The sequence below is a fragment of the Salvelinus sp. IW2-2015 genome, linkage group LG12, assembly GCF_002910315.2.
Source record: "Salvelinus sp. IW2-2015 linkage group LG12, ASM291031v2, whole genome shotgun sequence".
In the NCBI taxonomy this organism is placed as follows: Eukaryota; Metazoa; Chordata; class Actinopteri; order Salmoniformes; family Salmonidae; genus Salvelinus; species Salvelinus sp. IW2-2015.
The window spans coordinates 4,688,629-4,754,567 of NC_036852.1; the positions used below are offsets into that span (position 1 = coordinate 4,688,629).

The window sequence follows — 65,939 nt, forward strand, 5'->3', positions numbered from 1 at the left end:
ACTCCTACACTATTAGACTATTTCTGAATATGGGCCAAAGGCTGTATGTCTCAAGTGTCTAAAAGTAGGAGTGCTGATCTAGGATCAGGACTCTCCCTGTCCATATAACGTTAATCAATATGATCCAAAAGACAAAACAGATCCTAGATTAGCACTCCTACTCTTTAGATAGAAGCCTGGAGCCGTATTCATTGAGTGTTATTAGTTTCAATTTTGACAGGGAGGGGATCCTAGATCAGCCCTCATACTAGTAAGATACAGTATATTCCAAATAAGGACCCCGGTCTGCTTTTGATTGGGGCCCCCACAGAATCTGCTTCTTAACACTTGAAGCATTCCTCACCACAGACCCAGAGTAAAGTAGACAAGGGGCACACTGACAGAAACCATCAGACCGGTCACGTCACCCACTGTTTGTCATCACAGTTGGCGAGCACAAACGCACCGATTCAGCCTCTCGAAATGCCTCTGTTGCATACCTTGTGGCCACAAATGCAATACTTTTTTGAAAGATTCCACATTGTTTTCGCATTCCTCCTCTCGTAGCTCATTGCATTGCTGTGCTGTTCGGCAAGAGATGTCGAGGAGACCCGTGACATTGCCTGTCAAAGCGAGGCTGGGTTGTGGTCGACTCGGTTGAAGAAACATACGTTGGTGTTGACTCTTGGACTTAGAAATGAATGATTTCTAACCATTGATTCTTGAAGAGTATAACGTATAAATTCCTCTGTCTGTGACTTTGAGAGTCTCCAGTCCTATCCCTCAGCTGTTTACCCCAGAAATTGTCGTGGTGACAGCTTTGTTGTTGTTTGAATCCCAGATTACCGCTCACAATGGGTCTTATATCATAAGGCAGTGGTTCCCGAACTTTTTATAGTCCCGTACCCCTTCAAACATTCAACCACCGGCTGCGTACCGCCTCTAGCACCAGGGTCAGTGCACTCTCAAATGTTGTACATTTACTAAACATTAGAATGAGTGTGAGTTTTTGTCACTTCCCCGGCTCGTGGGAAGTGACAAAGAGCTCTTATAGGACCAGGGAACAAATAATAATAGTACATTTTTTGCTCTTTATTTAGCCATCATACATATAAAACCTTATTTGTTCATCAAAAATTGTGAATAACTCTCCACCGGTTAATGAGAAGGGTATGCTTTAAAGGATGTACATAACTCTGCAATGTTGGGTTGTATTGGAGAGAGTCTCAGTCTTAAATCATRTTCCACACACAGTCTGTGCCTGCATTTAGTTTTCATGCTAGTGAGGGCTGAGAATCCACTCTCACATAGATACATGGTTGCAAAGTGCATCKGTGTCTTAACAGCGCGATTTGCCAAGYCAGGATACTCTGACTGCAGCCCAWTCCAGAAATCTAGCAGTGGTTTCTGATTAAAATCAATTTTCACAGAACCGCTTGTTGCAATTTCGATGAGGCTCTCTTGTTCAGATATCGGTAAGTGGACTGGAGGCAGGGCATGAAATGGATAACGAATCCAGTTATTTGTGTCATCCTTTTCGGTAAAGTACCTGCGTAATTGCGTACCCAAATCACTCAGATGCTTCGCTATATCACATTTGACATTGTCCGTAAGCTTGAGTTCATTTGCGCACAAAAAATCATCCAATGATGGAAAGACCTGTYTGTTGTCCTTGTTAATGTAGACAGAGAAGAGCTCCAACTTCTTAATCATAGCCTCAATTTTGTCCKGCACATTGAATATAGTTGTGGAGAGTCCCTGTAATCCTAGATTCAGATCATTCAGGCGAGAAAAAACTTCACCCAGATAGGCCAGTCATGTGAGAAACTCATCATCATGCAAGTGGTCAGACAAGTGAAAATTATGGTCAGCAAAGAAAACTTTAAGCTCGTCAGGGGCATTGCTTTAACAAAGTTAACCATTTTCACTGTAGTGTCCAAAACGTCTTTCAAGCTGTCAGGCATTCCTTTGGCAGCAAGAGCCTCTCGGTGGATGCTGCAGTGTACCCAAGTGGCGTCGYGAGCAACTGCTTGCACGCGGGTTACCACTCCACTATGTCTCCCTGTCATGACTTTTGCGCCATAAGTACAGATACCAACATGAGCAGCAGCTACATTTGGCTACATACGGACCGTTAGTGGAATTCCCGCGAGAGATTAACGGTTAATGTGATTGGATGTTAATTATTTGAGTAGGCTACCTGTATTTGACATTGTGTTGTTGTTTCGCTGAACACTAGATGGTTCAATTTTATTTTTGGCAGTGAAACGAGGCTACTCAGGCGAGAAAACAACCTCACCCAAACGTATAGCCCCATTGCAAAAATATAAATGGACTGTTTGAAAATGTGAAGAATTAGTTTTTAAAATATACAAACTGTGAATCACATTTTTATTTGGCGTACCCCCGACGGCATTGCACGCACCCCAGTTTGGGAATACTGCAATAAGGCAACTACACTGCCGGTCAGATAAGAGTGTYGCCTACTCCTTGTGATTTTAAATTGGAAAGCCTCAAATGCTACATAGTGTCAAAAACATTCGTAGGCTATGATAAGCCTTCGTACATAAATCTAATCAGAATAACCCAAGTATTAATCAATTGGCTCAAATGCTAGTACACAAACCCCTTGTGAAGAGGCACTTCAAGTTATGTATGYGGACAGAGCACTCCATTYTCTTCGAACTGACATTTGAACATGCAAATTCAATCTATTCTYTTCAATCTAATCTAATTCATTGAATACGTGTGGTAGTCTGTCTCATAAAAAATAAAGCATTTTTTGTGCAATCGAACGCATTGACATTTCTCAGTTTCAACGTGGAAAGAGTATCTCTCTCCTCGTGACGTCTAACACTTCACTGTGGCTGGCTACACGGCCTGAGAGGCTACTGACAAGGTAATTATGCACAAAATATATGGCTTGCCCCGTGGCTAGAACCCGTCCATTGGAGGGAAGACCTTAAACTGTTGGGGGTTAAGGGTCAGACCCTTTGAGGGGGACGGTGGAAACGATTGGAGTAGAGGGGTGTAAAAATTCCTCCCTCTACTGAAGAGGAAGAAAGCTTTAAAGATCATTCCTCTTCTAACCTCTTCTCCTTGATATGCACTGATCTGAAAGAACTGAACAGGGGTGGGATCATTAGTCCAAACAGTTGCAAAACTAAACATTTTGCCCCAGGTGAAAACCAACCTAATGACGAGATTCCACCCTATAGTTTTTACCTGGACCATGTTCAGCAAGCAAACCTTGTGGAACATTGCACATAGAAATACCATGAACAGAACTCTCATGATTCCTTGTTCTACYTGCCAGAGGCATGCTTGTTCTACATAATAGGTTTTTATTGTGTCCTGCTGAACGTGGCCCTGTAGTTTTTTTCCAATCAGTGAGGATGAAGGGAAAGAGCTGAGGACAGGATACATTTTATGACAAATAGCCTGTGTTTTCTTTAAATTATATCAAAGTCAGGCCTCCTGAGTGGCGCAGTGGTCTAAGGCACTGCATCYTAGTGCRAGCTGTGCCAGTAGAGATTCTGGGTTCGAGTCCAGGCTCTGTCGCAGCCYGCTGGTGACTGAGAGACCCACGTGCGGCGCACAATTGGCCCAGTGTCGTCCGGGTTAGGGGAGGGTTTGGCCAGCAGGGATGTTCTTGTCCCATTGTGCACTAGCAACTCCTGTGGCTGGCCAGGCACAGTGTATGGTGACACGGACGCAAGGTGTACAGTGTTTCRTCCGACACATTGGTGCTTCTGGGTTAAGTGAGCATTGTGTCAAGAAGCTGTGCGGCTTGGTTGGGTTGCATTTCGGAGGACGCACGGCTCTTGACCTTCGCCTCTCCTGAGTCTGTACGGGAGTTGCAGCGATGAGACAAGACTGTAACTACCAATTGTATACCAAAATGGTTTTTATTATAATTATTTCAAAGTCACTCTATTTTTGTTATGCCTGTACTACTTGACAATAGGTTGCCACTGCCAGACTTACCATTACTGCTSTTTGGCTGTACTAACGTAGTTTGGGGGTTCTTTAGAAGGTGGWTTGATGACTCTCTATGTTGACAACACTGGATGGAGACAGATTYCTCTTTTACTCTTTTGATTTCTCTTTTACTCATGAACAGACTACATTCACAGAAATATGTCACTTCAAGTACTTCCTGTTGTCAACATCTAAGCAATCAGAACAGAGAAAAGTAGTTGCTAGGTAGATCATCWATTAGCAWTAAAATAAAAATCCACTGATTCCTCATATTTTGGAACTACACAACATTGACAAATAATAATAATAACATCGCTCACAACATCAGTATACACTAGTGTTATGTGTTCAACAATGTTCCAAACAGAAGTGTTTCTCATAAGGTCTTTCATATCTAGTCTGCTTTGAGTCATATTGGCTAAGATAGGTAGAGGCCTGTGAGCCATAAAAAGCCTATTACAAAGACTATAGAGACTATTGTTGCYAGTAATGTCAGCAGTTTCAAATCCAGAACATTCTAAACCTATTAAACGTGGAATGCAGGTTCTAGTAGAGAGAGACTCTCAAAAGAAGATGAGCCAAGTACTCAACGTTAAGTGTGCCATAGTAGTTTTACTTATTTACGGATTTATCGTTATTAACAACTGAATGTTGAGCTATCGCCCATTGTTTTAGAGGTGTACTTAGCAGTACTTTGGCTGTAATTGCTCTCTAAGGAGGTTTTAAATAGGATAGAACATGTATATCTGGCCAATAGCTCCAGTGATTTTCACCCTGCACTTTCCAATAAGAGAGCAATACCTCAAGCAGTGCCGATGCATCAAATCTGGAACRAACAGGACCCTGAATCGCTTCTACCTCCATGACTACTAAATATTTAACCAAATAGCTCCCCGGACTATCTGCATTGACCCTTTTTGCACTGACTCTTTTGACTCTACTGTCAGTTATCAATCCTGTTGCCTAGTCACTTTGTCCCTACCTATATGTACATATTTACTTCAATAACCTCGTACCCCTGCGCATGGACTCGGTACTGGTACCCTGTGTATATAGCCAATTATCTTTACTCATTGTGTATTTATTCCTTGTGTTATTATTTTCCTATATMTTTCTCTCTGCATTGTTCAGAAGGGCTTACTGTTAGTCTACACCTGTTGTTACGAAGCGTGTGACAAATACCATTTTATTTTATTACCAGTTTGGGACACTGGGGAGGAGKAATGTTGGACTTATATGGTCAGAAACCCGTACAATTAGCCTACCCTCATCGTTACATGTCATCATTGTCATAATGATGAAATATGCACTTTTCATTGTTTTCAGTGCGGACCAGCTTTCACCAGACATTCCTTCCTGTTTTCTTTGCACTTATGATTAGCGAGAAGTTGGAGCTAGTCCATGGGGTGAGCTATAGGCTACTATATTTTACTCTGCAGCAAATGCATACCAGAGTGTACCATACTGGAACAACCAAAGCTCTTCTCAAACACTCAGACAGATTCATGTTTGAAAGATATTTCCATTCTCCTTTCTGCCATAACGTATTACGTGATGGAATGSAATGGCAAATCCATATCTTGATACAATCATATACAATCCAATGTCTGGAATTCATGAAGATGAAGAGTTGACCAAGTCTCGGCCAAAGTCATCGTTAGAGAATTCTCCTAGTTAAGATGCATTTTCCATCTATACCATTTAACCAGAACACTACCCTTTGGAATTCCCAGCTGCATATGGGAGTTAAATCTGCTTGSTCATAAAGCAGTCAGTCCTACAGCTTCCATACCAACATTGAGATAAATATGACTTTTAATTATCAGGCATCCGGTTAATGGTAAAAGCGTATGTGTTTTGTTCCTTATTAGAACAAATATTAAAACAATCAAACGCAATGCTATAGTGTGTCCTATACATGTGTCCTATACATGATAACATCATAAATGGAGAACGTAATAATGAAGGGAAATCTACTATCCAATACGAATCCAACCAAAAATGCTAGCTGGAGCTAAAGCATGGCTCTATCTGAGACAGTGTAGCTCCCAGTGTAYTGAGATGACTGGGGGGTGTAGAGGCAGTCTGTGTCTACTGAAACGTGCTCAGTGTCAAGGCAGTCTCTGAGTGTGTCCCAAATGGCACCCTATTCCCTTTATAYTGCACTGCTTTTGACCAGGGATTTTATTTTAATCCCCARTAGCTGTTGCAAAAGCAGCAGCTACTCTTCCTGGGGTTCACACAAAGCATAAAACATGACATAATACAGAAAAATAATAGACAAGAACAGAACTACAAATAAATAAATATAGAAATATACAAGCCTCTGGTTAAAAGTACTGCAATACAGGGYYAAGGGTTRCATTTGGGACATAGATTCTGTGTCTARTGAAATGTTTTTGCTCAGAGGAACACTAAGTYGATTCATGCATCGCCCCATGCTACAATGACATGTTGGAATGTCCAAGCCATGTTATTAGCAGTCCCACTGGGAATAAAGCAATGTCCCATTTCACATCAGCAGCTCGAAGAGAGGCCCATCAACATTCGTGAGCTACAAAGGGAATTTATAGATAAATAAATTGTCCACATCCTGAAATGTTAAGCTCACTGATTCTAGCAACTCTRGCTTCCCAGGAGATGAACAGAGATGCCGGTGAACCAAGGCACAAAATGTGGAATAAAAACATTACCAAGCTARACAACTCTGCCCTCGCTGCTTTTTTAGAGACAATCCACTGTCATTTTGAGTGATAAGTCATGCATTTCTTTTTGAAACTATATCAAAGTCAACAAATCAACAGTAAAAGTCAACTTACTTTTTATTTTATTTTTATATTGCCTCTTTTGTCCAGTCTTCAGGTAAACTTCCTTTCTTCCTCCAGTCCACAACTGGCCTTGTCTATCCTCAGTGTGTGGATGGGTATGCAGTCCAGGCTAGTGTGGTTAGGAATTGTCAACTGTTCCTCCCAAGGCTGCCTGAGGTGAGGGGGGAGGAGGCCTAAACAAATGTGCCTGTGTTCACCCTCGATGTTTATATGCAGCCAACACCACCACACCACAGCCGGGCTCCTAGCCAAGGCCCTACCTCCCCTTCCACAAACGGCAAATGGTAGACAAAAAAACACACAAGTTCCCGCTACAAATACACACCCACTCCTTGTACTTGATCATTTCCTCAGAGTGCTAGACCAACACAAAGGAGGGCGGTTGTGGGGCGTGGCGTGATGAGAGGCCCCCAGAAAGACTACGTTATGCCCCTGTGAATGGAGTAGGATAGGGTGGGTGCAGCTGAAGGGTAGGGCAGGGTGGAGAGAGGGGTGTGTGTGTGTGCCCTGTGACTGAGCCTCAGTGCCCTGCGCCATTGTGCCATGTTTGCCCTGTGAGACTGGCAGCTGGGGCGAGGACAAGGCATTTTTGTCTGTTTTATTTTCCTACGAGGGCCCTGGGACAGGGAGGGAGCACTGATGATGAGGGCCCATTCGGCTGGCAAATTGACATGTAAAGAGACTATGTCAGTGACAGCTGAGGAGAGCAGGCCCTGTAATTAGCTGTGTGTGTACAGAGGGATGTAGGATGGGCCGTTGCTTCCCCTCTCCCCCACCCTTTGACATTCAGCATCACTGATCATATTCTGAAAAAACGAAAAACTGGGTATAGCAACCTGGATTCAACTAGTGTTTGTTTTCTTTCAAATACTTTGAGCGTTAATTGAGCCTATCTGAAATGCCAGGTACAGTAATACCTAATCAAGCAGTAAGGCATGAGGGTGTGGTACAGTTGAAGTCGGAAGTTTACATACACTTAGGTTGGAGTCATTAAAACTCGTTTTTCAACCACTCCACAAATGTCTTGTTAACAAACTATAGTTTTGGCAAGTCGGTTAGGACATCTATCTTGTGCATGACACAATCATTTTTCCAACAATTGTTTACAGACAGATTATTTCACTTATAAGTCACTGTATCACAATTCCAGTGGGTCAAAGTTTACATACACTAAGTTGACTGTGCCATTTAAAGCTTGGAAAATTCCATAAAATTATGTCATGGCGTTAGAAGCTTCTGTTAGGCTAATTGACATCATTTGAGTCAATTGGAGGTGTACCTGTGGATGTATTCAAGGCATACCTTCAACTCAGTGCCTCTTAGCTTGACATCATGGGAAAATCAAAAGAAATCAGCCAAGACCTCAGAAAAATTGTAGACCTCCATAAGTCAGGTTCATCCTTGGCAGGAATTCCAAACGTCTGAAGGAACACGTTCATCTGTACAAACAATGTAAACAAGTATAAACACCATGGGACCACGCAGCCGTCATACCGCTCAGGAAGGAGATGTGTTTCTGTCTCCTAGAGATGAACGTACTTGGTGCGAAAAGTGAAAATTAATCCCAGAACAGCAGCAAAGGACCTTGTGAAGATGATGGAGGAAACAGGTACAAAGTGTCTATATCCACAGTAAAACGAGTCCGATATCGACATAACCTGAAAGGCCGCTCAGCAAGGACAAAGCACTGCTCCAAAACCAACATAAAAAAGCCAGACTACGGTTTGCAACTGCACATGGGGACAAAGATCGTACTTTTTGGAGAAATGTCCTCTGGTCTGATGAAACAAAATAGAACTGTTTGGCCATAATGACCATCGTTATGTTTGGAGGAAAAGGGGGAGGCTTGCAAGCCGAAGAACACCATCCCAACCGTGAAGCACGGGGTGGCAGCCACTGTTGTGGGGGTGCTTTGCTGCAGGAGGGACTGGTGCACTTCACAAAATAGATTGCATCATGAGGAGGAAAATTATGTGGATATATTAAAGCAACATTTCAAGACATCAGTCAGAAAGTTAAAGCTTGGTCGCAAATGGTTCTTAATATGGACAATGACCCCAAGCATACTTCCAAAGTTGTTGCAAATGTTAAGGACAACAAAGTCAAGGTATTTGAGTGGCCATCACAAAGCCCTGACCTCAATCATATAGAAAATGTGAGGCAGGACTGAAAAAGCGTTTTCGAGCAAGGAAGACTACAAACCTGACTCAGTTACACAGCTCTGGTGTTTTTACTCGGATTAAATGTCAGGAATTGTGAAACCTGAGTTTAAATGTATTTGGCTAAGGTATATGTACACTTCCGACTTCAACTGTATATGGCCATATACAACGGCTAAGGGCTGTTCTTAGGCACGACACATCGCACAGCCTTTAGCCGTGGTATATACCACAAACCCCGAGGTGCCTGATTGCTATTATAAACTGGTTATCAATATAACTAGAGCAGTAAAAATAAATGTTTGTCATACCCGTGGTATACAGTCTGATATACCACAGCTGTCAGCCAATCAGCATTCAGGGCTCTAACCACCCAGTTTATAATATAACAATATATGCCATTTAGCAMACGCTTTTATCCAAAGCAACTTACAGTSATGCYTGCATACATTTTAWATATAGGGTGCAGGTTTGCCCTACTCCTTTGCTTCCTTCGCACTGTGTTCGATGAAGTACAAGTGAAATAATKAAGTATTTGAAAGAAAATACATCCTTTTTGACACAGGTCATATAGCTTACCCAGCCAGATATTCTAGTCTGCATGGGATTTCACACAGAACTAGACTGAGAGAAGGGAGGACTTAAAACCATCAACCTCTGCAAAAGTCTGTGTGGGATTTCACACAGAGCTAGAATTATACGACTGTTATAAATCTAAGGTTGTGAGAGCCAGGTGGTTGGGGCCCATATAGAGCTTGCAAGGCCTGGGGGAAACATTTGGAGGAGGAACACTGACAGAACCATCCATGTGAGACACAGGTGTGATCAAGCAACTGTGAATAACTCACCCCACCTCATTACACGCAGTAAATCACAGCGAACACTATTTGTTGTAACTCAATATTGCAAAGTGTTGAATTAATCCTCATGCAATGACAGCGTTGATTTGTTGATGCTGTAACAGAGGTGGTTRAGAACCGCACTGGATAAATGAGTAACCTTGCCTGAGACTTGACAACTTGTGTTKGTTCCTCAAGCTAATGCCTAGGCTTTAGCTCAGCAGGCTAACARAGTCTTGTGTCAGCCAGCAGAGCCAAGTTTGAACCCCAGTCAGTCACACTGTCAACTTGTTCTGTTATAATTGGATAAGTAGATGTATTTGTCAGCAGCATGCAGACTCAGTGATATCTCAACCATGAACTATCCGGACCTCACATTCTGTTTTGCTCACTTTCTCCTCCTGAGTCCAAGACTCACTCTCTCTCTCTCACAACGGGACAGTGTTGTGTAGGGACTGGTTGGCCTCAGTGCAGTTACCATGGTGATTAAYCTGCTCTTTCAGGCCCAGGACTGAATGTGCACCTCTTCTCTTTGTGACAGAGGATCAGGGCCTCAACCTGCACAWGGCTCTCACATCAAAACACTGATGACAGTTCAGTTGGAGGTGAAGGGAGATGAGGGGAGCCTAACCTGCTGGAAGACCCCACACAAGTCCTCTCCTGGGGCCCCATGTCCCACGGGAAACTGGGGAGGACAGGGTGCCTCAACCTGGGCTTCTGCCATCTCCATGGCTCCCTGCCGTTGGGCTCTTTGATGTCCAGGGATGTGTGGGATCTGGGGCAGCCCGGTCTGTGGAGCTGTCAACCAGAAAAGAGGCCTCCTCCTCATCAGGTTACCCAGGAAAGAGTGAACCTCTGCAAGACACGTCGTGGCTACTGACAAGGTGGAAGCGTGGAGGGATGGATGGAAGCATCAAGGTCCCTCTGATCTGATGGGACATTCAAAGGCCTAGCTGATTACTCGCTATCCCACTAAGCCTCTGTTCTTCTCGCTGTGATACGGCCAGAAGAGACGGAGAGACAAGGGCCACGATTGTCCTTTAATCCTGGGTCTGATATGGTTGTGTCACAGAAGACTCCAGGGAATAGGGTTTGTGGGATATCTGTGCTACATTTACATCTGTGTTCTCTAGGATAAGTCGGACATCTTTGAAGTGAAGGCAAGAACTAGATAAATGTAATTGTTATTAAAAGCTGATCAATCAGTTAAACATAAGCAATCCTTATTTCATCAGGGAAACATCTAATTAAAATAAATATAATCTTTCAAAACATGCGCACGGACAACATTAGGCAATCAAATAAACTTATCTTTGTTCTTTGTTATTCCTCCCTCATCTTAACTATTTCAAATATGTAATTGTTCACTGTTATCCTCTGAAAGGCTTTCAAAGTTAAAGAGCAAGTGACATCCATTTCTTTGCAGCTAGAGTAAGCGTGCCCCCATGTGACAAGATGAAGTGAAACAAAACAATCACAATACATTTGTTTTTCTTATTTTGAGATACAATACGATACATACATTTACAATACATTTGTTTTTATTATTTTGAGAATATTTGTTCCACAAATTGTAAAAATGTCAAATGAATTGAAWTTTTTTTGTAACCAAGAATGATTACTTAACATTTGTCAAGTGCTTTAGTTGATAAGCTGATACACAATCAAAACACAAAACATATGAATATGCGACAAAGCACGTTAAGTAGTGCTTCTTCAGACTTAGTATCAAATGATAAGGAATATTTAGTGGTTACAGTTACATTTTTATATAGTTACAGTATTATAATGAGCATTTATGCAGCACTGCTGCCCTCTGATGGTATGATGGTGCTATTGGAAGTGGCTCCGGGGTGAAGTTTCCCTATAGATACAGATCTAGGATCAGCTTCCCCTCTCCAATCCCAACCTAACCATAGGGGAATGCAAAACTGACAAGATCAGCATCTAGGGGAAACTTCACTCTACACCATTGGAGGAGCTGCAGGTTCCGTGGCTGCAGGTTCCAGAGTGATCACATATGTTCAGGGTGGCTCTGCAGACATGTGATAAACTCCTGCACAGCTTTGCCCTCAAAGCAGATCTGGTACACAGAGGCAAACAACGGAAACCTACAAGACAAAACATTGCACTAAATCTCAATGCAGCAAGAGGTGGTTCCATTAGCAGCACTCACACATTTGTTGAGAAGAGCTTCAGTTCAAACTTGCAGGTAATTTGATGAAAATGTATGTAGTGAATGAGTAGAGGAATATTGGAGGAACATTTTCAGGTCACTAAATGTATTAAAAGTAGGCTCAGCGATGCGCGAAGTAAACAAAAACATCGGGCCAATTTCCGCAAGAGCGTTAAAGCACGAGGCTAAACGTCTTCACTATTTTGGTCCCATAGTCATCATGTTGTAGCAGCGTGAAGCGGACACGTGCACAGGCGCAGATACTCTGTGTGACTGTGTGAGAGCAAGCAAAGTCATAGCGCTGAGTCTCACTTTAAGGTGAAAGAGTTTGTACTCACTTGTTGATCATGTCTCTCTTCTTGAGAATTTTGAACACCTCAGCAGAGGTTTGTGGGCCTTGCAGCTTCTGGCCATTGAGCATCTCAGCCTCTAGCTCTTCAATAGACTGGAGAAGTATGCAACATAGCTAGTTACTTTACTTAAAGCATGTATACACACACAAACATTCCATGGGTTTCTTGAAGTGATGGATATTAATATCTTAACTGTTATCAACCAGACAAAACGGGTGGAAGTTGTACTGGTCACAGCAGAGTCACATCCTTGAGTCGTGTTTGTCTAGATATGTCACCTTGGACGTCTTGGCGAAGGCCTCGGCCACCTTGCGGTTGCGCCCCCCGTAGCAGGTGGTGATCAGGTCGGCGACCCCACAGCTCTCCAGGAAGGTCACGGAGGACACCTGGCCCTTACAGAACAGCTTGGTGAAGGCGATCATCTCCATCAGCCCCAGCCGGATCACCGCAGCCTTGGTGTTGTCCCCAAAGCCCAGACCGTCACAGAACCCAGCGCCCACCGCTACAATATTCTGGGAAGGAGAGAGTGGGAAAGGAACCATAAGTGGTATGTGCAGTTCTCTACTCTTCTTCTAGCAATATTATGATTCATGGTTTGTAACAAATGATTTGACAATGTGAGCAAATAAAACAGAGGTACAGTGGAGCGAAACATAGGCCTTCTGTGTAAGTTACGTTAACGATGTAGCTATATGTAGCAAAAGTTGTTCTCTTTGAGTTTAAATGTAAATTGTACCTTGAGAGCCCCACAGAGTTCTACTGTGTCACTCTCCTGCACCACGGTGATCCTGAAGTTGGGAGTCTGCAGCAGCTCTTTAAAGARATGTCCGTTTGCTTCGTTCTTAGCTCCTGTTTCGGTAGTGATAGAAAGTCAAGGTACATGTAACTGCATCCGCGGGAGTTGCAACGCAAGCCGAGGAGGACACGAAACATTACAGCACTATTCTAGATAATATTATGGAAAAATATTTTACCAATTGTGGTCTCACAGAACTTCTCATCAGCCACTTCGTTGGCAATGTTGGCCCCCATCAGGACGCTAACCTCAATTTCCAGTTTCTCACGGATGATGTCAGAGATGAGCTTCAAGCCCTCMGGGCCTTCATCGATGCCCTGAATAAGGACCAGGGCAGAAAAGAGATCTTAGGCTGCCTTCAAAATCACTCATTTTGTAACATATACCCTAGTTACCAGCATTTGGGTGGCTGCATTTTTTTTGACTAGGCTGCTATTACATAATGAGTGTAAAATCATAGCCATGATGATAAATTCATACAGCTGAGACTTTCCCTGAGTGATAAGAAGCCCGATATGAAGCCAGAGTAAAGTCAGACTTATACATTTTATAGATTTTAGCAATGTTTTTTCTACGTGAGAGCTGGTGTGAAAAAGAGCTAAATGACATTACTTTGATGAGGGATATCCCAATGGTTCCCTGTGTAAGATGAGGTTTCATCTGATCACATAGCCTCCCAATGAACTGATGTGGAATGACAAAGATCAGTATGCTGGCCCCTTTCACCGCTTCTGTGATTTCAGGAACAGCAACCTGGTAAATTGGAGCGGGAAAAGATAGCATGATACATTGTACTGTTCATGATGGATGTTACTGTGTAGTAGCATTTATCATGAATCTACATTACGCAGTGGAGGCTGTTGAGGGGAGGACAGCTCACAATAATGGCTGGAACGGAGCGAATGCAATGGCATCAAACATGTAGAGACCATGTGTTTGATGCCCTTCCATTTTTCCCYCTCCAGCCATTACCACGATCCTGTCCTCCCCAATCAAGGTGCCACCAACCTCCTGTGATTACAAGATGTTATGTGATGTTATTTTGTTACATGGAGTTGACATAAGGGGCGGATGGCTACAATAATACATACATTAAGTTTTGACACAGTGGAAAGCAAGGTATGTCAGACTGGTAGGCCATTCAAAGAATGACAAATACCTTTAGCATCTATTCATGAAGATATATTCTGGCTGGGGGAGTTTTGTTAAGAGCCCTGATGCTCGTTCTGAACGTTAACATGCATCACTATTGGTTTGGGAAATATAAGGGACATATCTTTTATAGCAGCGAGAAATAATTACCCAAAAACCTAAAGTCTAAATTCCTACACACCTTTATAGTATGTCTGGGAATTTCCACGGACCTCACAATACCATATTATCACAATAMTTAGGTGCCAATACGATATGTATTGCGATTCTCACATTTCTATGTATTGCGATTCGACACTGTGATTGTATTGCGATTCAATGTTCCAAACTGTTCACCATAGCTGCAGAGGGACAAGCAAGAACATGAGAAAACAAGTCTTGATCAGTCATGGGAATAAAAGTGCTGAAAACAAATTGGCGCCCCTATTTTTTTTTTTTTAAAGACGGAGAACAAGCTATGAAGGAAAAGTTCTGGGGTTTTGGTTTAGCTACAGACAACTAYCAAAAAAAATCATATTGCGATATTTTCAAAACTACATGATACATTGTKAAAAATAGTATCCTGATATGCAACTGTATAGATTTCTTACTCCAGCACTATTTTATACGGTTAGGGTTTYTGTTCCCACATGGCCATGTTACAAGCACTTTATTAAGGAAGACTAATGGAAGGCAGAGAAGACCACCTGTGCTAATTAGCTATCTAGCGTGCTRYAACACCTGTGTGTCAGCGTAACTGGAAAGGAAGTGTAGTTTGTGGTCTGGAGGAACACATTTGGCATGATATTGATCCCATACTACGCATACACACAGTCCTATGGTTCTGTGCAAACCTGATACAGTAAGTGTTATCTTTTATAMTTGAAAGATTATTTCTCGCTGATATGAAAGATAATCCTATGTTTCAAAAACCGCATTGCAAGCAATGATTATTGGCGTTTTCTAAACTTTAAAACAAAGAGATGGGATTGTAGTGTACATGGGCCCACCGGTAAACGGTGCGTATAGCTGAGAACCCTAGGGATAAGGCAGAATGCCTTGTTAATGCCTTGGGTTCTTGAGAACAACCCAGACGAATATGTTGTTAGCGCTGTATAGGTCAAACTTCACTCATCTTATCTGTGTGTGTCCTTTTACACAATCACAAAGCATGTCCGGAGATAATGTTAAATCCAGATGTATTGCCCAACTCAATGATTTGTAATCTTGAYGCAAAAAATCTCTACTAAAACACAATACTAACCACATTTTTGGGAAGCTTGTGACCCGGTAGGTATTTGACGTTCTCATGCTCTGTGTTGATGATTTCTGTTAACTTTTTGCCATCGATCATCTCTTCAAACACCCACATGTTGACAATGGGGTCAAACCTGTTGGATCCCTTTGCATTGTGACCGACGATTTTGGCTATCGCTGAGCCCCTAGGAGATGATGAAAACATATTTTCAAAATCCCAGTCGCAAAATGAACATGCTAAATATATCCTGGGGGTACGATTACCAGATTATTACAGTACACAGAATGTCTTGAATGTAAATCAAACTTCTATGTTTGATATTCTATGAAACTACACGCAAGTTGTACATTTAACCTAATATCAGCACTTAGTTGGCTACATTATGACRCAATCAGTGGAATTAATAATGATATAATGTTGTCGAATGCAGGCACATGCAAATAGAGAAAGCGCGTAAATATACCAGTTTCCAGATCCAACGATGCACACTTTCTTAGCAGGCATTTTTAAGGTAGAGTAGCAGGCACGATTTCTTTAACAGTGTTAACAGCTCAGTAAAATGCCGTGTTTATAACCATAACTTCCTTATACGCCATTGTCGTGTGGGCAGCACATTCTTTTTTAGCACACCGCCCTTTTTTTTTAACCTGTTTATAAAAGAAGGGAAAGGTTTGTACATGTTAGATAACAGTAGGGTTATTCTGGGTGTGCCACCACGGCGAACCTGTCATGACAAGTATGGAGAGACATTAATGCATGGAGAAAGTTCTATAGTTTTCTCGATGTGCAGAGCTCGGAGGAGAAACAAAATTCTCACTGTCTGTCATGCAACATGACTGGAATATATGCTGGCGGTAGCTCGATGGGGTATGTGCAGGATATATTTGAAGATGGGTTGCATTTGTAGAATTTCGACAAACTTTGTATGGTAAAATATTCCCCTTTTTTTTTGCCAGTGCGGAAGTCCTTTCATGGAATTGAATCACATGACTTCAGTACCGTGTCGCGTCATCGTGAAGCCTGTTAGCAGCGATTTGGATCATGTAAACACCAAGCTAACAACCTAGCACGCCACTGTTTTTATAAGAATATGTTGTGATGGATTACTTAATCAGTTGTTTAGATAGCTATCGTTCATGGAAAAACTATGTGTTTTGTTAAGCCATAAACAGAAGAAATCCATCTGTGAGCAAGGCCTTCAAGTTAGCAAATCAGACTAGCGTTTGATGTGTGGCTAGCTCTCGAGCTAGCTAGCCAGCTAGCTAGCGTTTCTGGCAAGGTTTGTAGCTTGTTAGCTAGCTATAACGTTGGCTATGACAATGCAAGGGGAAACCGCCACGGCAATACGAATATCGGACAGTGAAGGGAAACTGGATGTCTTTCCCCAGAAAGGGACGCCTGGTAGTTCTGGGAGAGGGAGTTCTAAAGSCTGGCAGTACAGGTATGATGACTGTCTAGCTAGCTAGGCTAATTCTCTGGTTTAGCCATATCTGGCTAACCAATCGTGCTAACCTAGTTAGCTGCAGTGATGTGTTTGGCTAATAGGCAGTGCAACACACGTCTTCAGTTGGTAACTAATTAATTTGTCAAATGTTAGCTGGCTGGCCAGCTATGGTTTCTAGCTTTTCTAGCTGAGCTTACTGACTTAGCTATTAGTTAACAGGCTAGCCAGAGTTGAATCAGAGGTTCACTGGGAGTTGAACTTTGCCAACCCACTGCTGTTATTGTAGCATAACTAGCTTTTTTGCTAACTGTCAATCATTTTCTCAATCTCTGCTCTGTTCAGTGACCACATGGAAAATATTGARGGTTACCTGATGAAATACACCAACCTGGTAACAGGATGGCAATATAGGTGAGTGGGCAGCCCAGGTTGAAGAACATTGATTAAACAGTGCTATGTGCATTTAGTAAAGGTATTTACAATATGATCAAATCAACTACACATACTATTGAATAGATTCAATGTTTTGCCAACAAGCATCTTCAGCTCAAGGACATTGGGCCAGTAACCAAAAGGTCACTAGTTCGAATCCCTGAGCTGACTAGATGAAAAATCTGTATATGCCCTTGAGCAAGGCACTCAACCCTAATTTCTCATGTAAGTCGCTCTGTATAAGAGCGTCTGCTAAATTACTCAAATGTAAATCTTTTGCTTGAACGTTCTGCTCTTCATGCAGGTTCTTTGTCCTCAACAATGAGGCAGGGTTGTTGGAGTACTTTGTCAATGAGCAGTCCAGGCCCCAGAAACCTCGCGGGACACTCCCCTTGGCAGGGGCGGTCATATCCCCCAGCGACGAGGACTCCCACACCTTCACGGTCAATGCCATAAGTGGGGAACAATACAAGCTCCGAGGTAAAACACACACACACTATTGTCTCTCACACTCACCAATCACAACAGCTGTAACAACTCCTACAAGAGTGTCATGCTGTATGAGTTGTCTACTACAGGACATCTATGGTTTGCATTTCAGCACAATGTTATTATATCCTCAATGCATCAGTCAGTTGTTGGACAGGCAAGATACACATATAGTCACTGTCAGACTATTGGACCAAGACTTTAGGAAGGGGAGACAGCATGTAAAACGTTGTCCTCGGTCGGAGAGGGATAACGTTGTCGTTATTGATCCATGCAGAGATTCACTCGGCTGCACTGTAATGAGCTCTTGTTCAGGCAACAAACTAAAGAAAACCCGACTGAAACAGGGATGCACTAACTGAACATATCCAATAGGAAACTCATTTTCAGTTGCAAAACATTTTGCAACGGTGTGCACTAATGAATGTGACCCTGTGGTGGTGTTGTGTCTCCCAGCCACGGATGCCAAAGAGAGACAGCATTGGGTGAGCCGGCTGCAGATCTGCACGCAACACCACACTGAGGCCATGGGGAAGGTAAAGGCAAGGGCTTTTCATCTGACACACACCCACCTTCGCAGATGCATATACTTGCATATATACACACAGTTGTATGCGTACACAGACAGGCACACGCACTCCTCATCACAAGCTCTTTCTCACTCACAACAATGTTTTCCCTTGATCCAAACACTCTACTGGCTCGTTTTGTTATGCAATCCCATTGATCGTGTCCATGGTTGCCTGTAACATGAGCTTCACAACAGAAGTGCAGAGGGGATGTCTTGTTTATAGATTAGGTGTAGTAGTGTTTTTGCTTGATAATGGTAACACATTGATGGGGAACTCGAGCTTCTATTCATTTAGCTTAGATATGAGCCGAGACCATCCTAGATGCCAGCCTTTGAGTGTTGTGTTGTAACGCGCCAAAGACGTGCCTGGATGCATCATAGCAGACAAACGGAGGGGGGGGTGACACTTCCTTAAAAAAAAAAAAAAAAAAATGTTGATCTTACTTTCCTGGCTGAAATCAGTGAGTCAGCATTACTCAGTGGGATTTCCTTCCTAACAGATGTACACTTTCCATTGAAATACTGTTAAGACAGAATGTGACAAACCACAAGAATGATGCTAACTCTATTCTTGGATAAATTGTGGCGTAACAATAACATCTTGATTCAGTACTTCACATTATTGGCCTTAATTCGTCTCGCATCTTGAGCACTTGAGTTGAAGACAATCAACATTTACATTGCACATTGACATGACACCATAAGGCCACACAAATAGTCACAAACAAGATGGCTCCGTAGGTTAAAATTCACCTAGGTACAGATCTAGGATCCTCTTCCCCTCCCACGATCCTAACTGTAACTAATAGAGAGAGGACTCATCATTGATATAACTTGTTTTAACATGGACATGTCCATTGTGGGCTTCCACCATTTTGAAAGTAGTCAGCTGGTGGGGATTCCTATAAGTTGGGCGCAATCAGCTGAAGAAGACAATGGACTAAGCCTCAATGTCAATGCCCATGCTGTCACACACACTATAATGGCACAGATACAAAGATGAGTCCTCTATCTCTATGCTGTAACCATTAGTGGGGGAAATGCTAAACTGACCCAATATCAGCGTCTAGGGGTAACTTTACTTACATTCCACAAGCTCCAATGATCAAAATATAATTTTCCCAACATCCTATCACAGATGAGATGCACTGTATGACACATTTGTTCTGTCTTTGTCCAGAGTAACCCTCCGCCCAAGTCTCGCAGCTACTCCATGGCGTCTCAAGGGAGCGCCAGCTCGCCCCTGTCCCAGCGCAGGCCGAGCCAGCTCCAGAACCAGAACGCTGCCTCCTTCTTCAGCATGACTCAGCTCCACAAGGGCTCCTCGCTGTACTCCTCCAAGAGGTCCCTGCTGCCTGACCATCTGCTTGACGCCAGAGAGGTAGGCTGGGGATAGGGCCGGTAGCTATTACCTCATGAACCAAAATAGAATGGGGGTTTAGCATAGCGTGAAGTTTTTTCTCAGTGTTTTGTATTTATTTTCCATCAATGTTTTTTTAATAACTTTGCGTCTCAACAGGAATCGCCGGTGGTAGAGAGAAGAATATCTCTTCTGCCTTATTAGAAGTTTATTTTGTCTTAGAGGGTATTATCTTAGTCTTTTTACCCAGCTTTTTTGTCATTTTATGAAGACTTTTCATCTAGGACTAGGTTACAGGGWCTTCTTGTTTTAATCTAATGACGGATACGGTTAGCTCATTTTTACATCTGTATCAACTCACTCCGGTTCCTTCCGCTCTTCTTACTCCCAGATGATGACCCAGGCCCAGGGCCAGCACCGAGACCTMATCCAGACCATCGAGGGGCTGCCCCCGGCCGCGGGCCCCCTCTCCCCGCTGGACCAGGACCTGCTGATGCTCAAGGCCACCTCCATGGCCACCATGAACTGCCTCAACGATTGCCTGCACATCCTGCAGCTGCAGCAGCTGGCCCGCCAGAGGAGCTCCCTGGGAGGTGAGGGTGACCGCTGGGGGCCTGGAAGGGAGGGGGAGTAGGTCACTACTGGTGACAGTAATGAGTGTTAATTTATGGATGAACTCCAATGAAAAGAAGGGGATCTGTGTGCATGCCCTGTTAGCCTGACAATAAAGATCTAAAACTTTCTCAGATTTGCCTTCTAGATGCCGGTTAAGAGAGCAAGGTAGAAACTGTAAGTTACCTTTTCTTTGCCCCCTTGCTCAGAGTTAGCCATGGAAGTCTACATGGATTAAAGGTGTTTTGTTTCCAAGAATGGTTTTAGTCGTCCTTAGTTTGTATGCAACATGTACTAGACACCCATCATGTGCTTGCACAATTCTACCTCACAAATCATGGAATTGCACATSTAGACCCTCCCAGTCCAGATGTACTCCGAAAGCCGACAGTGGAATTATTTTCAATAATTTATGAAGGAGCGGTACTTATTCTTACCGGCTGTTTAGGGTTGTAACCAGATCTCTCATTGGGTAACTGAGTAATACCAGCTCTCCCAATTAACCACCCTTCTTCCATTTTGCTCACACAGCACCATACTGACAGCCAAGAGACTTACCAAAAGTAGTATGGCTGCTACGATTTCTTTTGCCATTTCTTTTGACAGAGCCAACCAGACATTGTGGACCAGGGGAAACGGGGAAAATCCGTCACAAGTTCCCAGTTTGACGTAGGAGATCGTAAGATCTTGTTACCTGGCATCCATATTTCATTAGGCCCACGAACAGGACGGAACCTGGGGACGAGCCAATCAGGAAAAGTTGTCAAGGATTGTGTGGGCCATGCTAATTTGAATGGGCCTCGCCTCCCACCCAAACACCCATAGAAATACCCTATGTGGCGCTAATGCTAACCCACCAATCAGGCGAGGATGTTTCCTGTTGGCGGGGCATGAAACGTATCTCGATACTCACCGGGGATCGGGTTAACGTCTCCATCCTGTGGTCCTGGGGAACTGTCAGAGGAATAAGCCAGCCAGCCACCCCATCTAGCCAGCCTGGGTGTTTTTTGAATGGTTGCTGCATACGACCTAGTTGTTTTGGTCCGGTAGTTAAGGGACCTCGTAGTGTAGCCTTGTAGCCTAGCATGAGTACCTCTGAGCTGAAGGCCGCTGCGGCCGCCGCTGTGTCAATTGTTACAGGGCCCACAATCGAGTGGCTGGAGCCCAAGCTGCCGGACATCCTGAAGAACGGCGGGCCCTTGGACAGCTTCAGCACCGAGGGAGGGCTGCTGGAGGGCGGCCTCCTGGAGCTGAGTGCCACGGAGCCCTGCAGTTTCTCTGGGGTAAGGACACGGAACATTACGAGACCCAAAAGGGCTCATCACACTATCGAGCCAAACTGTACTGACCTGAGGCTGTATAGGGCGATGTGAAAAGTGATGTAGGTGTATCTCTTTGGACAGGACAGTTTGACTTCAGTACTTTTCATTAAATAAATGTCAATGTTTCCAATGATCATTTTGTCTATGTAACAATGTGTCCATGGTCAGATGAGGAGGATGGTAAAGTAAATCACTTTACCATGGCTTTTTACTGTTGGTGCTTCAGCTTGACTGTTTTTCAAGATGCAAGCCACAACTTTTGTTGTTCTTAAAGTAAATATTGTATCCCCTGCCAGGAGGAGATTGACGGGGAGGACGAGGTGGAGGACGCATTCACGGAAAAGGAGGAGGAACTGGTGGCGGTGGAGGAGGAGCGCAGTGTCGTCCTACACCTGCTCTCGCAGCTCAAGCTGGGGATGGACCTCACGCGGGTAGGTCGAGTTCCACAAAGCTCCCCCCCGGACACAGCCTGAAACATACATCGGGCTGGACCAAGGCCCAGCTAGACAGACCATAGTAGTGTCTTGTTTCCCGTCCTCTGATTGGCTAATGTAAAGGACTGCATTACTGGTGTTAAGAAATGCCTCGGTTTGTCGTTTCATTCTTCTTGTTGACTTCATAGTGGAGCTGGGTGATGAATTGATGCGTTAACAATAAATAGAATGATACGTTTTAAAGTTAATGTYCACRGGTTTTTATTGGTATTATCTTTTAAACTAATACTACTAGTTCGTTAGTTTTAGCCATCAGTTTTCCCATTAACAATCCTCCATATAAGCAAACTTATTTTGTTTCAAACTTCACATTTCTCTATTATAGCTTACAAAATTCCTGCMCTAAGTGATRGGTGTTGATCATTTTCGGTTATRGRCCCAGCTCTACTTCAGTGYAATTCAGTTTCCCATGGTTAGCAGCAGCTAGTGTAGGCTRAAAGCCTGTTGGGTGTCGGATGGTGGTTAGTCAAGTCATAAAAAGAGAATGTGTTCTCACTGACCTCAAATTGAAGCTTTCTTTAAAATCATCTTTACCTCATTAGCTACATGTCATTATAGATCACACACTAGGTTATTGAACAGTTCCCAATAACTCACCTGCTTTAATAAAGGTCATAAATAGTTCTGTCTCCTCAGGTGGTGCTGCCCACCTTCATCCTGGAGAAGCGCTCCTTGCTAGAGATGTACGCTGACTTCATGTCCCACCCGGACCTGTTCGTAGCCATCACAGACGGCCAAGGGCCCGAGGAGCGCATGGTGCGCTTRGTCGAGTACTACCTCACCTCCTTCCACGAAGGCCGCAAGGACGCCATCGCCAAGAAGCCCTACAACCCCATCATCGGCGAGAGCTTCCACTGCTCCTGGAAGGTGCCCAGGTCCGGGGAACCCGCCAAGGATGCCCCCTCGCTCTCCTCTCCTCCCCAGGGAAGCCCCACCACCGAGGGGGAGGACYGCAGTTACCAGTTGCGCTTCGTGGCTGAGCAGGTGTCCCACCACCCGCCCGTGTCGGGCTTCTATGCCGAGTGCCTCGAGAGGCGGATGTGCGTCAACACCCACGTGTGGACCAAGAGCAAGTTCATGGGCATGTCRATCGGGGTGTCCATGATCGGGGAAGGTAAGGCCGGCCAGAGACGYGGTATCGATTATTGCARCGTCTGTGCATGCTAGCACCAGAGTGGTTGGTGCTAAACCCCTGGCTAAACGTGGTCTGTAATATCCATCTGTCTAATGCTAACAGGATATAAACCATATTGTAATCTGTATGTGTAGGCTGCCTGTACCTGCTGGAGCATGACGAGGAGTACATGTTCACGCTGCCCTGTGCCTACGCCCGRTCCATCCTTACCGTGCCCTGGGTGGAACTGGGGGGAAAGGTTAACGTGAACTGCACCAAGTCGGGATACTCCGCAGTCATCACCTTCCAGACCAAGCCCTTCTACGGAGGCAAACTGCACAAGTGAGTGCCCCTCACAGAGCGTGCACACACACCTGCAGAGGAATTRCMAATGCTGTCATTAAATTGTTGCATTGGCTTTTGGTTAGGTTTGTGTCCCTGTGCCATTACAGCTTCATATAGTTATTTCCATGTTATGTTACTGTGTGTTTTTAGATTTAAACAATAAAAATGTTATGGATCCTAGGACTCCCTGGAACACTGACTAAGGAGTGGATTATCCTGGCTAAAGAAAGATTAATTGATATTGAGTTAGTGTGCTTGAATAATTTACAAAAGCCACAACTCTTTGGATTGAAGTGACCTCAAATTGTTTTGCATAGTTTGCGTGGAGAGGCTGTGATTGGTTGATATCGTTGGCCATGTGTCCTTCTGCTCTCGTGGCYCCTCACGCAGGGTGACGGCGGAGGTAAAGCACAACGCCACCAACGCCGTGGTGTGCCGCGTGCAGGGCGAGTGGAACGGCGTGCTCGAGTTCAGCTACCAGAARGGCGACACGCGCATGGTGGACGTCACCAAGCTGCCCGTCACCAAGAAGCGSGTGCGCCCCAACGACAAGCAAGGACCAACTGAATCAAGGTTAGACAAAAAAAGTGAATTCATATTTGCATTAATATGCTCAGATTTGTTTTCAATGCTTTCAGGTGAGGTTGTGGCATAGATAAGGACTATATAATAAAATGTTTAGTTAATTTTGGCGCTGATTTTATTGTGCCTTGTCCCATTTAATAGTCATGATACAAATAGATCACTCTGTTTTTTTTAGGCGCCTGTGGCAGCACGTGACTGAGTCGCTGCGTCAGAAGGACATTGAGAAGGCCACGGAGTACAAGAGGATCCTGGAGGAGAGACAGKGGACCGAGGAGAGACACCGCACTGAGACCGAGACCCCATGGAGGACCAGATATTTTGAAAGCGAGGTACGTAGGACATCATCTTGACAAACCTTTTCATATTTAGCGTGCTTGCTTCAGCAAGACCTGGGGGAGCTTTGGACAGACATGCTTTTGTACAGCTGAAGCAAGCACACATTTTCTTCAGGAAACGTTTTATTATTYTTGTGTTTCGTTACGCGGTCAGACATTTTGGCACCCACATTRCTGAGAAGAATGCAAGGATAATGAACACATGATATCTAATGAGGCATTTACAGTTTATATTCAGGAATAAATGGATTTTATTATGGATATTTATAATGGATTCTCTTCTGTCAGACATTTATAGGTTGAAATGACAATTGAGTAGCAGGAAATCTGACAGATTGTACTTTATTAATTTATTTTGTCATGTTTTCTATTGTCTTCTCTCTGTGCTAGGGCGAAGGCTGGATGTATCACAAACCACTGTGGAAAACACCCACTCTGAAAACTTAGTTCTACCGGTCAGCGAGATCCCATCATCGATAACGGGTGTAGCCACGAGACTGACGCTCTCTTTTGGTTTGTGTGTGTGTGGGGTTATTTCCTAAACGGTCGAGGTAAAGCGCGACCTCCACTTACATGCATACGGATGCAAAGGTATTGGGGAAGCCCTGTAACGCCCTGTAACGTGACGACAGGCTATATAGTTTCATCTCACGCTCGCTGTACAGGCTTTTGTACTGATCACTTTTTGTATAATCCACTCTGAATGAGGACATTTCTCCTTGTACAGATAAAAGGTACTCCATTTACGSCGCCTTAACAATCGTATGGCGCCGCGCTCGTTTGGATTGTTTAAAGTGTTCAAGAATCACGATTCAGCAGAGGGAGGTTTGTTTTGTTTTACAGTGATGTCGCACACGAGACCGAGAATCGAAGTGCATCTTTCAAAGTACACAATTGACGTTCGACGGTGTGAACTGGATAGCCATACTGTGGGACATAATTGGCAAGGCCCGGGTCATGTTCATTAGGGCATGTGACAGAATGTTTTAAAACGGATTACAATGGAAAATGAGTTCTTATTGGATAAGTGCATAGTCCCTCCCTGTTTCAGTGAGTTTAATTCCGTTTGGTGCCTAATGACACAGCTTGAATAAGACGCACGCAACCTGTCACTGCAACCTGTCACTACAATGAACAAGTTTAAAATGGGGACAATGTTCCTGAATTCATACTGTAGGTAATGAATGACATTACTCCTTTGGTTTTGCTCAGACGTCTCCATTTGGATGATTCCATCGTTCAGAATGATTGACAAGGCTTGGCATGATACAGATAGTATTTMAATGATTTAGGCCCCCAAAGTGAATGCATTTGTTTGATAAAGTAACAATAATTTCTTTCACAGTCCCAAAGGGATATAGTCCTCCTTCCTTGCTTGAGGAATTTTGGAAAATGGAATGCATGATGAGCAATGTCTTTTTTTGTGTGTGTGTGTGTACTGCAAGTATTATACTCTGGTTACTATGCCTGAATTCKACAATTTAATGTTTTGTTATTAAAGCTTTTAACCAAATTAATTTGTTTTCATATGCAAAACAAATGTTTTATTTTTCTGTTTAAGAATYAATGTTAATCTCCTGGATATCTCAGTCAGTCTGTTCTGATTTTGAGAACAGAATATAACTAATATCGTCACCTTATTTGTTGGTTTTGAATGAGATTGTGCCCTCGTGGTGTTTCTTTTCAAAAGCTACGGTTCTCACATTTTCATTCCCCTCCCCAAATGTATGTGAAATACACAGAAGTGGAGTCTCATGAACACTAATGCAGTCAATATCAGCCTGGAAAGGTTCTCCCAACCCTTTTTTGATAGGCAGAATGCAAAGAGAAGACCTGCTTGAAGCATGGGATGTGATTTTAACTCTGCATTGACAACCTACTCTCTCCACGTCATGGTGCCTTAAGCAATCTCTTCCTATGTGCTTCTTCCAGTCCAAGATTATAGCATCCCCCCCCCCCCCAGGGCTGGATTACTGCATTTGGAAGTCAGCTAATTTATAGCGGTTTCATACTGCTATTCTACACATTTTGGCATGAGCCTGAGAACATTTTGCTGTTTTAAAGCTCATTGATATCTGGGGGTCCCTGACCTCCAAGGGTAAGCAACCCCGGGGCATATGCSCTGCGTGCCAGTTCTGTAATCCAGCCCTGTTTGTTTCCCCGTCACCGCTATGAATGATGCAATCGTATGTAAATATGAGTTTTTGGGGGTATTTGTTGCGTTCTTTCCTGTTTTGAAAGACATGTTAGAAGCACAGACCCCTGAATGGTGTTATACACGTTGACTTGGTTGTTTGGAATATTACTCGTTTGTCTTGCTGACCTGTGAAATGCACTGACATTGAAGGAAACATGACTCCTTGTAGACTAAGATATGTGTGGTAATGACTGATTAAATAAATTGCCTATCAATTGAGTATTGTTTTTTTCCTCATAACTGCCCATACAACAGTAATATTTGGTAACCCGATACATTTTCCTTATTGACCGTGTATTACTTACATCATGGAACTGCTCAGTATTTTAAAGTGGATTCCTTGCTGACAACGGGTGCATCTCAATACTCTTCAAATGGGTGTGTAGTGAGCCACAATCAATACAGAGAAGCTAACTTTCTTTACATGTTGTGTGTTTGTCTTACATGGCTAACAGTTAAGGTTGGGCAGAAGTTCAAATCCCTCAATATTCCTCATGAAAAGAAGCACACGTTCAAATATTTTTGTTCTAAATCAGAATGAACCACTGCTAAAGTGTGGTAGGGGGGAAAAAGTGATGTGAATGAGTTTATTGATACAGGACAGATTAAGYTATTGAGGTTATCCCTCCACCACRAAGCTTTGATAGGAGCCCACTTGTGCAGCGATTGTCTGGCGGTGTTCACATTGAAAGTTAAACTATAAACAATATTGGTAGTCTTAAAAACAGCCAGTCATATCCTCATCGCCCAAGAACTGTCATCACCACTCACAGGTGGAAGTTACAAAATGTGCCTCTCAAACTTGTTTGATGCCCTTCCCCCATACAGGGCACAGTCATGTTTCTGTGCATTCTTTCCACGTGTCCMCTTAGGCATTGCTTTGTAGCATGTTTTTTTCTCAGTGGGTATTCTCTTACTATTCAATGTACTTCTGGCACTAAAGCATGACAGACACGTAAMATTTATCCTGTGAACTTCCATATGCAATGTCAAATAATAGACAATTGTGAAAGCTTTGCAACAGTCATGGTAGAATGTGGTTTCTCCCCTCGGTCTCACATGCCAGTTCAGATTGGAACAATTCGTGAAACGTTTACAACAATACTGACCGCATAATGGTGTATCGCTTATCCTCACATGCACTCAAAGATCTGCTACTACTAAAGCAGCAATATGATTTCCCTCATATGCGTAYTCAGATTATGGCCATGCAGAAATGACATGCCACAATAATGACAGCGATAAGGCTTCCCCCCTTTTTTGAATCCTAATGTGAGAACTCCCAATCATCACTGAGCAAAACATTTTCTAGACCTGGCAGCGATATGATTTCTCCCCTATGTGAATCCTCATGTGGATTTTAAGACCAGTGCCAAAATGAAAACAATTGCCACAATCATTACAGCTAAATATTTTATCCCATGTGTGGATCCTCGTGATAATTCAGATACCCAACTTCAGAACTTTTTTTGTTTGTTTCTGTCTGCATCTGCGATTTACGCAGGGGCTGAGAGTCACTGGTTTTCTCTGTGGAATCCTCTTCCTTAGATTCTGTTTTGATCTGTTCAGTAGAGGCCATTCTGTCTTCGTATTCTTCACTTTGGGTTTGTGAGGACTGAGTTCACCCAGGCAGGAGTGAATACAGAGTCTTCCTCCTCCTGGATGATACAGAAGTCCTCCTGTTCCTCTTTAATCTGTATGATGTTTCAGTCATCTTGCCCCAGACTGGTGCTCAACTCCTGCTTACAGTGCTGCAGCTCAAGGGAAAATCCCTCTTCAGAGACAATGATCTGCTGGAAACCTGAAGGGAAGGAAAAAGGATGAATTACAACTGAAAAGCTGATAAGATAGGGGTTTCTGAATTGTCTTGTCAGGCGGTGCTCATCCTTCAACCAACAGTGTAGATGATTTTTGTGCTATCTGACGTAAGACAATGGGGTCTCTGTTACAGGATAGGTTCAGCCTTTTACAGCGTAATGCAAGTTGGTTCCTCACCTTGAAAGTAGTCTGCAAACTTATACCACAACTAGCTAACAATCTATGCAAGGGATAGAGGCAACTGTGCAATGCCAAATCACCTTTCAGTAATGCCAAATCAAATAATTGTTGACTTCAGAGGATATGGCCTTGAACTTTTGATCTGCGCTGTTGTCGTGTAAAATAGTGTTTTATTAAGACAGTAGGCATATTCTGCCCGTTTTTGTTTTTTGCCTCTATACATTTAAGTTAGTAAGGAGGAGACAGGTGTCTTTTGCAACCTGACTGGAGGATGTTAAATGTATTCTCTAGTAGCAGGGAAATGAGTGTGCTAGCCAATGTACAATGTCCTTCTAAATMATATTGGAACTCTCAAAGACCGGTAAACAGTGACCACTAGTGGCTGTCCAGGCTACAAATTATGCAGAGGTGGGCTGCTAGTGGCCCAGTGGAGCTTGCTAGTTGGGTAGGCATTGGGGCTGGGAATTCAGGTTTCTCACGATTCTTAGGTGCCGATACGATATGTATTGTGATTCGATGTTCCAAGCATAATGCTCAATATACTGCAGTCTTGCTGCAGAGAGAGAGAGAGCATAAGAACATTTTAGTTTTTGATCAGTCATGGAAGTAAAAGTGCATGTTAGCTCAATATTTCAAAAGATGGAGAAAAACTCCAGTTTGTACTGTTCCAGTTTCAACTGTTCTGCCTGCGGCTATGGAACCCTGACCTGTCACCGGACGTGCTACCTGTCCAGACCTGCTGTTTTCAACTCTCTAGAGACCGCAGGAGCGGTAGAGATACTCTTAATGATCGGCTATGAAAAGCCAACTGACATTTACTCCTGATTATTATTTGACCATGCTGGTCATTTATGAACATCTTGGCCATTTCTGTTATAAATCTCCACCCGGCACAGCCAGAAGAGGACTGGCCACCCCTCATAGCCTGTTCCTCTCTAGGTTTCTTCCTAGGTTTTGGCCTTTCTAGGGAGTTTTCCTAGCCACCGTGCTTCTACACCTGCGTTGCTTGCTGTTTGGGGTTTTAGGCTGGGTTTCTGTACAGCACTTGCAGATATTAGCTGATGTACGAAGGGCTATATAAATAAACTTGATTTGATTTGATACAGCCGACTGGCGCTACCTAACGTAACAGGCATTAATATTCGATAGGGCTGTGACGGTCATGGAATTTTGGATGACCAATCACTCTAGGACGCCCACGAGCCTCGTCTGAAGGTAGCCTGGTACCAGGTTAAAAACATTTAGGACAAAATTTAAGGGGTTAAATATGTTCCCCCAAAAAAAACTGGATACTTCTTATATCCCTGATATTGCACAGACATTTCAAAAACAAACTTCCTTGATTTATTTTGACTGTTTCCATGTATGAATCTGTTATTCAGTGCATTTCTATGAGATAATAGCAGTAAGGCCAAATTCAATGTTTCATCCCCCCAAAAAAGTATACTTTTTTATACCTAAAATTCAAATCAAATAGCTAAGTGATCCTTGGTATGACCCTCTTAAAACAATCAATACGTTAGCTTAGTAGAACCCCAATATGGTTGTGTTTACACAGGCAGCCAATTGATACCTTTTCCACCAATTGGTCTTCTGACCAATCACATCAGATCTTTTTCAGAGCTGATCCGATAGTGAAAGAAATATCAGAATTGGACTGCTTTTATAATTGCAACCTATGGTACTTACCTTTTGTATCCTGTGTCTTTTGTTACAGTTCTGATTAAAGAGATTCTCCTGTACTTTTGTACACTTCTTAACCAGTAGTTCTGAKAGTAGTGCTCACGAGKCAAAAGTGGTCCCCGAAAATTGCATACTATGTCACATGTGTACCACACCTTTGCTCTCTAGCTGTCACTGTCACTCAAATGGCGAGGAGCTGAAGCTCATTGGCTAGAACTCAAATTGCTAGGGGTTGGCCCACGTGGGGGAAAATGTAGGGAAAATGGTGCAGCACAGCATCCAGAAAAACAGTTGCTTTAAAACTACAGATTTTGTGGTTTATTGAGGTAAAAAAGTCATTATGATCAGATTATGCATGTATYAGGTAAACATTTACACATCCAGTCAAAAGTGGGAGGTTTAAAAAAGACAGTCACCAAAGTGCCGGTGCATGTCTTTAAATGGACTTAATTAAGACAGGTCCAGCCTGGTTTATGGAACATTTAGTGGAAGAGTTTAAGCTGGCTGTGTAGCTAAAAAAATAGATCAATGGGAGCAAGGCTTTAGTGAATACAACACACTTTGCATGAGCCACAGCAGTTAACATCATTTGAATGAACATTCTACATTGCCATGGAAATGATTGCATCACAATACCAGTTAGTCATTGTGAGTGTTAAAAAATATATATATATATTTTTTTTTTTACCGAGATCTGCACCATTTAAGTAAATTTAAAGTGAAAATAGCTTATTCCATAAACTTTGAGCTAGACGTTATCCGGCTTTGAAATTCAACTCAACTGAAAATTATGTTCAAGACCAAACCAAGGGTTCTTGTAGTAAGAGAGACTAAAAACCCTCTTTAGTGTAARCAGGAACTATCCTGAGAAATAAAATACAAAATAATAATTTAAATAAAAGGGTACCMACTATTTTAAGTGCATATGAAAACTGATCATAAAATAATTGAATAAAAAAATGTTTTACATATACACGTTCCTAAGAACCTTTTTTTGGAAATAAGTATTAATAACTAAATAGAACAATAACCGTGTAAAGTCAGAGCAGACCTGTACGCCCTTAAACAGTAACTTAGTTACTGTATACATAAAAAATAAATACAGCTTTCAATCTTCTTCGTAAGTTTGTAAACAAAATAGGTCTTCTGGGCATACAAGAACAAACGAATAAATTGTCATTYTGAGTGTACCCATGAGTTTACCAGTCAAATTGACAGGGTTACATTCCAAGCCCATTCTATTCATTATATTTGTACGTATGCTGCATGAGGGGGTGTTGCCTAGGCAACTGTAGACTTGTTTTCTACAACACCTTGCTCGTTTCAGCAAGGAGCAACAAAAACGTTTCAACACCTTAATTAAGAAACATACTCAAACGCACATTTGTCTTCATCCATAACCGCTGGTGACGCAGTTATATTTTAACGATGAAAAGGTTTTGTCTGAATTAAATAAAATGAGGACTAAGAGTCAAACGCCGACCGGTCCCAGTAAGAGAGAAAACCCCCCACCAGCTGACAATCGAGGCAAAGGGGAATGAAATGGAGCATGTTCCTGCGCTGCAGGGTATGTCTCACCATCATTTTAAAAGCAAGCGCATACTATATTGTGTACAACATCAGCTGTAATGCTAACGTTAACAACCAATTTGACAAACATACCGTTTTATGCTAGCTCCACTGGTTATATGTCCGGGCTAATCCATACCCTGGACTTRTGGAGAGCCCAAGATGAAGTGCCRAGKCCKAGAAAGGTTTACAGGTTGTCATTACCTCTGTCAAAAAGCTGATGATACCTACGCTCTCAAACCTAATCGTGAGTACTGCTACCAAATTATGGGACAGTTGGGAATCACAAGGATGCCGCGATGTGATTCTTTGTGTCAGGTGTAACAATGACCTTCCCCTAGTGTGTCCACTTTGATGCAGAAAAGTGGGAGTACATGAAAAGCAACCTGGACTGNGTCAGGTGTAACAATGACCTTCCCCTAGTGTGTCCACTTTGATGCAGAAAAGTGGGAGTACATGAAAAGCAACCTGGACTGCTTTTTTTATTTGCATTTCCTGCCGGCCCGGTACAGATAAGATCTGTGGCAATGAATGACGCACACACTCATATCAATGACCTGGTTTCCTTTGTTGAGGTATCCTCTGGTGTCGGTCTCCTCTGTGGTGAAGCTGCATCTTGAGGATCAGATCTTAATCTGTAGATACATGTGATGATATAGACTCAGTGGCCAGTTTATTAGGTACACCCTGTTCACAAAAATGGTTCGCTCCTACAGACAGTGAGTCACGTGGTTGTGGCTTGCTGTACAAAGCAGGCAGTCAGGCATCGAGGCATTTAGTTGCTGTTCTTTTGAACATTACAGAGGAAAACGATTGACCTAAGTAGGGCTATCTCCGACCCCCCAAAAATATCAATCAATCGGTTGAAATGTTCAAACATATTTGTGCATATAGACACACCCTATGTGTTTTAATAGAGTCAACGATATATGCATTGAGCTTGTCTGATGCTTTAAGCTCCCTGTTTGATTAAATAAGACACTAATGACTCAAGAGGGAGCCAAAGACCAAGATTACCAGAAAAAAAAAAACTTAACCCAACTATTCTCGCTCCTGCTGGCTTTCGCAGATTCTGCCATTACTCTCCTGAAGTTGCCGGTAATAGGCTACACGAGGAGTAGGCAACCTTTCTCATGTGGAATGCCAATTTATCTAATCGATCTGRGTGAAAGTTATGGTTTTCATATGCACATTTTCGTGGAACAGTTGTTTCATTTCATTTATAATAACATCTTCATATCTCAAAATCATTGTCATGTGGTCAGTCAATTGTATCTAAATGAAAATTATACAAACCTAAAAAAATTACTTATATTTCCTGTAAAAATAGACTAGAAAGCCCCCACAAAAAAATATGCTGCTAAAAATAAATATCCCATAAATCACATTGTTGCAGACAGGCCATGCATAGACAAACTTGAAACATTGTTTAAACTACTAACTTGGGGCCAGCCTGAAGTTCCTTGCAACATTGTAAAAAATGATCTGGGCCCTAAGTTTCCCATGCAGACCAAGCTGTAGGTTATTTGCGCAAGGAACAAGAAGTAATCAGGTAGGCCTATTTTATGATGTTTCCACTGGATCAGAGAATGACACTTTTTACTTTCACGCTGAGTGGTTATCGAAAGGGAGAGAGCTGGGAAMATTTRTTTTTAAATACATTGAGGAATTGTCATTTTCAATGGATGTAAAAACAGACTTRGTACAGYTGACAGTGCATGTCAGAGCAAAAACCAAGCCATGAGGTGGAAGAAATTCTCCGTAGAACTCCGAGACAGGAACACATCTGAGGAAGGGTACCAAAAAAATGGCTGCAGCATTGAAGGTCCCCAAGAGCACGGTGGCCTCCATCTTTCTTAAAAAATTGAATTAGTTTGGAAGTAACAATACTCTTCCTATAGCTGGCGGTCCGGCCAAAAACTGAGCAATCGGGTGAGAAGGGCCTTGGTCAGGGAGGCGACCTAGAACCCGATGGTCACTCTGAKAGAGCTCCAGACTTCCTCTGTGGAAATGGGAGAACCTTCCAGAAGGACAACCATCTCTGCAACACTCCATCAATCAGGCCTTTATTGTAGAGTGGCCAGGTGGAAGTCACCCCTCAGTAAAAGGCACATGACAGCCCGCTTGGAATTTGACAAAAAGGCACCCAAAGGACTTTCAGACCATGAGATACAAGATTTAACTATTTGGCCTGAATGCCAAGCATCACGTCTGCAGGAAACCTGGCACCATTCCTACGATGGTGGCGGGAGTATCATGCTGTGGGGATGTTTTTCAGCGGCAGGGACTGGGAGACTAGTCAGGATCGAGGGAAAGATGAACGGAGAAAAGTACAGAGATCTTTGATGAAAACCTGCTCCAGAGCGCTCAGGACCTCAAACTGGGGCGAAGGTTCAACTTCCAACAGGACAAAAACTCTAAGCACACAGCCAAGACAACACAAGAGTGGGCTTCGGGACAAGTATCTGAATGTTCTTGAGTGGCCCAGCCAGAGCCCAGACTTGAACCCAATCCAACATCTCTGGAGAGACCTGAAAATAGCTGTGCAGCAACGCTCCCCATCCAACCTGACAAAGCTTGAGAGGCTGTGCAGAGAAGAATGGGAGAAACTCCCCAAAAACAGGTATGCCAAGCTTGTAGCTTCACACCTAAGAAGACTCGAGACTGTAATCYCTGCCAAAAGGTGCTTCAACAAAGTACTGAGTAAAGGGTCTGAATACTTATGTAAATGTGATAGTTTTTTACTTTTAATAATTTGCAAAAATGTAAACCTGTTTTTTCTTTGTCATTCAAGGGTATTGTGTGTAGATTGATGAGGGGGGGGTGAAATTATTTAATCTGTTTTAGAATAAGGCTGTAATGTAACGAAATGTGGATAAAGTCAAGGGGTCTGAATACTTTCCAAATGCACTGTACATGTTTAATATTACATAAACATAACATGTAAAATGTACCATGACTTAATTAGTTTTTTCCTCTCTGTCAGGTTAAGGTACTTATTCTTACAACTAAAGTTAAAAAGGCATTGGATTGGTGTAAACTTGGGAAAGAGTTTTCTTTCACCAGTCTAGGCGCTTATCCTTTCAATCCAAGTCACATTCGGATTGATTTATAATTGAAACCAAACCTATGTCCCGGCCATCACGTTGCATGGAGTCGCCTCTACTGGCTAAAAGCATGTGTTAGCATGGGCAGTGTATTTGAGGACTTTCGCCATTTTGATTTCATTAACTTCCCAATTCATTGTCTGTTTCTTCCTGATGACCCAGTTAGAGTCCTGATGCCAGGTCATCAGGAATAATCACCCTATGAATTTTACTCATGAAGAAGAAAATTGACTTTTTAGATGAGATGGCCTCAACGGCACTGCCCATTCTCTCACAGATGCCATCGTGACACAGATACAGAGATGTTATGTCTGTGGTCCAGGCCCATCACCTTATATATTACAGCGCCCAGAAGTGACATCCTAAAACAAAAAAAACTATAAGCCAACAACAAATGTCTCCTGGCCTCCCACACACAGGCTACTAAATATAAAAACGAAATAAACATTTCTATCAAAACTCAAACAAAATAAAAATTAGCAAATCAAGTCTAAAAACTAACTGAATTTCTAATCAAAACAAAAAACGAATATTAAATCACAAAACTATAATAACCTTGCAGCGATCACTAGCGGTTGTTCAGGCTATAAATGATGCAGAGGCCGGGCTGCTAGTGACCCAGCGTGAGCTTGCTAGATGTAGCCTGGGCATCAAAAAACGTTGCTTAGCTTCCTGCTAACTGAATTAAACTGTCAATTGTCAATGTTTATAAAATTGATGTTGATTAACAGAGGGGGAAAAAAGTTACAACCCTGCTCTATACAACTTTATCTCAGGTTTCAGGATGATGTCAAGCAGCCCCTGTAGACGTCGGTTGTCCTCTTTCGATAGATAAACGTTGTCCTGGTACTCTGACATCGTTTTTGCAACGGCTCTGAATATCTCCTCCGCAGCGCCTGTACATCGTTGGTTAAAAATCACTCTCAACAACTCCAAGACATCTTTCAGATAATTTTAGACATCTTTCAGATAATGCCAATGGCTAGCTCGCGTTGCGTTCCGTCACCCGTGAAGCCTACAAGAGTAATGAAGCACTTCCGGGTGTAATTATTTCAAAGTTAGTCATGTCACGTGAAACTGTAAAATTAATAATAAAGGCTAAAATGATTGTATTATCAACATATTCTATACTAGTCATAAAACACATGGTCCTCGAAGTAATTCTGATACTTCTTTTGTTTTTTTTAACAGGGCTCCCACTCTTTTCAAGAAATCATTCTATAACTTTTCCATAAAATGTTTTATCATGATTTACAAGGAAGACGGTACTCAATAGGGGGCAAAACACAATAACTACACACCGAAGTAGGTATTATACATGCATACGTGAACAATGTATCAATTCCCTAGGTGAAAAGACAGTTTGTTCAGGTAGAGAATGGCTACTGGTGTCTAATGGGCTGAACTGGAATCTAATGGTTTCTACTGGATTCAATAGGACTAGTTTAAGTGACCGTTTGAGCTAGACTCGGTAACAGCTTGCATCAACGTGGATTTCATCAGATCAAGATAATTGTATCACTATCGTTGGACCAATTATTTGACAGATATTGTYCAGTGATTGCCTGGCAGGGTTCACATGACAAGTTATAAAAGGAGACTAATATAATCAAGTTAAAAACTATGAACAATAGTAACTTGTCTGTCTGATGCCCTTCTCTACACCAGGCACAGTCATGTTCCCCTACATTCTCTCCATGTGTCTGCTTAAGCCTTGCTTTGTTTTGAAGCAATCACGACTTAGCATAATAGTTTCTTCTCAGTGTGTATTCTGATGACAATTCAATGCACTTTTGGTACTTAAGCATTTGACAGACACTTGTAAGATTCCTCCCGTGTGAATGTCTCATACACAATGTCAAAAAAAGGCAGTCGTAAAATATTTTCTAGTCATGGCAGTAATGGGGTCTCTCCTCTCCGTCTCCCCAGCCGATTCAGATTCAAACAATTAGTGAAATATTTACAACAATCCTGACAGCAATATAGTTTTTTCGCTCATGTGATTACCGCCAGTGCTGAAAGATCTGCTACTATAGCGACAATGATGTGATTTTCCTCGTGTGGATCCTCATATGCGTTGTCAGATTACCTTTATGACGAAAATATTTGCCACAATGATGACAGCTATAAGATTTCTCCCCTGTGTGAATCCTAATGTGAGAACTCAGATTACTAGGACGAGCAAAACATTTGCCACAGACCAGGCAGCAATGTGGTTTCTCGCCTGTGTGAATCCTCCTATGAAGTGTCAGCTCACCAACTCGAAAGAAACATTTGCCACAATCATGACAGCGATGAGGTTTCTCCCCTGTGTGAGTCTTTATGTGATAGTTCAGATATCCAACTTGAGAAAAACATTTGCCACATTCACCACAGCGATGCGGTTTCTCTCCTGTGTGGGCCTTCCTATGCAATTTGAAGCGGTCAAGCCGAGTGAATACTTTGTCACAATCCTGACAGTGATACGATTTCTCCCGTATGTGGGTCCTCATATGGGAATCCAGTGTTCCCATCTGAGTGAAACATTCACCACAATCACTACAGCAAAATGATGTATCTTCTGTGTGACTTCTCCTTTGCACTGGTGATTTCAGATCCAGGGATTCTCCACCGTTCGAGCTTTGTCCTTTTTCTGTCCATGTCTTCTTCAATTTGCACTGGGGATGAGAATCACTGGTTGGCTCTGAGGAATCATCTACCTTAGGTTCTGTTTTGATCTCTTCAGTAAAGGCCATTGTGTCTTTGTATTCTTCACTTTGGGTTTGTGAGGACTGAGTAGGGTACTGATCATAGTCACTTTTCACCCAGGCAGGAGTGAATACAGAGTCTTCCTCCTCCTGGATGACACTGAATTCCTCCTGTTCCTCTTTAATCTGTATGGGGTTCCAATTATATTGCCCCAGACTGGGGCTCCAATCCTGCCTATAATGCTGCTGCTCAGGGGGAAACTCCACTTCAGAGACAATGAACTGCTGGAAATCTGAAGGGAAGGAGAAAAGATGAGTTAGAAGTTATAAGCTGATGAGCTAGGTACTGATGATCTGACATAAGATAAATGGGGTCTAAGATCGCCTATGTTCAGGATTTCGCACTCATCTGTGCTGTTGTTGATTGGCCCAAACAGTTTGCGTATATAATAGTCAATCATTTATACCAACAGCCGCAATCTGACTCTAATGATTATAATGGAGAGGGCATAGCTCATTACTGGTCGAAACAACACTAATGATCCATAAAAAATACAAGGGTAGTACAGCGAGCAACTTTGTCTTCAGTAATCGCTGCTCGATTAAGTTCTGGGTCCATACGTGTTAAGAGAAGAGATACTAGAACAAGGAGCGGAACAAGAACGAGGAGCTCCACCCTCTCTCTTTGCAAGTTACGGGCCAAAAGTCCCCTCCCGAAATTCTAAAGATGCTATCCACCTGTGAAATCGTGATTTGTCCCCCAAAAATAGCGAGGAAAAATCCAAGCACCAGAACTATTCCTGCTCGTTAGCTATCAGTGCCCATAGTACGAAGACATCTACGGTATCATTTATGTTTATGTAGTCTGTCCACGAGAGAATGTCTACAGAGGTTGTACTTAATAAACATGGATTTGATATTGCTTATTCTATTCATATTTAAAATTATTATTATTGACTGCAAATTACTTCTTAAATTTCTCTCGCTATATGAAACCTGCACTATTGATTGTAGAGTTAGAATCCTAGAGCGGACAAAGCCCAAACCCCTGATCAGACCTGATATTTGACTGGAAATGTCTGTGGAGGGAGGTTTGCCTGACGTCTCAAACCTGAATTTAATTCCACTGATTTATTGACAGCTCCACACATTCTGAAACAGACATCCTATAATTTTTTGTGCTAACGTTAAAATGAGGCGGCGTTTTCGAAAACTCACTTCAGTGACTGGATCATCTCCAACCAATCAGAGAATCAAAGCCAATGTTGTGATTCATGATTCATGTAGGCCCCATCTGGCCCAACCCATTGGTTTCTGGGACCAAAGCAAATCCTGACTCATCGTGGAGAAGAAATACTAGTGGGTGTGGCGTTTGGCTGGGTAAGTCAGTAGGGCGGGGAATTGCCAGGGACCTCACGATACGATCACGATACTTAGGTGCCGATACGATATGTAAGTCGATTCTCGCGATTCAATACTGTGACTATTACCGTCCAAACATCTTGCTCACCATATGTCTGCTGCAGAGGGACGACAGATCCACGAGAAAACAAGTTTGGATCAGTCAAGGAAATAAAAGTGCTGAAAAAAGGTAGAGTCAACTGGCGCAACAATATTGCAATAGTCAAAACTATCCAATATCTGTCAAATAATGTACCCATGTGTAATTGTATCCATTTTTCCCCCCATTACTAGTATTCAGGCTATATGGAGGTAGCTTGCCATCAGTGGTCTGCAATCAGCAGCTCATACGGGCCTGCAACTGTATGACAGAGGGACTACTTACAGTGTATGCAATCATACAGTCAAATGCATTCAGAGTGAGATTAACAAAAAAAAATGTTTGTTGTCAAATAAAGGAATTTGTCTTTTGTTGAAATTATGTAACGACATTCCAACATTGTTCAGCACATTTATTGTATCCGTTTGCATCGTTTTCAATACAGGACTTTTAATTTGGAGGCGAACATTTGATTCCACTATTGTTACCCATTGTTAATGTTGCTCATTTCACAGTCCTAGTGTGGCGGACCAGTGGGAGCTTGCTAGCCATAAGAATCCGACTAGATGTTCACTACTTCTCGCTCTAGTCAGAACAGTGCTATGCCACGATCAGGACAGCCGGCGCGAGATATGGCTCAGATAACAAACTCCTAACTATCCTAACCAGGGGTTGGAACCAAAATTATTTCCCAATCGTTTTGTTCTGAACAGAACTATATTTTCATTCCGTTCCACTGTTCCACCCAGCAAAATACAATTCTGAACCGGTTCAAACCAAAAAAGTACCGTTCATATTGTTCTTTTTTTTTAACCTGTAAAAGACAAGTTTTCCTCTCACATTTAGCTCATTAAATTACTTCCCCAACAGTGTGGATAGAGCAGCTTTCTATGGAGCAGGCAAGCTAGTTTGAGCGAGATAGCTAATACTAAATCAACCCATTGATTTTGACAAAATCTTTTAAAAACTAGCAGTATTTTAATCTCCTTGATTTGTCAGTTGGGATAATTAGGAATACAGTGGTGTGTGAGTGAGAGGCCTGCCAGATCTTACAACGCCTTGATAGGTATTTTACAGTAGCAGCTAACCACATCATATGTTATAGCAATCTGTCAGTCGATGACACCGTCGTTGATGTGACACACAGCCATTGGATGATGCATGCAAGGTCTGAGCAGGTGAAGGCGACCCCTGACTTGACCATTTCTTGACTAGTGAGGCGATTTAACTAATCTGGCCCGGGTAAGCGTGTTTTGCAATGGGTGAAAGTCAATTGCATTCTTTTTGGAAACTGGCTGTCTCCCGGGCATGAGCCAGGTGCCCCGTTCAAAGCCCACGGTGAAGTCGGCTCGAAACACATGAAGTAATGAGTAGGATTCTGTGTTTTGAAATGCAAAAGTCATTGCTTTTATCTGCCTTCCCAATGAAAATTATTTAGAAAATTCAAACATATCTTATGGAAAAGAGATGTACACTACCATTCAAAAGTTTGGGGGTCACTTAGAAATGTCCTTGTTTTTGAAAGAAAAGCTCATTTTTGTCTATTAAATAACAGCAAATTGTAGACATTGTTCATGTTTTAAGTTACTATGTTGTAAATTACTATTGTAGCTGGAAACAGCTGATTTTTTATGAAATATCTAAATAGGCGTACAGAGGCCAATTAACAGCAACCATCACTCCTGTGTTCCAATGTACGTTGTGTTAGCTAATCCAAGTTTATCATTTTAAAAGGCTAATTGATCATCAGAAAACCCTTTTGCAATTATGTTAGCACAGCTGAAAACTCTTGTCCTGATTAAAGAAGCAATAAAACTGGCCTTCTTTAGACTAGTTCAGTATCTGGAGCATCAACATTTGTGGGTTCGATTACAGGCTCAAAATGGCCAGAAACAACAACCTTTCTTCTGAAACTCGTCAGTCTATTCTTGTTCTGAGAAATGAAGGCTATTCCATGCGAGAAATTAAGGCTATTCCATGTGTGAAATTGCCAAGAAACTGAAGATCTCGTACAACGCCGTGTACTACTCCCTTCACAGAACAGCGCAAACTGTCTCTAACCAGAATAGAAAGTGGGAGGTGGGAGGCCCCGGTGCACAACTGAGCAAGAGGACAAGTACATTAGAGTGTCTAGTTTGAGAAACAGATGCCTCACAAGTCCTCAACTGGCAGCTTCATTTGATAGTACCCGCAAAACACCAGTCTCAACGTCAAAGGAGAAGAGGTGACATAAGACTCCAAACAGCTAATCAAATGGCTACTCAGCCCCCCCCCCCCACACTGCTACTCTGTTATTATCTATGCATAGCTCCTTTAATAACTCCACCTACATGTACATAATTACCTCACCTCGACACCGGTGCCCCCCGCACATTGACTGTACCGGTACCCCCCTGTATATAGCCCTGCAATTGCTCTTTAATTATTTGTTATTCTTATCCTTTTTTGGTATTTTCTTAAAACTGCATTGTTGGTTAAGGGCTTGTAAGTAAGCCTTTCACTGTAGTAGTAGTAGTAGTAGTAGTAGTAGTAGTAGTAGTAGTATTTGGCACATGTGACAAATAACATTTGATTAGATTTAACTGGTGGGAAAGGTATTAGGTCAAGTTAAAGCTGTGAGGATCAGGAGAAGTGGGCTAGTTTGGATTTCTTGTACTTCCGCGGAGCAGAAAGAGCGGATTTGAGCAGGGCGCCCGTCAATGTGAAAACTCAGATTAAGGGGGTGATATTGGGCGTGTCACGGGGAGTTGACGTTAAAGAAAAGAAGAATATCCCTGGAGTGGTTGACGCACGTCGGGCAAATTGAGTGGTTAATGGAGAGAAAGTGAGGCGCGTCCTTTAGTTTTTTTAAGCGGAGTCCCTCCCTACCTCGGTGAAGTTGGGATATGTGAATGATCATGTCAGAGCATTTGTGCCAAGAGTGATGCAGTGTAGCCCCTAAAGCTTTTGGACAAGAGGAAAGTGTATGCAGAAGGGAAAAGCTGAGATGTCCGTGTTGTGGAGGAGATCATCTGATGTGTTGTAGAAGTGTGCATGTGACGTGTTGACTAGCATGAGCAGTATCACCCTCTCAGGCCCCAGAGTCTGGGGAGGGAGCTATGTAACTTTGAAGGACTGAGAGTTAGAGCTTGTTAATTTTGTTTCAGTTTGTCCCCCCCCCCCCGAACAGAATGGAGTTGAATTATTTCACACCAGTTCAGTTGGTGGCGGTAATGCACCATAAACACTGGATGCCAACTGCCGTTAAACACCGAAGAAGAAAGGGTTGACATGTCAGTAGTTTTCCTGTCAAATTTGGCTACCTAGAAAATGATGTCGCAGGTGAAAATTTATTGGTCACGCGTCTTTGGGCTACTTCTAAATTGCACTGCGGCTGCCATGAGATTTTTCTTATGTGTTGCAAACCGTGACAATATATCCTCCAAACACCAGCTTTGAGGGAATTATCACTTTTATACAACAGGTTACCAACATATTGAAATAATGACTGACATTTTCGTTAAAACGTTATTTTGATAAATGTATTCATACCATTTCATCTTTCCACAAGATATAGTCCCGACGACACAAATCTAGGGTTGCTACCCAAACCGGGGATATAGTTGTTCGTTCTATTGGTTCGGTTGCTAGAGACACGACCCAGTCAATCAGTCTTTTTGTTCTGTATCTATGGACGTGACCCAGTTGTTTGTTCTAAATGTTTCATTGTATATGTTCTTAACCCTTACTTTCTAGCTAGCCAACTAAGGCTAATTTACAGTCACGTKAAAAAGCCAGATTAACAGCAATGCATTTGCATTTGTTTAAGCTGTTTTCTAGTGACATTTATTTGGATACATCCATAACGAGCTAATGAGGCACAATTTGCCTGGCATAGAAAATGTGCTCACTTGTCAGGACACTTGATCAGAGGAGCTAGCCAACAACACAGCTAACAACACAGATAACAACACAGCTAACACAATCACTTCAAACTGAAGCTGGAAAGACTGCAAACTAGCTGCACTTAGATTCGTTTTATATTTTTTTTATATATATTTATAAAAATTATGCCAGTTGATTCATGATTTCGACTGGCTGAGAAACACTGCCTGCCTGTCTGTGTCTCGTCCCGACACGTTCATTACTATGGGACAGCAGGAGATGGAATTTGAATATTGAAACAATGTTGCAAATGTCGAGAGACAGACAGCAAGGTATATACACAAATCTCCGCTGTTGAAAACAAAATGTTAGTCTAAAAGAAATGTGAGATAATGTCTAGATGCTTTTTATAGTGGAGATCCAAGTTTATAAATTGCCTGGCTGGGCTGACGAGACAGTGGATCGCACAGTCAGATGGAACAGAGTAAATTGGCTAAATCTATGWCATTGAAATGCCTGTGGCAACTTGTGGATTATAAACTGGGCGGTTCGAGCCTTGAATGCTGATTGGCTGACAGCCYTGATACATCAGACCTATACCACAGGTATGACAAAATATGTATRGTTACTGCTCTAATTGCCTTGGTAACCAGTTTATAATAGCAATAAGGCACCTCAGGGGTTTGTGGTATATGGCTAATATACCACGGTTATGGGCTGTATCCAGGCACTCCGCGTTGAGTGTTCAAGAACAGCCCTTACACGTGGTATATTAGCCATATACCACACCCCTCAGGCCTTATTGCTTAAATAGACAACGGCTGGAATGCAGWTTTAACCCATCAGCATTCAGGATTAGGCCCACCCGTTTAACAACCTGGCAACCCTAAAGACAGTTACAAATCGATAGCCCACCTTCATCATCAGCCGCGGGGGAATTGCCGGAAGGACTGTTGGTTCTCGATGAACCACTGGTAACAAGCGTCTGTCCTTCTTTGTCACTCACCGACCTGTACCTCGACTTGGTCAGGCTGAGTTGCTTCTCWAGCATTTTGATTTGCTCTTTGCTTTGAAAGACTTCTACACTTAACGCTCCACAGCAATCCTCTACTAACTTGCAAATCTCTGTCACGGCAGCGGAGGRTAGAATGTCCATGACGGAGCTTATCCGTTGATGCAAAACACTCGTCTCCGACATTTTAAGCCCTTGTTTTTTTTAACCGGTCACAATTACTTAGCTAGCTATGAAGATTCCAAACGTTTTTTGCAGCAGCTTATTCACGAAATAGTAATATTTGTAAAGAACATATGGCTTCTTGTTATCAATGTTTCGCCATCTTTGATAACTGTGTTCTTTCTTGGGAGCACATCCGGTCAGATTTTAGATAGACAAAAAGTTAGAAAGCGCCACCTACCGCGTGGAGACTAGGAGGCGCGTTACTCAGAGTCAAATCTTTGAGCACTAATTGAATTTGGTGTATTATCTGACAGTAGGAATTATTCCTATGGTTTGCAGAATCATTGTTTAATAATTTAGTAAATAATGGTTTTATTATGGTTACTGGTTATCAACTTGAACAAAGGATTTAGCACTGGAATAATCTTAACCTCAGACATGAGGTTGTATTAGTCTCAAGATCTTAAGAAAAACATTATTAATATTGTTAATTTCTAGTACATATGCTTATTGTTTTTACCATAGATATAGAATATGGTCAGTCTTTTTTACACCATCACTTACTGGAAACCCTCTTATCCAAATAAGGCTGTAAAAACATTCCATGCAAAATTTCTCATCTAAACACACCCCTATATCTAGTCTACACCCTTTACTGTATTTAACAGAGCCTTAGCCGAGCCTGAGACATGTCTCAGTAAACAGGTAAATTGAGGCTCAATAAATAAATGGTGGATTCTCATCTTAAATCTTTTCTCATCCCATTTTATGCTGTCAACCAAAAGCACCATATCCAATGTTTTTTTGTTGTCATATTATCCCTTTCAAAGGCCATAGATGATCGTAGACAATACTGTTATCTTCCTGAAAGTACTAGCCCATACAATGTCATATATATATATATATATATATACTGTATATACTTTTTTAAAAAAAGTGTTTTACTTGAAAACAATAATACCAGTTTAAGTACATAGAAATACATTTTTATAGAAATTACAACACATTTAACCCGTTGGCGAACACTTATTTAAAGTAACTTACAGTTTGCAGTAAAATAATGCAAATGTTCAAAGCAGTGAGAAATCTTCATGTACTGAATTGTGTGTTGCTAACAAGATAGTCAACATTGTGAAGCATTTTATGGTCAAACATGCACAAATTAATGGGTATTGTGTGCCACGTGTGAGGTTCCTCAAGCCCTGGCCCACTACAAAAGGAAAAAACAAAATGTGCCATTTTAGTAGTTTTATCTGCCATATTTTAATCCGTCATACAGTTCTGAGACCAGGGCTACCTACCATTCATTTTCATGGTAACACAAGTAAAGGTAAAATAAATAAAGTAGTTGCTGGTTGCAGTGCTCTGACTGTACCAGCTGTTGTAGTAAAAAAAATTACAGATGATTTACAGGAGAAATTGGGGTTAAGGTCCTTGCTCAAATGCACAATGGCAGTTTTTTTCACTTATTTAGCTCGGGGTTTCGAACCAGCAACCTTTCAGTTGCCGTTACTGGCCAAACGCTCTTAACTGTCCATTCTTAACCACTAGGCTACTTACAGCTGCACTGCTGTCCCTTACCACTAACAGATCTGATATCATGCCTAGCTGCTGAGTAAAGTATCAGAACTATTTTTGCTTAGACCCAAGAGTTTTTCCTGACCATGTGACACGAGTGAAAAACTCTGGGACCAAAAACATTCTGCTCACGTCACGTTGTCAGGGGACCCTATCTCTCACCTGGAGGTTGAATCCAGCGATCCAGGCAGTGGCTCCGCTGGCTGTTCTTGTTATCTGTTGCAGGTAACAATCCTCAGAAGAGGAGCTGGCGGAGGCCAGGCTGGCGCCCAGTTCGTTGCAGTGTTACTGAAAGGAGAAGGGGGAGATGAGACGCGTGCGTGCGCACACACGCACACACAAAAAGGTTGAGCACCCTCATAGTGTCAATATCAGTAAATACCTAAAAAAAAAAAAAAATGACATTTTGAAAGTCCACAATTTACTATCATATTAATAAATTCACGTCAAGCTCAGACACTAACTAAATTGGGAAGCGCATTATATAGATGACTAAACTCAACTCCATGGTGAATTACGTTTCTGATGAACTCCAACAACGGAGTTGAGCAGAGACCAGGCTTTGTGGAATTCAGCTCCGACTACATTGATTGGCCTACGGTCAATACTTTAAAAAATMTAAATTATGAAACGCTTGCCTTGTACCTATATTTGTCCTCTGTAGTTCTTTGTTTCCTGAAATCCATACTTTTTCAATAAACGTTAATCAAATACAACRACCAACTGTTTGCTCAATGCTGGTGCTCGAAGATGGCAACTCAGCACAAATGCATGTGCCAATTGAATCTCAAGGAAATACCCAGCTAACAACAAACGTTCCCACAACTTTAGACTACATTTCCTTAAGATTCTCATTAGATCATTACCTAACGTTTTCATAGGAATGATCCAGTGATGTGCAAGGACTGTTTCTAAGAGACCATTCAAACAGACCTTACCCAGAACGTGGTTACCATGTTCTCAGAATATTCAATAGTAATGTTCTTGACACGTTTCATTGGAATGTTGCAAGAATATTCCAGTGTCCAGTTTTCTGAGGTTTAGGAGAGTATTCCATCAACATCACACAGAACATGGTTGCCATCTTCTCAGAATATAAGATAATGTTCTAGACACGTTTCCTGGGAACGTTGCAAGAACATTCATGTATCCAGTTTTCTGAGGGTTAGGAGAATATTCCACCAACGTCACACAAAACATACACAGAACATGGTTGCCATGTGCTCAGAATATAAGATATTAATATTCTAGACATGTTTTCATGGGAACTTTGCGAAAACATTCCTGTGTCTGATGACGTTTAAAACATAGGATGTTCTGTCATGGTCCCCTGAAGGTTTTTGTTTAGTTCCCAGCATGTTCCTGAGACATCTTTGTTTTTAGGCTGTCACCTGATGGTTCCAAAGAAATGTTGTCCCTTCCAAAAAAACAACAACACCCTCATAGACCCATTCCCCATCAGATCCGGAGTACACCAAGGCTGCCCCTTAGCCCCACTGCTGTACGTTATCTACCTAAAGCCTTTCCTCCAGAAGATCAGGTCAACAATAGGAATCCCTGTCTACCAGATGCCAGGGACCCATGGGGGGAGTCTTAAAGTGGCGGCATACATGGATGACATCACCATCGTCGACACAGATAGTCGCTCCATCGCCACAGCAACAAAAATGGTGGACGACTACTGTGCAGCCACTTGCGCCCTCATCACCAGGGTTACGAGTGAACTATACCTGTCTTAGGACAGGTAATCGATCTCCCCATTCAGGGTGTTTCCCCCAGACAGAGAAAACAGCAAGAAGATAGAACGCATGATGTTCACCTTTGTCTGGGGGAGCCAGATGGAGCGACTCAAGCGCAGCACCCTGTACAAAGCAGGTGAGAACGGGGGGAAGGGGGTCCCAGACATCCTTACATTTACATTTACATTTAAGTCATTTAGCAGACGCTCTTATCCAGAGCGACTTACAAATTGGTGCATTCACCTTATGATATCCAGTGGAACAACCACTTTACAATAGTGCATCTAACTCTTTTAAGGGGGGGGGGGGTTAGAAGGATTACTTTATCCTATCCTAGGTATTCCTTAAAGAGGTGGGGTTTCAGGTGTCTCCGGAAGGTGGTGATTGACTCCGCTGACCTGGCGTCGTGAGGGAGTTTGTTCCACCATTGGGGTGCCAGAGCTATCCTTAACATCATTAGGGAACAGGGACTATCCAACTTGGTCACTGTTAAAGGAATTTAATTCCTTTATGTTGGCAACCAATTCAAATAAAACACTCTGCCCATTCATAAGAATTTGTAAGATACTTACAGTATTTGCATAAAATGGACGGAAACCTGTCTCATAATCAATCAATCAATAGCGTTTATTCTCGAGAGTACTGACCATAGTACAATTTACATCAGGTTATATAATAAAAATGACGTCATAGGTTTTAAAATGTCCTTCCTCCTCTCGGATACAATGGCAGTACAGTTTACAAGCCTTCTCACATTGTCTGCCACCTGTTAAACAATCTACGACCAGCCCAAGGTCTCTCCCCTCCCTGGGTAGAGACAGAATGTCCTGTAAGGAACACATCATTCCAGCCTGTCTGATGATAACTCCATTCGTTTCTAACAAGGAACAGACAGTCCTTGTTTTAATTCTTGATTAAAATTACACACATTATATTCAGCATTATGATTATAATAAGATTCATACATCCATACAGTAACATAGAATTATAACTAAACAGAATACTACTAAGTCAAATGTATACATAATTTAGTCATTATTCATAAAAATCCCATAACAGTCACCAACATCCACAAGACAGACAGGGAAGCCAGCTACTTCGAACGGTACTTTGCCAACCCCATCCTCCAAACCCTCAGACTCAGCACCATCGACTACACTGTGCCCTATTCCTGGGACCCCCCCACCAGTGCCTTGACTTTTTCCACATTTTGTTACGTTACAGCCTTATTCTAAAATTGATTAAATAAAACAATTTCCTCAGCAATCTACACACAATACAGAATCGACACACAATAGCGAAAACACTAAGAGCCCGGACTTGAACCCGATCAAACATCTCTGGAGATACCTGAAAATAGCTGTGCAGCAACYCTCCCCATCCAACCTGACAGAGCTTGAGAAGATTTGCAGAGAAGAATGGGAGAAACTCCCCAAATACAGGTGTGCCAAGCTTGTAGTATCATACCCAAGAAGACTCGAGACTGTAATCGCTGCCAAACGTGCCTCAACAAAGTACTGAGTAAAGGGTATGAATACRTAAGTAAATGRGATATTTCAGTTTTTCATTTTTAAGAAATTAGCAGAAATGTTTCCGGTCCATGGTGTTCCCGGTTCCCGGTTCACCAGCCCAAGTTCCCGGTTCATGGTTCCTGTTCTCTCCCATGCCCATAGTCCCAGACCCAGCACCAACCCATGGTTTTTCATTCCTGGTAACAGCACGATCTCCAACCAGGCCTCAACACCAACCCAAGTTTCCCGGTTCCAGCCCCAACGCTAGCACAAACCCTGGACACTGCACTGTCCTACAACTACCACCTTCATCCAGCAACTGCCAGCTCAGACCCCACCCCTCCCCCCACACAAAGACACAAACACACCGCCAACCACTCCACCAGACCAACCATGACTGACTGACAGACTGATTGTTACATGTTATTTGAACGAATGCATTTGTTTTTTGGTAATTGTTGATCGATTGTTTATTTATTTTTGAATTGTTTATTATTTTTTAAGTTGAACTAAATTTGATTTAAAATTTTAACATGCAATGAATTTTGAAAAATAACTAATTTACCTTTTGTAAAAAGACAGGTGCTGCTGATAATTCTGCCATCGTCATCAGTGTGTGTAGCCAATGTATCTGATGCTGTCTGGTCAAAAAGTATGGCATGTCATACTCTTTTTGGCCAGACAGCATCAGATACATGAGTTACATATAGTAAGATAGAGGGGCGCTGTTTCACTCGCTCGGATGCTTTCTCCAGTGATATAGTTTCAGCCATATGCAAATTGAAGGAAAGTTGGCGGATGCTGTAATTATTTTGCATGAACATGTGAAGGTAACCTACTTTTTGAAGTGATTTGCTTGAAAATCAGATGAAAACATCATGACAGTTTGTGTTCACGGCACATTAAAAGGTAATACATTTTTATAGTTAAATTACGTCTTACTATAAAACCCATTATAGTATATAGGAGGGGCGGGGGCTCAAACAAAGTCTGCCCCTGGGTGCCCCAGTGTACTAACAATATTGCAAGTTATTTCTCGTGTAGGCTTCTACATCAGTTTTTTGTGTTGTATCAACAATGATCTATTTCTGGGAGATCCATTTGAATCCACTGAATCACTCCAAAGCGTTGCATATACAGTGCTGCCATCTAGTGGACAAAGTCTAAATTGTGCCTGGGCTATAATAATTCATTGTCCTTTCTCTTGCATTTCAAATATGGTACAAAAAAAATACAAAACTTTTTTTCTTCTTTGTATTATCTTTTATCAGATCTAATGTGTTATAATCTCCTACATGCCTTTCACATTCCACAAACTTCAAAGTGTTTCCTTTCAAACGGTATCAAGAATATGCATATCCTTGCTTCAGGGCCTGAGCTACAGGCAGTTAGATTTGGGTATGTCATTTTAGGTGAAAATTCAACAACAAAAAAGGGTTCGATCCTTAAGTTAAGGAGGCATTAGGAAAGGTAGAGTTAGTCAGAGTGACCAGGAGTGGTTATGTTTCAATTTCCTGTTTCTCGAAAGAGTAGGAGAAGGAAGGCATTGATTTTCGGAGCAAAGCACCGATAAAAGCTGTTATCTGGAGTCTCATTGGACATTGTGACTAGTTATCTGAAGAAGCAGATTCCAGGAGTGATTGGAGCAGGTCGTCCAAACCGTGTAGTAGACAGTGGTGTAAACATACTTTAAAGTATTACTTAAGTCGTTTTGGAGAGTATTTATACTTTACTATTTATATTTATGACAACTTTTACTTCACTATATTCCCTAAATAGAATAATGTACTTTTTACTCCATACATTTTCCCTGACAACCAAAAGTACTCATTACATTTTGAATGCTTAGGAAGAGATGYAAATATTCCATTCACACACTTAAGAGAACATCCCTGGTCATCCCCACTGCCTCTGATCTGGCAGACTCACTAAACACACGTTTCATTTGTAAATTATGTCTGAGTGTTGGAGTGTGCCCCTGGCTATCCATAAATGACAAAAACAAGAAAATAGTGCTGTCTAGTTTTCTTAATATAATGAATTTGAAATTATTTATACTTTAACTTTTTCTACTTAAGTATATTTTAACAATTACATTTACTTTTGATACTTAAGTATATTTAAAACGAAATACTTTTAGACTTTCACTATTATTTGAGTCATTTGCTATGAAAGTATATTTACTTTTACTTAAGTATGACAATTGGGTACCTTTTCCACCACTGGTAGCAGATGGAAAAGAGGAGGAAAGTCAATTAGTGTTACTGATGTTTGAAGTAGAGTATCTGCCTACCTATAAGATATGCAGCGAGAGCGTTTGTGAATAAACCTTTGCAGTGTCTTAATTGCAAAAGTGATGGTAATGTGATGGTAATGTATCAAGTGTGAGCCGACGGAAGCAATATGAAGTGAAGAAGGTGATGTATGGTGTTGCAATCGTGGTGGAAATCACGTTGCCGAATTCCCGGAGCGCCCTGCTAGGGTGAAGGAGTTTGAAGTAGCACGGATCCGGGCTGCACAGCAAGTTTCCCACACAGAGGCGCAGGAAAATGTTGAAGGAGCGAGTGGAGCTGAGGAAGCGGAACCCCATCAGCCAGTTGAGATGCACAATCTCGTTCYTCAGTTGAAGGATACAGATACATTGATTTATTGCGCAAGTGATTCATTGTATTTCCCAAACGAGCAAGAAGTCGGACATAATTGTATCTGCAAGGTTTTMGGATATTCAGGAATTACAGCTGAAACATTGCTGGGAATACTGACTGAACATGATTCACCCTCCCAGGCCCCTGATCCCGTGTAGGGTGTGATTTGGATTGGACAATGACTGAAGGAGTGGGATGTTTTTATTTATCTATTTTGTATGCTTTTTATTTGTCCTTTGAGCAATGGATTAAAACATTTCTCCAGTTCACTACAGTTAGTGGCGGCATGCACATTAAGTTAGCGCGAACACCATTATATCCGAAAATAAGTCTTACTCAGTAGGTTTYCCACATTTTTTTAAGGGGTGTCTTTTAAGGGGTGTCTCTCCCATAGGCACCAATGCTATGGCAGCTGTGTCTGGTCTGCTTAGATCACAGACAGTATATGGACCAGAAAAAAGGAGGGAGWGGGATCGCTCGCTTCCTCATCCATCTCTGAAATAACCTTTGGAGCGGGTTTTTTGTTTGTGACCACKATTATTTCCTCGAAGTAGCCATAGTCGCTGATTACCCAACTCTCAGTCGACTGGAAATGTCTCAACTACAGTTGCTGCGTGTSRTTTTAAATGGGCGTTTAATGGCAACTGCTGTCGAGATTTTCGGGGCAGTTGAGAAAACGGCTACAGAGACAGCTGCYGATCACACCGGAGATAAAATGTTCGTATAGAATAGAACCCCGTATGGTCGCCACATTCAACACTAGCAATTTCCATTATGATTTTTCTTGTCGACATTTAGCAAGTTTGCATTGAAAGTAAACGCGACAATTGCCTGCTACGCTGCGTTTTCATTGAACTGTCTGGTCGATAAAAACGYCTTTGCGTAATGACGTCACACACAAACAARTTTCGCAAAACATTGGTCTTTTCTCAATTAGATTTTACAAAATAGTCATAGGTAATCCAAGAGAGGCGTCGAGGAGAGGGGAAATGGGCATGAATGACTGTAGAAGTCAGGGCATTCATACTCATTGCGCTTCGTGGAGCAGGGCTGAGGTGTTGTGAAGGAAGTGAGTTTGTGTTCATACASGACCTCCCGCCCCCACCTACCGTCACCCAATCAAGCCCTCCACATTATACATTTGAGAGGGGCACGGAGATGTGGTACAGAGCTCAATTTGGCCTCTGCGTTTGCTTCACACCATCCATACCGCGCCTCCGACCACATTTTCAGATCAAGATTCATAACGGYAAAAAAACACTGACCTGCATCAGAAGATGGAAATTAAAAGGCAGGGATTGGACAACTGAAGAAAAAAAAAGTAATGTAAACTCTGGATAATACATGCTCTAGATGTGATAGATTTACTTTTGTAAAACGTTCTACTGGGGTAATTCAGACCGAGTTGCACATGTAAATGGAACTTAATTCCCTTTTTTTGCACTGCTCTCTCTATGCTATTCTGACCTTGAACGGAAGCATGGGGAAACGCCAGTGGAAGTCTGACCTTGAACTGAAGCATGGGGAAACGCCAGGGGAAGTCTGACCTTGAACTGAAGCATGGGGAAACGCCAGTGGAAGTCTGACCTTGAACTGAAGCATGGGGAAACGGGTGTTTGGGGTGGAGATGTTTACAGATAACCCATATTCTGAGCTTGACTTCATTCCCTCCCTCACAACTTTACTGTGAGAATCCCAAGAATAAGGTTGTGCAATCTGTCGGTTTCAAGTGGAAAAACATATAGTTAATTTCCCCTCATAGTTATGACACCATTCTCCATGRACTGTAATTTATAAACTGATAAGAGCATTTACCTTTATGATTGTTGAAGACAAATGTGAAGCAAACTCAGAAGAAAATCAACATGAATGGTATTTCTGCGRCTTTCCTACTGTGAAGTATGGAACGCTGTGCCTTTATAAAGTATTGTAATTGTATGCTCTTGTAACTTTCGGGACTAAACTTGGAGACGCAAGCCAAATGGGATGACAAGGCAAAGCCGAGCACAGTTGACAGTCGCGCCAAATGTGCTCTCTATGATGCTTTAATTAGATGCTACGACATTTCCTGTTTCCTACATTTGTTTTATGTCAAATGTTATTCGCCGCTATATAGGTAGTGACCGTCAGTATTAACCACTCTTATTTAACACGTTTKGTGTTAGTTCCCTTCAGTTGGTACCCTGCATTTCGTATAATTCCATTKCATTYTTTGGTTTAGAATACCTTKATTTGTTTCCTCTGTAAACGCTGTCACGTTCTTGTGGTTGTTACGGAGGGTAGCTAGTAATAGTGGATATTATTTAATGAAGGCCTCATACAAATTGTAGTGTAAATCGGGACATCTAAGCTTATAAAACAATAATGGAGCGCAGACCAAATCATTATAGTTTGAACTTGACATGCAGCGCAAGACTTGGACCTTATTGTCACATAGTTCCATGATCAGTGCGAGCAATCAAGGTTAATTTATATCATTCTAATAATGTACACTCCTTAGTTTTCTTTTATGCATAAAAGCTCTCCAACCCTATTTTTCCTGGAAGTAACATAGGATTCATGAATACTTACCTTACGATAAATGTGTAATAGAGGGTTTTTAAATCTACCCGTGGGTTCTGAAACAGAGKCAAATATTCATGTTTTGATGGCTWTCTTTCATTGATCTCCATATTRTGAACSCATTCTCCGTAGGCTAGATTAGTCTTGTGCCGATCAAATTCAAATTAAAGGTACACAGTATTTAAKGGGATTGCTTTASARACATGAACAGAAAAAAATAATMGAACAAATTACCTGATCGATTCAGTCTGCCACTCAGTGGGTGTGTTTTCTGGGGTTGAACAAAATGTATTCAGTGCGCGCAAGGGAGCCACAAATCTCGTTGCGCAACTACATAAGGTTAGTCTGAATACCAACTAATGAGAAGGGCTTAGTAAAAGGCATGCCTAGGAATGGCGTACATTTCCTGAGTGAATCGGCTCCTAAGTGAATCAAGTTTGATTTGAATTATGTAATTATTAAACAGTACAGAGTATTGTAGGAAACTRACAGCTCTGGTTCAAAGTCTGTTTTCACGTTATTAAAAACAGGGATTCCAGTTTGTTTTGGAATYTCTCTCAGGGTGATGAGAGAATCAGAATGATGTTATTGATAGGTTCAAAATGCATACTTTCCAGATAATATTGCCTTCTTTATGTCCAAGAGTATTTCTCATTCATTTTGACCTAATGCTGTTTGTTCATGATATTGATTGAATCTTTTGGGAAGTAGATCACCAAGTCAGCCTTCTTCCACCTCAAACATTTCACGACTGAGACCCTCTCTTACTGACCCCACTGCTGAAACCCTCATTCACACCTTTGTTTTATCTGGCCTGGATTTGTTTTATCTGGCCTGGACTACTGCAACGCCATTCTCTACCGACTCCCCGCCAAAACACTGGACAGACTTGAACACATTCAAAACTAATCCGATTACAAAAATATTGTAATCCGATTAGATACTTCTTAAATTAAGAACTGTGGCATGTCTCCACTAACAGGTGGAAGTTACAAAATGTGCCTCAATCTTCTGTGATGCCCTTCCCCCACACAGGACACAGTCATGTTTCTCTCCATGTGTACTCTTAAGCCCATGATACAGTGGCAACATTACCTCCACAAATTCCAAGTGTATCATGGCCTTAAAGGCTCCAATGAAGATTTTCAGTGTGAAAAGAGACAAGTCAGATGGCAGTCATCATGTTCAGAAAAACTATTTAATGTTGCAAACAGTAGAGGCCTACTGGGAGYTCACTCTGCACAAAGTCAGCAACCTCTTCAAGATACAACTGCTAAAATGGCAAATGGCTCAAACGCAAATTATTCTTCGGAGTGGCAAGAATATTAATTCTGAATGAGACATACATGCATCATTATAGACGATGGGTGATACTGAACAATGAAACACACACAATGGTTTCTGGAAGAGACGGGCTACGCAATTAACAATACAAGTTCTGTTCTCAGTGGAAAAATACAGCTTCACACTTAATGAAAAGTTACAGCCAATACAGAATGGAAAATGACAGGTTAAGCAGAATATGTCCTGATTATGGCCTTTAATAGTTATGCATAGATGGTGCCGACAGACATGGCAGCTTTGCTTCTAGCTAAGTAACTTTGCGGTATTTTTTTGTGTGTGTGTTATTTCTTACATTACTGGCCCAGAACGTTTTGTGTTATTACATACAGCCGGAAAGTACTTTTGGATATCAGAGCAGCGGTAACTCCCCAGCATTACAACTTTCCCAAATTGGTGCCTTTTTTTAACTGTTAGATACTACTGCCCTGTTGGAGCTAGGAACACAAGCATTTCGCTACACCCGCAATAACACCTGCTAAATATGTGTATGTGACCAATAAAATTTGATTTGAATAGAGAATCAGGCTTCAGGACTACCAGAGTAAAGGTCATTCAAGCATGTCCTCAGGTGACCCTTTTAGGCTTTGAAMGTTGTTCTTCGCTGTGTGTTCTCCGATGACAATTAAATGCTTTAGTGCCAGAAGTGCATTGTCGACAGAAAACGTGGAAGATTCCTCCCCTGTGTGAATGTCTCATACGCAGTGTCAAATGAAAGGCAGTTSTGAAAGATTAGCCAGTCATGGTATTAATGTGGTTCCTCCCCTCCGTCTCCCCAGACGAMTCAGATTGGAAGGAGTGAAACATTTACAACAATCCTGACAGCAAAATAGTTTATTGCTCATCTGATTATCCTCATATGCACTTGTGACTGCCAGTGCTTAAAGATCTGCTACTATAGCAACAATTATCTGARTTCCCTCGTGTGAATCCTCATATGCGCTGTCAGATTACCTTTATGACGAAWATATTTGCCCCAATAATAATGACAGTTATACGATGTCTCCTGTGTGATTCTTCATGTGATAACTTAGAGAAGTGTGCTGATTATAACATTTRCCACAGAACTGGCAGCGAAAACGTTTCTCCCCTGTGTGAATCCTCCTGTGAATATTCAGATCCCTAAATTTAAAAAAACATTTGCCACAATCGTGGCAGCGATGCGATTTCTCCTCTGTGTGCGACCTCCTATGATAATTCAGGGACCCAGCATTAGAAAAATYTTTGCCACATTCACCACAGCAATAAAATTTCTCTCCTGTGTGATCCTTCAAAGTGGTCAAGGAGGGTTTGAAGCGGTCAGACTGAGTGAATACTTTGCCACAATTCACCCTTGTGTGAATCRTCATATGAGAATCCAGATATCCCCACTGAGCAAAACATTTGCCACATTCATCACAGCGAAACTGAWTACCTCCGGAGTGTATCATGATCCTATGAGAATTCAGTTTTCCCATCTGAGTGAAACGTTCACCACAATCACTACAGCAAAATGATTTWTCTTCTGTCTGACACCTCKTTTGCACTGGTGATTTCAGATCCATTGATTTTCTACCTTTGGAGCTGATAAATCTTTTTCCCTTTTCTGCCTGTGTCCTCCTCGATTTGGGCTGYGGCCGAGAGCCACTGGTTGGCTTTGAAGAATCCACTTCCTTAGGTTTTGTTCTGTCTTTGTATTCTTCACTTTGGGTTTGTGAGGARTGAGTTGAGTACTGATCATAGTCACTTTTCACCCAGGCAAGGGTGAATACAGAGTCTTCCTCCTCCTGGATGATCCTGAATTCCTCCTGTTCCTCTTTAATCTGTATGGGGTTCCAGTCATCTTGCCCCAGATCGGGGCTCCACTCTTGTTCAAAGTGCTGCTGCTCAGGGGGAAACTCCACTTCAGAGACAATGAACTGCTCAAAATCTGAAGGGAAGGAGAAAAGATGAGTTAGAATTTATAAGCTGATGAGATAGGTGGTCTTTGCATTGTCTTATGTCAGGCAGTGCTTCATCCTTAACTGACAGTGTAAACAAATTCTGACATAAAAAAATGGGGTCCCTGTTTAAGGATAGGTTCAGCCTTTTACAACATAATACTAGTTGGTTCTTCACCTTGAAAGTAGTCTATGAATCTTTAAACAGCCACTACAAACATTGYCTAACTTAAGCCACAACTAGCAAAACATCTATGGAAGTGATAGGCAACTGTGCAATGTCAAATCAAATTAGGGCTGACCCCAATTAATCGARTGGTCAATTGTTTGGGTCGTTAGGCTGTTGGTCGACCGAGATTGTTTTAGTCGAGCAGTAACAAATATATATCTGCGCCCATCTCTGTGAACTAATCCATTGTGGAAGCCTAGACTAWAGCCAATTTAMGCTTGATTCGAAAATGTGGTCGGAGACTCCATATGGAGGGTGTGATGCAGAGGCCAAATCGAGCWCTGTACCGCATCGCCATACGCCTCCCAAATTTTGCAACAATGCGGAGGGCTCTGTATAGCTCCACATTGACATGATTGGTTGACAGTAGGTGGGGGTGGTACATCCTGTATAAACACAAACTCACTTCCTTGACAGCATCTCTGCACTGCTCTGTGAAGCGCAAGAAGTATGAATGCCCTGACTTCTGCTGAGGTCATATCATCATAAATGCTGCATGGCCAATGCAAACGTCAGATTAAACATGCGCCCAGACCAGAATGCACTTCACTCTCCAGAATGCGCTCTCTCCCGGCAATTTGTGCACATTCATTGCTTCATAACTTAATTGTGTGAATTGTTTGCTTTTGATTGTTAGTGTATATCACTACTTACACTACCGGTCAAAAGTTTTATAACACCTACTCGTTCAAGGGTTTTTCTTTATTTTTACTATTTTCTACATTGTAGAACAATAGTGAAGACATCAAAACTATGAAATAARACATGGAATCATGTAGTAACCAAAAGTGTTCAATCAAAATATATTTTAGACTCTTCAAAGTAGCCACCCTTTGCCTTGATGACTGCTTTGCACACGTTTGGCATTCTCTCAACCAGCTTCACCTCTCACAAAGACACGGCAGTTGTAACCCAAAATCTCCAATTTGCACTCCAGACCAAAGGACATTTCCACAGGTCTAATGTCCATTGCTCGTGTTTCTTGGCCCAAGCAAGTCTCTTCTTATTATTGGTGTCCTTTAGTAGTGGTTTCTTTGCAGCAATTCTACCATGAAGTCCTGATTCACACAGTCTCCTCTGAACAGTTGATGCTGAGATATGTCTGTTACTTGAACTCTGTGAAGCATTTATTTGGGCTGCAATTTCTGAGGCTGGTAACTCTAATGAACTTATCCTTTGCAGCAGAGGTAAGTCTGGGTCTTCCATTCCTGTGGCGGTCCTCATGAGAGCCAGTTTCATCATAGAGCTTGATGGTTTTTGCAACTGCACTTGTAGAAACTTTACATTTTCCGTATTGATTGACTTTCATGTCAAAGTAATGATGGACTGTCGTTTCTCTTTGCTTATTTGAGCTGTTCTTGCCATAATATGGACTTGGTCTTTTAACAAATGGGGCTATCTTCTGTATACCACTCCTACCTTGTCACGACACAACTGATTGGCTCAAACACATTAAGGAAAGACATTCCACAAATTAACAAGGCAAACATGTTAATTGAAATGCATTCCAGGTGACTACCTCATGAAGCTGGTTGAGAGAATGCCAAGAGTTCTGTCAATTGAGTCACTGTGTTTTGTATGAAGTGCTGCTGTCAATGTTGAGTAAGGATGTGCACGCATAGAAGTAGTCCTATAGGCTACCTGGCCTGCGTGCAAATGTAGGCATAGAAAAGGTGCCCATTTGGGGATCTGATAGTATTTCTGACTGGCTTAACGCACCACCACCTGTGGAGCTTCTCAAAGTAATGTTTTCTTCACCTTAAACAGCAAGCAAACTAGGTCTCTAAATTTAAAAAAATTTTTTTTTACATCCATTGAGAATTACAATTACAATCAAATCTTTCCAGCTCTCTCTTTTTCGATAACCACTCGGCATGAAAGGGGAAAATATCATGCTCTGATCCAGTGGAAAAGTCATAAAAATAGGCTTCTTATTAGTGCTTGACTTGGACTGAAAAAGGTTCTGGTACTCATTTTGGGTCATGGTACTGCTTATATTTAGGTGCAGGAGCTCCACAATACTTTTGAGCTACTATTCTATAAGAGGAACAGGAGCTCAAGCGGATGAAAAGTTGAGGGTGTCGGTACTCAGCTCTGGTGAGCTCCTGCCCAAGTCAAGCACGGCTTCTTATCCCTTGCGCAAATAGCCTACAGCTGTGTCTGTCCCGAGCTCACTGTATTTTATACAATGTTGCAAGTAGCACGCCCCCAGCTGGACCCAAGTTAATACAATGTTTGAAGTTTGTTGCAGACAGGCCAAATGTAGCCAATGTGATTTATAGGATATTTATTTTTATCAGGATATTTTCTACCTGCCGGCTGCAATATTTTTTATTTGTTGGCCTTATGTAGGCTATTTTTACATAGTTGGCAATGGCAATAGAAGATACTTTTTAGGTTTGTATAATTTTCATTTGGATAGAATTTTGATTAACTACATGACAATGATTAAGATATGAAGACGTTATTATAAATTAAATTCAACTGTTTCATGAAGATGTGTATATGAAAACCATAACTGGCACACAGATCCGCAGAAATGGTAAGATAAATTGCCATTCCACATGAGAAAGGTTGCCGACTCCTCGTGTAGCTTATTCCCGGCAACTTCAGGAGAGTAATGGCAGAATCAGCGAAAGCCAGCAGGAGCTGGAGCAGAATAGTTGGGTCAGGTAAAGTTTTTTTCCTTCTGGTTATCTAGACCTGTCGCCCTCTTGAGGCAGAAATTTGTAAGCTTAAAGCATCAGACAAGCTCAATGCATATAGTTGATTTTATTAAAACACGTGGAGTGTCTCTATATATAGAATAAATATATGTTGAAAATTTGAGCAATAGATTTGTGAAAAGAACAGAAGACTTTCGGTCAACCAAGATTTTTGTTGTTGTCAGGGACAGCCCTAAATCAAATAARTGTGTTGATTTCAGTTGATTTGGCCATTAACTGGAAAAGTGTTTCATAAAGAAAAGAGGCATATTCTGCCCGTTTGAGTTTTTTTGCCTCTATACATTTAAGTTAGTAAGGAAGACACCGGCATCTTTTGCAACCTGACTGGAGGATGTTTAATGTATTCACTGGTAGCAGGGAAATGAGTGTGCTAGCCAATGTACAATGTCTGTTCAAACGATAGTGGAAACGTCAAAAGACAGAAACAGCGACTACTAGCGGCTGTTCGGGCTAGAAATGCTGCAGAGGCAGGCTGCTAGTGGAGTCATGGCAGAGGGGAAGAGGCGAAGCGAGAGGGTTTACTCCACCCAAAATCTGTCCACATTAAGCAGGTCATTAATTATTACGCAAGTGAGGAGTTTTTGCATGGGGGGCAATGAGTATGGAKTTTTGTCAAGATAAAAATGTATTGCCATTTTGATAAAATTAGACGTTTTTGATCTAATACTAGTATCTAATTTTATCAAAATGGCAATACATTTGTAACACTTAGGTTATTACAAGTGTACCACAGGAGGCTGGTGAGAGGAGGAACGCTAATAATATTGGCTGGAATGGAGTAAATGGAATGATATCAAACACATACCTTAATACATTTCCATTGATTCCATACTAGGAGCCCATCCTCCCAAATGATGGTGCCACTGATATAAATATGATGCACTGACATCCTGGTAACTTTGAGAAAAAACACTTTATATCGGAGTTGTCCCTGTTGAAATTCAAGACTTCAATGCATATTCATGAGAATAGCATAGCGTCTCATTCTCCATTGAATACAGTCCGTTGACTTCAACACCCCTCGTCAAATATTCCAAGAAGTATTCAAACAACGAGATATATCCAAAAATAGGAACAGGCAGGAGCTTGACAGCCCGCCGTTCTGCTCTGTGGACATCCAATCCAATTGTTAGGGAGAAGACAAGCATCTCCTCATACAGTATATCTGGGGCGTTATCATTACGGAAACCGTTCACCGTTTTTAAGAACCAAACGGAAACAAACAGAGCAAACGAGTGTTTCTATTTGACAAATTCAGGTAGGTCCCTCCCTTTTCATTCYCTTCTGTTTAATAACTGTTTTGCAACAGAATTGGCGTAATGAAGATGCTCCCAGCCATAGTTGCGTCACTAGATACCACAGCCAAAGTCATAAACTTCGTATTTGGTGTGGTTTATCTTGGCATCCAACGTTATGGTGCATTACCGCCACCTACTGTCCTGGAGTGTGGGCCAGTAACAGGGTGAAACTAAAACCTACCTGCCAACCCCATTGCCCTTAAAAAATATTAAATATTTGACACTYTATCTAAGAACGTTCTACTCAATATACTCAAACTAATTTCCTGTATCCTCTTCTCCCTCATTCTAGATCGCTACCTKTTTCCCTCTGATACTGCCCACACTGTTGCAATACATGCTCCACGGTCTCTGTTTCAAAGTCAGAAACACCGCCTGTTCTACAATTTATCTTCTTAAAATCTGTTTTTAACGCTAACCTTATTCCTAAKCTTAAATGAATACCAAAAAGCTACTTTTTGCTTTCATAAATGTTTACGATAGAGCCGATTGATTTTGTGGCTGTGGTAACTAGTGACAACCCCTAATCATGTTCAACTGCAAGTCAACATGGCTGCCGAATTTGCTAGCTGTCAGCACAGAGGTTTTCTAGCCACGTTACTTAGGCTAGCTTCCTGCAGCACTGAATTAAATCCTCAACAATGCAAATGTTTATAAAATTAATGTTGAATACTGAGAATGTAACAAACCTGCTCTATACAACTTTATCTCAGGTTTCAGGATGATGTCAAGCAGCCCCTGTAGACGTCGGTTGTCCTCTTTCGATAGATAAACGTTGTCCTGGTACTCTGATATCGTTTTTGCKACGGCTCTGAATATCTCATCCGCAGCGCCTGTACATCGTTGGTTAAAAATCACTCTCAACAACTCCAATTTAGACATTTTTTTTTCAGATAGTGCCAATGGCTAGCTCGCGTTGCGTTCCGTCACCCGTGAAGCCTACAAGAGTAATGAAGAACTTCCGGGGCAAGTTTTTTTAATCCTCAAAGTAAGAGTTATATATGTGAAAATGTAAAATTAACAATAAAAGCTAAAATTGAATTATCAACATTTATTACTAGTTATAACACACACGGATTCTTTCAAATAAGAGCAATATTTTGTGAAACTAAAGAGAAAACAGGAACTAATTGTTTAGTTTTTTTTTTTAACAGGATTCCCACTCTTCAAGAAATCATTCATAACTTTTCCATAAAACGTTTTATGACTTACAAGGATGAAAATACTATTTTACTTAACTAGGCAAGTCAGTTAAGTCAAGAACAAATTCTTATTTAACAACTACGGCCTACCAAAAGGCAAAAGACCACCTGCGGAGATGGGGGCTGGAGTTATTTTATATTTTAAATAATATATATATTTATTTATTTATTTTTCAAATATCAATTATATTTTTTATACATATATTTAAAAAATTAAAAAAATAAATAGGGGGCAAAACACAGATAACTACACACCGAAGTAGGTCTCATACATGTATGTGTAGATAAACAATGTATCAATTCCCTAGGTGAAAAGCCCGTTTGTTCAGGTAGAGAATGGCCTGGTGTCTAATGGGCTGAACTGGAATCTAATGTTTCTACTGGATTCAATAGGACTAGTTTAAGTGCCATTTGAGCTAGACTCGGTAACAGCTTGCATCAACGTGGATTTCATCAGATCAAGATAATTGTATCACTATCGTTGGACCAATTATTTGACAGATATTGTGCAGTGATTGCCTGGCAGGGTTCACATGACAAGTTATAAAAGGAGACTAATATAATCAAGTTAAAAACTATGAACAATAGTAACTTGTCTGTCTGATGCCCTTCTCTACACAGGGCACAGTCATGTTCCCCTACATTCTCTCCATGTGTCTGCTTAAGCCTTGCTTTGTTTTGAAGCAATCACGACTTAGCCTAAATAGTTTCTTCTCAGTTTGTATTCTCTAAAGACTATTCAATGCACGTTTGGCACTTAAGCATTTGACAGACAATTGTAAGATTCCTCCTGTGTGAATGTCTCGTACACAGTAGCCACATTTCCATCCACAGTTTTTATGCGAGTTAAATCAAATCAAATGTTATTTGTCACACACACATGTTGAGAAGATGTTATTGCAGGTGTAGTGATGCTTGTGTTTCTAGCTCCAACCGTGCAGTAATATCTAACAATACACACAACCTAAAAGTAAAATAATGGAATTAAGGAATATATAAATATTAAGATGTGCAATGTCAGAGTGGCATAGACTAAAATACAGTAGAATAGAATACAGTATATACACATGAGATGAGTAAAGCAGTATGTAAACTTRAAACATGAGTAAAGTGACTAGTGTTCSATTATTAAAGTGGCCATTTCAAGTCTARGTATATGGGGAAGCAGCCTCTAAAGGTGTAGGGTTATGTAACCGGGTGGAAGCCGCCTAGTGATGGCTATTTAACAGTTTAATMGCCTTGAGAMAGACTGAAAAACAGCTCCTCTTGGTCCCAGCTTTGAAGCACCTGTACTGACCATGCCTTTTAAATGATAGCAGGCAGTGGCTCGGGTGGTTATTGTCCTTGATGATCTTTTTGGCCTTCCTGTGACATCGGGTGCTGTAGGTGTCCTGGAGGGGAGATGATAGTCAGTTTTATGAGGGTGTTGGCGCGTGAGTGAAGTAGCTTTGTTGCGAAATAGGAAGCCATTCTAGATTAATTATGGATTGGAGATGCTTAATATGAGTCTGGAAGGAGAGTTTACAGTCTAGCCAGACACCTAGGTATTTTGTAGTTGTCCACATATTCTAAGTCAGAAACCGTCCATAGTAGGATGCTAGTCGGGCGAGCGGGTCGGGCAGCGATTTTTTGATAAGCATTCATTTAGTTTTACTTGTTTTAAGAGCAGTTGGAGGCCATGGAAGGAGTGTTGTATGGCATTGAAGCTCGTTTGGAGGTTTGTTAACACAGTTCCAAAGAAGGGCCAGATGTATACAGAATGGTGTCGTTGCGTAGAGGTGTATTAAGGATACACCGCAGAAAGAGCGACATCATTGATATATACAGAGAAAAGAGTGGCTCAGAATGAACCCTGTGGTACCCCATAGATACTGCCAGGGTTCGGACAACAGGCCTTCCAATTTGACACACTGAACTCTGTCTGAGAAGTAGTTGGTGAACCAGGCGAGGCAGTAATGGAAAACCAAGGCTGTTGAGTCTGCCGATAAGAATACGGTGATTGACAGAGTCGAAGCCTTGGCCAGGTCGATGAAGACGGCTGGCACAGTACGGTCTTTTATCGATGCCGGTTATGATATCATTTAGTACCTTGACATGGCTGGGTGCACCTGTGACCAGCTCCGAAACGGATTGCACAGTGGAGAAGGTACCGGTGGGATTCGAATGGTCAGTGATCTGTTTGTTAACTTGGCTTTTGAAGCTTTAGAAAGGCAGAGCAGGATGGATATAGGTCTGTAACAGTTTGGGTCTAGAGTGTCTCCCCCTTTGAGAGGGATGACCGCGGCAGCTTTCCAATCTTTAGGAATCTCAGACCGATATGAAAGAGAGGTTGACCAGACTAGTAATAGGGGTTGCAACAATGGCGGCGGATAATTGAATGAACAGCATTCTTACATAGTTATTCCTTTTGTTCAGATGGGATAGGGCAGTGTGCAGTGCGATGGCGATTGGAATCGTCTTGTGGATCTATTGGGGCGTAAGCAAATGAAGTGTCTAGGTGTCAGGTAAGGTAGAGTGATATAATCCTTAACTATCCTCTCAAAGCACTTCATAATTACAGTGCAACGGGGCGATAGTAATTTAGTTAGTTATCTTTGTTTTCTTGGGGGAGAACAATGGTGGACATCTTGAAGCAAGTGTGGACAGTAGACTGTGTGTTAGGGAGAAGATTGAATATGTCCGTAAACACTCCAGCCAGCTGGTCTGCACATGCTCTGAGATGCGGCTAGGGATGCCGTCTGGGCGGCAGCCTTGCGAAGGTTAACACGCTTGTCTTACTCATGTGCCACGGAGAAGGAGATCA

General features: G+C 41.9%; 4 protein-coding genes across 7 annotated transcripts in view; 1 reads left to right on the plus strand and 3 right to left on the minus strand.

The window, feature by feature from the left end:
• Positions 1–11,539: 11,539 nt before the first annotated feature.
• LOC111970907 (glycerol-3-phosphate dehydrogenase [NAD(+)], cytoplasmic) lies at positions 11,540–16,404 on the minus strand. Its single transcript, XM_023997656.2, has 9 exons — positions 16,318–16,404; positions 15,964–16,147; positions 15,507–15,684; positions 13,724–13,864; positions 13,290–13,428; positions 13,052–13,164; positions 12,594–12,827; positions 12,301–12,407; positions 11,540–11,897 (listed from the first exon to the last, which is right to left on the minus strand). The coding sequence occupies exons 2-9, from the start codon at positions 16,002–16,004 to the stop codon at positions 11,801–11,803; spliced, it is 1,050 nt and encodes a 349-aa protein (XP_023853424.1). The 5' UTR covers positions 16,005–16,147; positions 16,318–16,404; the 3' UTR covers positions 11,540–11,800.
• On the plus strand, positions 14,960–27,019 carry LOC111970906 (oxysterol-binding protein-related protein 11). 3 transcript variants are annotated; one of them, XM_023997654.2, is made up of 13 exons: positions 14,960–15,104; positions 17,287–17,355; positions 17,681–17,856; positions 18,322–18,401; positions 19,617–19,817; positions 20,188–20,389; positions 21,549–21,691; positions 22,027–22,161; positions 22,861–23,338; positions 23,494–23,680; positions 24,074–24,256; positions 24,444–24,597; positions 24,994–27,019. In XM_023997654.2, the coding sequence occupies exons 2-13, from the start codon at positions 17,294–17,296 to the stop codon at positions 25,048–25,050; spliced, it is 2,058 nt and encodes a 685-aa protein (XP_023853422.1). In that variant the 5' UTR covers positions 14,960–15,104; positions 17,287–17,293; the 3' UTR covers positions 25,051–27,019. The 3 variants fall into 3 exon arrangements, with proteins under 3 accessions (XP_023853422.1, XP_023853421.1, XP_023853420.1); XM_023997653.2 differs by lacking the exon at positions 14,960–15,104 and adding an exon at positions 16,185–16,367; XM_023997652.2 differs by lacking the exon at positions 14,960–15,104 and adding an exon at positions 16,464–16,941.
• Positions 27,020–34,945: 7,926 nt separating this feature from the next.
• On the minus strand, positions 34,946–44,560 carry LOC111970908 (zinc finger protein 182-like). Its single transcript, XM_023997659.1, has 2 exons — positions 44,125–44,560; positions 34,946–38,137 (listed from the first exon to the last, which is right to left on the minus strand). The coding sequence occupies exons 1-2, from the start codon at positions 44,405–44,407 to the stop codon at positions 37,188–37,190; spliced, it is 1,233 nt and encodes a 410-aa protein (XP_023853427.1). The 5' UTR covers positions 44,408–44,560; the 3' UTR covers positions 34,946–37,187.
• Positions 44,561–55,600: 11,040 nt separating this feature from the next.
• LOC111970909 (zinc finger protein 32) overlaps positions 55,601–65,939 on the minus strand; it is a 35,496-nt gene continuing 25,157 nt past the window's right edge. The window contains exons 1-2 of one of the 2 annotated variants that reach the window (XM_023997662.2): positions 62,624–62,892; positions 55,601–57,671 (exon numbers count right to left, since the gene is read on the minus strand). In XM_023997662.2, the coding sequence (XP_023853430.1) occupies positions 56,755–57,671; positions 62,624–62,816 (1,110 nt within the window). In that variant the 5' untranslated portion in view covers positions 62,817–62,892 and the 3' untranslated portion in view covers positions 55,601–56,754. Of the gene's footprint in view, positions 57,672–62,623; positions 62,893–65,939 lie in introns of those variants that run through there. The other variant, XM_023997660.2, reaches the window with a different exon arrangement.